The sequence below is a fragment of the Echeneis naucrates genome, chromosome 8 (assembly GCF_900963305.1).
Source record: "Echeneis naucrates chromosome 8, fEcheNa1.1, whole genome shotgun sequence".
In the NCBI taxonomy this organism is placed as follows: domain Eukaryota; kingdom Metazoa; phylum Chordata; class Actinopteri; order Carangiformes; family Echeneidae; genus Echeneis; species Echeneis naucrates.
In genome coordinates, this window is record NC_042518.1 from 15,892,540 (window position 1) to 15,953,346 (window position 60,807).

The 60,807-nt window shown below is 41.9% G+C and overlaps 1 protein-coding gene across 2 annotated transcripts; it reads left to right on the plus strand.

Moving 5' to 3' along the window:
- The first annotated feature begins 1,114 nt into the window (after positions 1 to 1,114).
- ntn1b (netrin 1b) lies at positions 1,115 to 42,650 on the plus strand. Of its 2 annotated transcripts, XM_029509030.1 has the most exons (7): positions 1,115 to 1,336; positions 1,494 to 2,532; positions 24,806 to 24,994; positions 30,795 to 30,944; positions 33,281 to 33,334; positions 35,564 to 35,638; positions 42,141 to 42,650. In XM_029509030.1, exons 2-7 carry the CDS (start codon positions 1,518 to 1,520, stop codon positions 42,458 to 42,460), a joined length of 1,803 nt encoding a protein of 600 aa, XP_029364890.1. In that variant the 5' UTR covers positions 1,115 to 1,336; positions 1,494 to 1,517; the 3' UTR covers positions 42,461 to 42,650. The 2 variants fall into 2 exon arrangements, with proteins under 2 accessions (XP_029364890.1, XP_029364891.1); XM_029509031.1 differs by lacking the exon at positions 1,115 to 1,336 and having other exon boundaries at positions 1,380 to 2,532.
- The last annotated feature ends 18,157 nt before the right edge of the window (positions 42,651 to 60,807 follow it).

Below are 60,807 nucleotides of genomic sequence, written 5' to 3' on the forward strand. Positions count from 1 at the left end.
ATTAAAAAAAAAACAAACAAAAAAAACATGAAAGTGTGTCACGCCCTCGTGTGTGGCGAGCTTGATTTCTATGGCGGGAAGACCAGGAATGGTTGTAACACAGATCAGTTTCTCCAATGAGGAAGTTACACATCAACTTACTCACTCTCATTATTTTATAATTTCACAGACAATTTTTGAATGAAACCACTTTTTATTTCAATTAGCCTTGCCTTAACCTTTACCTGCTTTGTAGTTAAACTTTTCAAATCTATCACATTTATGCGGCATCTACATATACATCTTTAACGTGAGTTGTCAGTTCTAATAATTTAGCTGGAAGGTGAACGTGTGCAGACATGTTGTGACACGTGGATTAGCTGTCACATCACCACACACCTTCTTCAGCTTCTCAATAAGGTTTTGTCATAATTCTTATAGTGTGATGTTACGTTTTTCAGCCAACACAGACAAATTACTGAATTGGAACATTTCACTTCTTTATTTGAGACATACCTGCATGTTTGTGTTGTGTTGCAGAAATAACACACAGTCTGCTTATTTGCATGCACATGGAATTACTTGGCGTTACAGCTTGAATGCAATAATAGCTGCTTCCTCTTTAAAGGGTTGATATCACACATAGTGTGTGAATTAATGCAATCAGGCTCAGACCACCAGTTCAGGAAATGTTTATGACACATATTTACTTCCTTCTAAAATGCTGCAAAATGTACATTAAATGCTGCAACGTGGCAAAGAAAAAATTTTCTCATGTCAGGAAAAGTGAGAGGCAGAGACTCATTTCAAATGCAAGACAGCAGATAGTTCTCTTTGAACACATCAGCTTATCGGTTTTAATGGTCTAAACCCTTTTGGTGATAATCTAACCCTACCCTGTTGTTTCATCTCATCTTTTTTTTTCTCCTTCAAATGACAAGCTCCAACTGCAGCACGCTGCGTTATCGACATGCAGCCTCACCTTGGCGCCAGCAGATGTCGCTGCCCTCCTCCCTCCGCAGACACAGGCGAGAGGCTCCGACTCCTCTCCAGCAGTGGACCCCCCTCTCCTCCAACACCACAGAGGGAATGGGACAGCTAGAGATAGAGGTGGGCAGAGGTGTGACTGAGTGGACACACACGGGCAGAGGCAGACTCAGAGCCAGCTGGGCTTTTGCCATATCTTATTTTTATTATAGGAATAAAGACGGGGGGGAAAGCTGAAGACATCCAGCTGCGGCTCCTTTTCCTGCGTAAACGGGATAGGTTGTTCTCCTGATCCTCAGGAGTTGAGCTCCACTTTCAGGCTGAGGACAGTGTTCGGAGGCAGTGTCCTGGGTGGAGTTTTCTTTGCCTTGTAAGAATATTTCACACACATTCAGTGTTACACGCCTCGCTAGAGAGTCCAAGTTTGTCTAAATATGTCACCCGCGCATTGTTGAAGTGTGCACTTTGTCACAATTACTTCCAGTGTCGTTAACTGTGATCACTGTGTTTCCATCACATTTCTGCAGAGTCCCTGCGGTGCACGGATTACAATGCAAAGGGTTCTGGAGGTCTGGCTCACCTTGGTGACAGTCTGCGCGCTGGCCGACGGGGTGTTTGCAGGATACGGGCTGAGCATGTTCGCAGCGCAGTCTTCACCTCCGGACCCGTGTTATGACGAGAACGGCAACCCGCGGAGATGCATCCCCGATTTCGTCAACTCCGCGTTCGGGAAGGACGTGCGCGTGTCCAGCAGCTGCGGCAGCCCGGCCGCCAGGTACTGCGTGGTGGCCGAGCGGGGTGAGGAGAGGACCAGGGACTGTCACACCTGCGACGCCGGGGACCCCAAGAAGTCCCATCCACCCGCCTACCTGACGGACCTCAACAACCCGCACAACCTCACCTGCTGGCAGTCCGAGAACTACATGCAGTACCCGCAGAACGTCACCCTCACCTTGTCGCTGGGGAAAAAGTTTGAGGTCACCTACGTGAGCCTGCAGTTCTGCTCACCCAGACCCGAGTCCATGGCCATATTCAAGTCCATGGACTACGGCAAGTCCTGGGTGCCGTTTCAGTTTTATTCCACCCAGTGCAAGAAAATGTACAACAGGCAGAACAAGGCGACGATCACCAAGCAGAACGAGCAGGAGGCCATCTGCACGGACTCGCACACGGACATGCACCCGCTCACAGGTGGACTCATCGCCTTCAGCACCCTGGACGGCAGACCGTCGGCGCACGACTTCGACAACTCCCCGGTGCTGCAGGACTGGGTGACGGCCACCGACATCAAGGTGATCTTCAGCCGGCTGCACACCTTCGGGGACGAGAACGAGGACGACTCGGAGCTGGCCCGGGACTCCTACTTTTACGCCGTGTCGGACCTGCAGGTCGGGGGACGGTGCAAGTGCAACGGGCACGCGTCGAAGTGCGTGAAGGACAGAGAAGGGAATCTGGTGTGTGAGTGTAAGCACAACACGGCGGGACCGGAGTGCGACAGATGCAAACCTTTCCACTACGACCGACCCTGGCAGCGCGCCACGGCCAGGGAGGCCAACGAGTGTATCGGTAGGTCCCTCACCGTTTAAAAATAATACTGGAGAAAATGATTTGATCCTGTTTATACAATAGTTGCAGATGTAAAATGATCCATTTCAACAACAACCCGCCGTTTAAACTTTACGCGCAATAATGATGAGCCGGTCAGTAGTTGGTTCGTTACTGCAAAATTAACACTGACATTTTTTTCCAATTCGAAATGACTCGTGAAAAAGAGATTTAATTGTCATCAAAAAGAATATTTTTTTATTTATTTTGTCATGAATCTAAATAAATAAGGAGGCACAGATCTGAATTGAAATCAAACTTAACTCATCTGATTGTGAAAATAAATCCCGGCTGAGGCAGAGACACGAAGGCCCACTCTGACTTTTAAAGTGCAGAGATCTGAGGTTTTATCAAATGAAATGTTTGGCCTCTTTTGGATCAAATTATCTATTCGAAAACAAATAAATTTGTTATCTATTTGGCGATCTGATTTATTGATTTAATTTCCGACACAAACTAGACTCCAGAAAAAAACGGATACAAATTTATATTAACTGGGTTGTAAAAAAATAATGGCCACTAAATGTTAAGGCCTCAATAAAATTCAAGTCTTTAAAATGCATCGTTTGAACAAATTAATTGTTTTTTTTTTCTCCTAATCTAATTGACATTTATATCTATTTATTTCAATGGGACATTTTTAAAAAGAAAACTCTCAGCCGCATATTAATCTGCTTTATTACGCAGTGTTTAAGTCGCTGCCTCATTTCCTTCATGTGGAGATAAAACAGAGAAATTTAGGAGCTGTAGCTGTATTTTGTCGCAATTTGTCGACTTTTAATATTTCATCAAGAGCCGGGAGGAGTTTGAATGGGAGAGAAAGCACAGGAAGTCATTTCAGCAAACACAGGGCGCCGGTCCGAATGCGTAATTGCCTTACGACCTGTGTTTCCGACCGTAGTAGGTCTGGAAGGAAGGAAACATTGCAGCTGCACAGATAGACTGCAGGGGCGTGTTGTGTTTCCATAAGCAGGTGCTATTACAGATCGGATGGGCGATTAGGGCGGTTTTATTGACATTTTTGGCACGTAGAGTATAAACTGCCACTTTAGAGCCAGTCAACTATTCAGAGAGGAGGACAAAGCTGCGAGGTCATTTGAAGCCAGATCTGAGTTTTTATTGTAGCAGCAACAAGCGAGTGTATTTTCTCTGATGCTTATTTTCAACAGAGCAGGGAGGGGAAAGGAGAGGGGGGGCTTATATCAACAGCTCAAGAACCCCCCCCCCCCAGCATGAACTACAGCGTAGCAAACCTGGAAAAGTAACAAGTTCCAACAGTGCCATGGTTTGCTCAACCAAACGGAACAAGTGAACAAGTTGTTCCCCTTGGCCTCCGCCTTTGGCCTCTGCAAAGCCAGCATGTGAGTGTATTTTACTAAAACAAAAGGTTGTCACTTGTGGCATCCATCTCGCTGTCAGTGGGAGGCCCCCAACCTCCCTCCTTTTTCACCATCCTGCTTTTTGTGTGAGCGGTGTCATCAGATAAAACCTCAGAGAAGCCAGGCTGAGCATGTCTTCCAAAGAGGAAATAATGAGGGTGGCCTGACACCTAAGCATGAAAGAGGAAGAGACAGGGGAGGGGCTGTTTCCATTCAGCGCTGGCCTATATGGTCTGGCAGAGGGGATGAGGAGCAGTCCGTGCTAATGATCTGCCTGGATTTGTCTTCCCTGCTGGAGGACATTAGGACATTAAGAGCAGAGTGAGGAGGAGAGGTGTGGTTAAGGGAGAGTAGCTGGTTTCACTTGCAGGTTGCAGGCTGCAGGCATCAGGGAAGCACAGACAAAGTCACTTTCCCATGACTTTGCATGCAGGGTTGCCATCATGTTGTCAGGAGGCATTTATGTTGGCTGCAGCAGCTTTCACATTCCTATAGAGAGGAGCTGCACGTCGTACAAATATGTCCATAACACCGGGGCTGGGGCCGGGGTCTGTTTGCCCCCCCCCCCCCCCCCCCCCCCACGCGCCCACCCGCCCGACTGGCTTGTTAGTATCATGGGTTTGATCTGTGAATAGTCCTGTCACGTTCAGAGCTGGAGGCTTAGTATAAAGAGATGGCTAACATGTCTGGTTGGACAATTAAACCACTGCACGGAGATACGGAATGAAAACAGAGATGCTTGTGGTCACTTGGTGTCTCTCTCAGTCTGGCAGTGTTCCTCCTCTGTTGAGTGGTCTTTTAAAATGTCTGTCTTGTTTCCTCTATAGTCCCATAATCAACAGTGCTGTCTTGGCAATATGACTAAAAGCTATTAACTTTACTCTGTTACTTTATATTAAATTACTGAGCGTTATTTACATAGCATTAGCATATTTCACAGTACATCACGTAACCAATAATTATGTATAGTTCCTCATATGCCAAGAAGCACAGCTTTTTTGCTCCACTCAGTCTCCACACTCGTATGTCTCTGAAACATGCAAAAGGAAAAAATGGAAAAAGGCTTGAATATATTAATGCATGATAATGTTTGACCATTACCCACAATTATTCATGTGAAGGAGCACAGAAGGTTGATAACACACACACACACACACACACACACACATATAGTGACGCGTCAGACTCGCCTGTCCCAAGCAGCTGCTTCATATTCTCTCCATGTTCAGTGTAGCACTGACCCCTGACAGTCAAGCCCCCGCTCCACTCCGGCCTGACTGATGGGCTGTGAAGGGAACTGTGGGAAACTCCTGCTTGCCAAGTGGGTTTTGAGGCAAGCTGAAAATGGTAGCCTCAGTCACTCATACGTGTAATTTTGCACTTGTTCAATTTCAGCCATGTTTTTGCTGTCACCCGGCCATCCGATGTTCTGTTTTACAACGACTAAGAGTCAGCTGGAGGCTCAATCAGTGCTGTTTCCTTGCACTTTTGATCTGCTTTCAGAGAGCACTCGAACGCACAGCACCTCCCCATGCCTGTTCTTAAACTTGGCGGGCTTCTCTTTTCTTTTGGCTTCAGATGTGTTTGATATGAAAGAACATTTTTAAGAGAGACTTGTAATTTCACCACGCCATCCTGTCTTGTGAGATCTAGATCTGTGCATCTTTGATCACAAAGTCAGGTACCATCTGTCCTGCTGGAAAGCTCTCCATGTTCTTTGTGTGGAGCTCACTGTTTAGTTTTTATCAAACCAACACAGAAATCTTTGAGAGGCACCACCGACATGTTTGCCACCCACAAGTTAGCTGAATTAGGATCTGATTGTATCAATTGCCTGCTGGCTCTGCTCCCAGTCTGTGCAGCACATACTGGTACTCTCTGCACCAGCTCTAAAAATAGAGGGAGTGCACAATCTGAATATGAAGAACCAGTCGGCTTGATGATGAAAATGGTGGAAGAAATTTTCAAGCGCAAACACACGTGGGCGTTCTTAAGTCAAAATCACAGGAAAAGTCGCCTTTAATTGTTATTGTCCCAGTCATTCATCTACTTTTATTTTCTGTTTACTTTGACACTCTATACGTGTGTGTGTATTGAAATGTAACTAAGGTTGTTGTAAGCGCGTAAGGTGTGTGTGTGTGTATTTTCAAATCTATGTAAAAACTATTTCAGCTTTCTAAACTCAGTTGGGAGTTACTAGTTCAGACACATCAAATCAGTGAAGACAGGGCTGCCTTTAAAAAGCAACGCCTTTCCTGTTTCAAGTAGAACCAACTTGACAGCAGAGGGAGAGGAGACACTGGTACAAACTGGAGGAAACCAGACCCTTTAAAGTACCATACGCCGCAAATACCGCCGTCTGTTTCACAGAACCACTCCACATCTGAGATCTGCTTCCCTGTTTGGTCTACAATTGAGTACCGATGGTCTAAACTCCCAAGATGCATTTAGAGATGCAGACTGAGAGTACAGACCGGTCTTTGTCCATGTGGCTGACTGGGACCAGTGACACCATTTCTGCTAATGGTGACTGTGCCGTCAGCCTCCCCTGGGTTGCCAGGTTGGGCCAGGCCAGACCAGACCAGCTAACCATCTGAGTCTCATTTCAGCTCTCAGCAGCAGCCAATGTGACAGGAGAGAAGAATTTCTGTATGATGTCATAGATTTTCTTGTAATCGTTGAACCGTCTCCCTCACTCTGGTATTTTCTCCCCCCTGAACTCATTCACTGGCTCATCACTGTGTGCCAGTGTCATGGGGGCATCACTCATTTCCGTTTCATTTGTAAGCTGAGACAAGAAGGTCTTGATTGTGCTTATGTATTTACTCAACAACAGCTGGGGACGTGACTATTTCTAGGATTGGTTTTGTTTTGTTGACTTCTGTTTTGATGAGTTTCATTTTCCACTACATTACCTAAACATATTGTACAACAACAGTAATGAAAACAAGCTGCGTTTGCAGAGTTAATGTGTCATAACCAATATTTATGATACATAATCGTTACTATAAAGCTGAAACAAGGTGGCTTGGCAGTAAGATGTGGCGGATTTTCATTCAATCGTGTTTAGGTTAATTAAAAAACTGTGGAACCAGCAGGAATTAATAAAAAAGAATTTGAATTGGAAAAACGTGGTTACATGAGGTGCAAAAGCTGAAACAACAAAAGAAGAAACGCGAACATATCAGACTGAACACAGCAGCCATTACAAAAATAAAGCTCCGTCTCCTTCATGAGCTCCATTAATTGCATCATCTTGTGGGCCGTTTTGCTCTGCAGCAGTGTCAGTGGCGCCTGACTGGAGAAGCCACCGTCTGTTTAACTTGACTAACCAAATATTCACATAACAACGGTAGACTGAAATTCATTCATTTTTTATATTAATTCCTTGAAATACGGTTTATATTTGGATAGGAACACCTCTAATGCTTCTGACCATTGACCTCTCTCTGGTAGGCAAACAAGAACGTCTGCCTTTGGGGGGTGAATAAAGCATGAGAGAGCCAATTCACAAGCATCCAACACCAAAACAGACCTTGGTTGTCCTCTGAAAACATTTTTTTAATAAATTGACGCTATAGTGAGTGTCTTCTTCTCATTGTGGTTTGTTTGTTTGGATTCATATTAGTGAATATATTGGTCGCAGTCATTCTCCCTCGGGCCCACAACAGCCTTAACAACATTACGACCTTCAGATGTGTTCTGCAAATAGCCAACACAAGACAAGACTCAAAACAATTCAACAAATGGTATTTCCTAAAAATTTCACAAAAGGAGCAGCTGAAGGATGAGAAAAAATAAGGATACCGGGGTGGAAATGTGAAGCTGTAGGAGCCCGGTGTGTTGCAGGTTAGAGAACTTTTAGGAAGATTTTTGGTGTTAAAGCGGGATGGAATGCCCGAAGTCCCATCAGGAGCAGAGTGCCAGTTAGATGGACTGATGAGTCTCAGTCATCTAGAACATATCAGTGTTTAAGTACCGCTCGGGAGAACAGAGGGGAAATTTAAATGGTTCGTGCAGAGGGACTCACATGCCGTGGTGACCCAGAAGAAAAACAATCGGTTTCAATTAGCACATTCAGATGTAAAGCAGACACACGTCATTTTCTTATGAATATTAAGAGCATCACACTCTATCAATGTGTGAAGACCCTAAATAAACAAACTGCTGCCCAACCAGTACCCCAAAGCTGGGGATGGACTTTGTGGGAACTGGGACAGGAACCTCCCTCCCTCACTGGGACTGGGGCATATATTTTTACTACTAACCAGCCTGCAAATCTGCCTCAGTTAAAATTGTTCAGGAGTTTGACACCAGAGCTCTCTGTGGCAGCTCATATTCACAGGATGAAGTGAAATGTGCCAGAAAAAGGATTTTGTCATTTTATATTTTGGTTTGTCACTGTCACTATTATTAATATTCTGTTCGACTAAAATCTCAACATACCAACACGTCAAACAGATACGACAGTATTGAAGTGGTCCGACATATTTCATCACTGACTAACAGGCCCAGCACAAAGACATGAAGAAGGTCCATCTCCCTTTATTCCTTTGTTCAGATGGACCAATGATTTTCACACTGACTACAGTAAAACTGCATTAGAACAGATCAGAACAACATGACAAAATGTTTAATACTCTAGTCATTCGTAATTGATTCTAAAGAACTGGTGAACAGAATGATTGAATCAAGTCCAATGTGTCCTGACAACATAAGTATTTCGGGATAAATAATAGCGACACGTCTGCTAAGAGAGAGGCCGCCCAGTCACCTAAGTCAAAATGAATCCAATGAATTCAGAGTAATGCCTGTTCCTGAAAAAACCAGCATGTTAGCTTTATATGCAACCAGATTATAACTAAGGTTTTTATTAATTCACATACAGTTTTCATAAAATAACTATTGTGTCTTGACTCTGTCCAAAGTGCTTTATGCCTTGCGGTTGCCATTTTCCACTTGTTTTTTCTTCTTTTGGAAAGGACTATGTTATAATAGTATGTGTAATAAATTTCCAAAGGCTTTCATGACGCATTGTGCAATAGGACCGAAAACCTTCATTTCTGATGAAGTGCTGTCCATGCATGCCACACTTAATGTTGCTAACACACCAACACTGATAACAGGACCCGTGGCATTTCCAAAGCCATTCTGTAACCGAGTCACGATTGCACACGGAGAACAATACATGTAAAACTGGCCTGTCCTCCGTCGCCGCCAGTCTTTCTTGCAACATAAGCCTTCATGAACTTGGTAAGAGGTTTCTGTGTATGCAACCAGACCATAAAACAAAGACATGTATTTGGGGGATCTAAAAAAATCCACGCTCCACTACAATCCAGTGTCCTCTGGGTAAAGACTGCATGTTCTGAGGATTTTGTTTTGCTGAGCTCATAATTCAAGACAGACATGATGTTTCGAGCCAGAAAGGTTTCACTCAGGCTTTTAAAAGCATATTGAAAAATCTTGCTCTGCTCTGTTGTGGACGGCGGTTTGGAGAGGTGACACCATGTTTTGAGAAGAGCTTTGATTTAATGCTCAGGCTGTTGGACATTACAGCATGAATGCTGATCAGAGCTGAAGATACGCATAACGCAGCAGATTTAACCAACACATACAGTTCACGGTATTTACATTTAAATAGAAGGTGATAAATTCTTTCTGCTGCCATGAGACAAAACATTAATGTCCTATTTTGTGTGCTCTCGTTCTTGTTATTCACACGGCTGCGTCATAACAAGGCAAAGAGTAATCTCCAGGAAGATGTAAAAATAATGTGAAAATATAATTAAAGAGTTTCGTCCTCCATAACCTGTCAGGATTCTATAACCTGATTCTGGAAAGGTATGTTTTTTGAGGCCAGTTTTGCACAACCTGACAGTAGACAGGAAAGTGATGATCTGAAGGTGGGGACCTTCTCAAAGGTGAATGCATATTTTTAAATTTTCCTTTTTTAGACACTTACAATAACTTTACAGCCAAATTTAATAAAAAATATGCAATATGACTCAGCAACCGTCACTATAGACCTACTTGACCATACACCCAACCTCCAGCTTTTAAAGCAAACTGAAATTTATCTTTCGGAAGCCAGATTAAAAAAAGTGAAAATTAGTTTTTTATTATTTTGAGAAAGATTTGTCTTAATTTAGGAACATAGCTCAAATGTTAATTTAATATAACTTAACATATAATCACCTTCATCTTCTACCTCTTCTACCTCTGGAGCCAATCCCAGCTCACTCCGTGTGAGGGCGGGGGCTTTTTTTTGGGTTTTTTACTTTTTTTGAGTTTTTTGTGTGCATTCTTTCATCTTCTGCCGCTATCCAATTCCGGGTTGCGTGGGGTGCTGGCGCTTACTCTGGGTGAGGGGCGGGGTCACCCTGGACAGGTCACCAGTCCATCACAGGGCCAACACACAGAGACAGACAGAGACCAACAACCACTCACACTCACACTCAGACCTACGGACAATTTAGAGATGAGCTGCTGCTTAACATGTTATATGTTCACATATGGGGATTTCCAAACTTTATGTATCACTGTACCCTTTCTGGTTACACCGTATGCAGGGGTACAGATATTATCAGTACATTACCAAACACAGATATAAGACCTATTTGGACCTCATCTGTGTTAATCACATACAGCATCACCATGGTAAATGCATTTAGTGGATCCTGAGTGGCTGAGACAGTTCAGACTGTTTGTTTTCTTGCCTGTTTGTTCAAGGGGTGCCTTATTGTTCGCTGAGATGGGATGCGATTTATGTCTACATGTGGATCCTCGTGTCTTTGTGTCCGCCGTCTGTCTGCCTGGAGCCGACTAGAGCTGGGACTTCCAGGGTGGCATCAGGACCACCTAGTGTGTGCACATCAGTCCCTTTGAGGCGCTGAAAAGGGGGAGGCTGGGAATGACTAATGGGCCAGCGGAGTGACACGCTCCGCAGCTCAGCTTCAGACCCCCAGCCAGCTCCCCTGCTGCGCTGCCACCCGACCCAACCAGCTCAGTGACAGCGCCGTTTATACACCCACACACTTCCTCAGTGTCACTTACCCAACTTACCCCCTGTGCCACCCCCCCAAAAAAAGCATTAAGGAACTCTGCAGCGGAGGCATAAGCTTCTTTGGCTGGTAGCATCCTCCCTGCTGTGCTGTCAACACAGGGGTCTTTTTACTGAACGACTAAAGCAACAACTGAGAACTCGATCAATTATAGCGAAATAAAGTCTTGATCCTTATTTGAACGATACTCAGAGCATTCTGGGAAGTTCATATGCTTTGGAGGAAATAATGTGTAAATTAAATGTGACTCCACCAAGCTTCAGCAATATTAGCGCTAATTACCCCGCAGCACTTTTCATTAGCAGCCACTTTGCTGTGGAACACTTAAAACAAACAAAGTGCAGACATAATAAGCTTGCCTTGAAGAGGAAATGGAGTTGTTGGTTCCTGTTTCATATTTATTTTTCCATATAAATTCTATGTGGGCCTCTGTGAAGGGTCTCTGCTGCTCTATTATGGATTTCTACATCCTCCTTTGCTCCATCTCTCACACACCCCTGTGACCAATTCCTCTCTCTGAAAGAATGAGGACCCACTTATTGGATCTGAGGGGATATCCAGCAGGATAGATAGGGGAGAGGAGGAATACAGGTTACCAGACAGTCCCTACATGGCTGTAAATATTCCAGGGCTTTACATCTACTCAAAGGAGAAAAGACCTGGGGATTCATCAATTGCAATCCTCCCTCAGCACACTATGTGTTTGCGATTGAGGCAGATCTCATGGTCAGACTGGGAGCATTAAACCATCTGCAGACAGCGGATTAGGCCGCCTCTCTGTCTTCCATAACTCTTCCAGTCTCAGTGTACTTAGAGACAGAGTAGACCGCATGTTCCCATTCTCAGCAGCAGTCACCACAGCTACTGTGGAGCAGATGGCTCACAACTCCTTCACACGCTCACACTGAACAGGAGAAAGTGACTTCCTTCCTCTCCTGATCGGCCGAGCTCTGTAACAAACCTCAGATGCTTCCCTCCCATCTCTGTCTGCAGGAATATCTCAGGGGCCCAGGCCACCATGTAAACACTCACAGCTCACAACAAACACACACACATGTGTGTGTGTACATGTGCCATGTGGTTTATTTGCACTGATAGTGAGACGGAGATAAGGCATTGTATCTGGTTCCCAGTTAGACAGCCGGGAAAAAGAATGACCTCAGAGCAGTGAGCCCAAAGACCAAGTTAGATTACAGTGTGATGTACAACAAGCCTGAGGAGCCTGCGCTCTGTTACAACACATTTTTATGTTCAGGAGTGACGAGAACACATTTGGAAATACCCAATCAATGAATCAGTCACTGAAAAGAGGAGCAGTAAAAGACAGTGGCTGGGATTTCATTTGATAAATACGGTGTTGTGCAGATGATCCCCTGTGATGTTTAAATCATAACCCATTCCCGATCGATTTGGTGATCCTGGTGGTAACAGCTAATAATCTTTCTTACAGAAGCAGCTATTTTATCAGATATGATGTTTTATCAGTGGTGCCGATCAAACAGTAGCTGGTTGTAGTTTACTGCACCACAGCAGGGTAGCAGCAGGAGTCAATTGCCTTGCTCGGAAGTTGCAACCTGTTGCCTGAAACTAGTTACTCCTTCATTCTCAATGGCTGCAGTCAGACAACTAATCTCTGTGCCCAAAACATTATGTTTCCTATGAATGCTTCCCAATAAAAACCTAGTGTTTTGCCAATTGGTTGTTTTTTTTTTTAACATAAAACAGCATTTATAAAATATTTGGTTTTCATTAGGAGCAACTGAACAGAGCTCAATGAGGCTCAAGAATGAGACTGAAGTGAATGGGGAACAATATCATTGGATTACAGGCTACAACATTTCCTGTGAGTGGAAAGACAATGCAATGCCAATACAGGACTAATGGCTTCTCCCACAAACGGGAAAAAATACTTTTTAGCCGTAATGTTAATGCGTTAAATGGCTATTGTCAAAAGAATGCCATCTTTAAATTGAGTCCAAAGCAGGATTTGATGACAATCTTTGGGTTTATAACAGGCCTGGGAGAGGTAGGAAAAATTGATGTAGAGCTCAAGAATTCATCCCCTAATAATAGTCCCTAAAAATCTAACCAATGTCATAACTCTGACATCATCAAGATTGCTTGTATAGTGACCTACATGGGAAATAACTAAATTTATGAGTAAGAGAAATTAATTTGGTGCAACAATCCAGAGAGTTGAGTAACAAGGCTTAATTGGGGTAAAGGTTCCTCATATATCTTCATCAGCGTGAGAGATTTTATTTAATTAATACTGTGGTCTTGGTTCACTGTGTGTCTGTTGAGATTGTTGATGGTTTGCAAGTTACAGGAAGAGCCAAGCCTTTTCCTCTTTAACCCAATACCATGTTCTGGAAGCCACCTAGCAACCAGAACAATCTTTAGGACACATTAGTAAAAAAAAAAAAAAAAAAGACTCCCCTCAGTGTTTCCATTAAAAAAATTAATTCTTTTCCCTCCCATCCGGAGAAAATGTGACCATAGCGTTCAGCCTGTTTTCCTGAGGTGGTGTTCTTTAGATTTCTGTACAGCATTGTAATGTAAAGACTCAGAACATCTGCATGAGCTGAATAACAATGGGAGCTTTTACATGTAGTTAACATTAATCTTTGATTTCACCTATAGGGTTAAATGTTCTGATACATTTTTAAAACACATGGGAGATATATTTTTGACAGGGGGATGAAGCTGGTTATAAATAGACCCCTTGAGAAAAGTGTAAAAAGCACAATAAACATGCCACATGAACGACGGATACCTCAGCTTTATGATTAACAGTCTAGTGGCATCTCGCCTCCATCTCCCTTATTCCCTCCACACGGGAGAAGAGTGGAGGAGCCGCGTGCCAGAGTGTTAAAATAACCTCTCCATTCTGTGGGGAAGATTTGGACCTCAGCCCAACACAGGCCAGTATAGTCCCACAGCAACCTGGTCCTGTTTAGATGTTTAGCACAGGTTTAGTCTGGAGAAAGTCCCTTCAGGGCAGAAGCACAAATTAGGCTGCATTTACGTAACATCAGGTTTACTGTAAATACAAGTTGCCAACTGGGAAAACTATTCAGGTCAGCCTCAAGTTGGTGATTACAGTGAGAATAAGTAGGTGATTTTCAGATGTTTCCTTATTGCATCAACATTCAAACCAAAATCCCAATTATCCAAAATCTATTCATCAGACAAAAGGAATGAGAAATACACAGAAATTAAACAATTTAATTCAAAGGTTAGAATAGGTTCACAAACAATGCGGTGCTAAAGACACGTCTATTGCAATATCATAGCTGCCAGTGAGGGAGAGAAGGACAGCTCAGTGTTAGTCACCTGTCAAAGATCCAACGCTTATCTTCATTGTGCCCACCAAACCACCAAAGAACGCTGCTGTCCTCCACACTTGACAAGCTAAAGGCTTTGTCAATGGGACATGGTCACATCCATGTAAATGACAATGATAAATAAAATGTAGCTTCCAGAGATTATACATTGACGCCACCACAGGGGGGCAGTGAAATAGCTGAATTTGTTGAAACTATGTAGCTATATAGCTATAACTATATTGCTAAGCCTAACAGATTTACTTTACTTTAAAAGTACGTGGCAAACAGCTGAAGCAGTTTAAGTAACACATAAACTGCTGAAAAAGTTAGCTAGGTTAATGCAAAGGACGAACGGTTAAAACCAGATAAAAGTCACTGATAAATGGTTGGAACTTGATAGTTAAAGTAAACACTTATTTAAAGTCTGATATTGTGTTAACTCCATCAGACAAAACTCTATCAACTGTGTTCATCTGATGGGGCCGTGGGGGAACATCAGCAAAATAAAGGTTTGGGAACGACCTCTTTAAAACATGTTTGTATCAGTTCAGTGCACCTATCTGAACAGGCTACAGTAAAAACTTCCTTTAGCAACAGAGGGAACAGAATTTGCTTATCGAGCTTAATGACTGTGGGCCTTTTCATCACCTCTCCAATAAACTTGAGGAAATAAAGCTGAGGAAGGAAAGGAGGAGCAGGCCTGTCAGCCTTTTTCCACACCTACGGAGCCCCCCAGTTCAAAATGAAAACATACAAGCCATGAAACACAAATACACATGTACGTCAGAAATTAATATGCTTCTATGCGATTATTACTCAACAGAGTATTTTTGCAGTAGTCACAGCCGACATTCATGCATCACACAGACACAGAGAGAGAGAGAGAGAGAGAGTGAGAGAGAGAAAAGAAGTATTCCCCAGTTAATGCTCAAAGCTCCAGCCAACCAGTGACAGCAGGATGTTCCTCCACCGGTCCATTAGCTTTATGCTTTAATTTCTCATTTTCAGTCCACTCTTGTTTCCTCTAGTGGTCACTCAGGAAGAAAACTTCACATTTCATTAAACGACTCGATCCAAGTTCTGGCTAAATGTTGCATTTTAAACACATGACCTCTGATGTGGGGAGGATCAGGTGCAAGAGAGGCCCTGAGAACAGCCCTGGACATCTGAGGAAACGCTAAATAAAGAAGATAACAGCCAGCACTAAAATACACGCTCTAATGTCCTTCTCTTTGTGTCATTCTTTGTCCCCTTTCGCTACTATTTCTACCCATTCTCTCATGGTGCTGGCCGTTTTTTCATGGCTGCTTTCATCAACAAGTTTAAGGTGTAGAAAGACAAGACAAATGGGCGATAGAAAACGGGTGACACGCAACAAAGATCCCAAGCGAGACTGCTGCACTTACATGGCATATGTTCCAGCAAACTGAACGAGCAGTACGCCCACTCCCACCTCCCCTGGATAGTGTCCAACCCTGCAACAAGAGGATAAATGGGCTGAGATATGCTGGCCATTATGCATTATTATTCATAAGAGAGGGTGTGTAATCGTTGGCACCACGTTGCAGCGGCTGTTTAGAAAGGGAAGTGAATAACTTTGGTCATTATTGATTACACAATTACAAAATGTTGCTGCTAGAAAAATGTTAAGCCTTTTTTCTTGTGTGAAAGGGCTTATGGCTGAGATCAAACCAGGCTCACATGCATGGAATCCATCATAGTTCCTGCACATACAGCATGTGTACGCACGCACGCACACACACACACACACACACACAAGCAATACATTATCTTTTTCAGCGCACATTCATAGCACAGTATTAAGTATTTATCCCATATACTCTATGTAGATGTTATTAGAGGCTATTAGAAAGAGCTACTGTCACCACTAGCAGGTCGCTGCTATGACCCACACAAATTATTCCCAGCTAATCTTAAATTGCATTGGTTAATGGTGCATTGTGTGAGCTGATGTCACATTGCATTACTTAATGAAATACACTGCACTGAGCCTGGAGTGGTACCAGAGCCAGGCTGACTTGGGTGGCTATTTATGTTGAGGCGGTGCATTCCCTGTTCGCCAGGCAACCAAACGGTTTATGAGCAGTTACTCACACAAAAGTACAGGGCGGGCTGATTGCTCAGCTAATTGATCTCCACCAGAGATCACAGAGCTGCGGTCGTAAAGAAAGGGAACGCCTCCCATGACATCACCATGTACTGCATGGTGAGACAAGGCATGCAAGTCAGGCGGGGTGGCTTATTCCCACAGTTGGAGAAGCCAACTGCAGAGACAGGAGAGACCGCAGTTCAGGTGGAAACCACACATACGCAGAGACATACACACACACAGTACATGAAACGATTAATCAAGAGAGCAAGCAAATGGATCTTATTAAAAAGAGTATTCTGCTATTAGACCAGAGGATCTGGCGGCGACCACCTTGTTAAATCTTAGTCAATGAAATAACAGAAATATGAGCAGAGTGGGGGCAGCACGGGGGCATAGTGGTTTGCCCTGCTGCCGCACAACAAGACGGTTGTGGGTTAGGTTCCAGGGCATGGGGCCTTCCTATGTTCTCCCCGTGCCTGCGTGTGCTTCCTCCGGGTACTTCAGTTTCCTCCCACCGCCCAACAACATGCATGTTTGGTGACACTAATTGGTGACTCATCCGTAGGTCTGAGTGTGAGTGTGAGTGGTTGTTGGTCTCTGTCTGTCTCTGTGTGTTGGCCCTGTGATGGACTGGTGACCTGTCCAGGGTGACCCCGCCCCTCACCCACAGTGAGCTGGGATTGGCTCCAGCACCCCCCACAGCCCGGAAATGGATAAGAGCTAGAAGATGTATTGAAACATTTAAAAGGACTTCGCCAACCAAAATTGCAATTTTTCTTAACACACATAGGCATTCTTTGGAGGTCACAGGTCAACTGTTGCTGCTCTCTTTTGAGGTGATTTAAGGATAGAGGGACGATGCAACCAAGTATAAGAGCTTGGTTAGTACAAGTACAAGAACACATTTATAGTTTAAGAGGTCTTAACAGTTCAAGGACAGTGGAATAACACTCCTTAATCACGTAATTCAACTTCTTTGAATTAGTGGATTAATTACCACACTCTCAAATTACTTAAAGCAATTATCCAAATAAGGGTTTGAAGACAGAGGTATTGCTGCTCTTATCTGCCATACTTCGGAAAACTATTATTTCATATAATACTATTTACATTTATAGTACTATTTAAATGTTACAATAAGAGTTTTTTTTTTTTTACCTCTTGTGTTGCTGGACTGGAGTATTTGACAATGATAAGATAATGAGTTCATTCCTAAATGAAGGCTAAAATTGGAAAAACATGGTGCCCAGTAGGTTTTCACACAGACATGGAAATGTGCTTGAGCCTGGTGGAAGTGGAACAGAGAGAGAGCCTTTCATTATGAGGACAACTCAATTCATCAGCTCAGCTTATACCTTTTTATCTCTTATCTGGTCTCAGGGCACAAAGTGCACTCCTGTGTGGTTTGGCAGGTACTCAGAGGTGAAAGGTGAGCTGAGCGATGGGTCATTATGTCTGCATGTGTGCTGTTCTGGCAGCAGAGCAGACACAACTCCCCACAGGGAGCAGAGGTGCCGCTGCCAAATTGGCCATGATGGCATCATTAGACTGATAGCATCTGTCCCAATACAACCAGGCAGATGCAGCTCAGCTGCTGTATTAGCCCTTGATATTAGCGCTGACTGGTCTTTGTCAACTTCGTTTTGCTGTTCAGACTGTAAAACTGAATGTGATGTCACCTGTAGGACGTAGACAGTGGTCATGCTTGATTGGTGATCACATGCCAGATTTACGATGGTAATAAGCCACAATGACAAATGCATTGGTTGATCCTGGCCTCACACGAACCACAGCACACTAATCTGCTCTCCTAATAACTAGCCAGACATGTCAACAATAGTTAGATGTTTTATGTTTGGTGATTTAGTGCGACATCACAACTAACTCAGTGCTGACAGTAAACTTCAAAGGAGCAAAATCAACTACCTGGGCAAACAGTGAGTCAAGCGCACACATGCGTGTGTGCATACTTCTTGAAATTAAATCAATAGTAATTTTTGTGAATATAAAAAAGCTTTATAATATATGTTCTTAATTGTTCAAATGAGTAATTACTAGTTTGATAACTATTATGTAATGAATGAATTGTTGACTTTCAGCACAAAAGTTGTGTTCACTTGTTCACTTCCACACAATCTAAGGTTTATTTTGAAGGCACGGTCTCGTGGACATTAAAAAAAGTGCATGTTGCACAGCACCTGTAGATCAGCTTTGGCCGGCACTTCTTGTTCGCTTGCTTGCAACATCAGGGTGAAACTTAAGATGCATCAATAACACCTGACTTGTTTTCCACTTTAGGGGTAATGCAGTGAAATCCATGTGGCTTCTGTTTATGTCCTCGGTCAAATCTTTGAACTCGTGGCTAGTTTTTCATCAAGCATGAACAGTCACAGGTCATAACCATACAAAGTGTGTCTGAGCATTTCCAAGTAAACACTGTCACTGCTGATTCTCATGATTCTCTTCAGACAGAAAAAAAGGTCTGCTATTTGATGTTGTAGTATAGAACTTTGGTGTTTCATCCTGTTCTTGAGGAACAACTGAAGAAAATTGATAGAATTAGTTCATATAAATGTCTCTGTCATCAAAGCTCTCACTGATCAGCACAGACACAGGTGCAACAAAGACCATTCCGCTTTTTCAAACATCTTCCTGCCTCTAATGTGCGTCTCATTAAAGCCACATGCCATTAGCTATACTGACTCCTTATGTTGAACTCAGTTGTCTCAGCCATGCCATTTACTCTCTGACTTGATCAAAGAAGAAAATCTTTAAATCATTCTTGTATTGGCACACTGTTTTGGTGCTTTATTTGTTGATGAGACACCAAGGTTACTGGGTTGCTATTGATGAAAGCGTCCTTAGAGGTCATTGCGCAAAACCTGTTCCGTTTTGTGCAAGATAAAAATCTCCCTGTAACAGTGCCAACTGTTTTGTTTTTTTTTTTTTTTTCACTGTTTACATTTTTTGCCTCAAGCGAAATCATCAAAAGCAGTCCAGAAAAATTGTAAAAGGATTCATCATCTGGAGAGCCTTTTGTTGCTGGCCTTGCCCTCATCAAAATCACAGCTGCTGCAGTGATGTGTGATTGAAATTTTTAGTATGGGAAACGTGCGGCTGGTGGAGGTGGGCCTGGGAGCAGCCGAGGGTGACGGATCATTGCTTGCTTTTTATGTTTGTGCATTACCGAGTCAAATGTGCTTCATCAGAGAAAGTCCACGAATGCTGTGTGGCAGAAACAAGTGTTTGTTAGAGCATTGGATCCAATAAAGATTAGTCTCAGTGCACTCCTTCAGAGCCGTGGCAGCTGATACCGCTCCTCTATAAAACCCTATTTATGACACTGATTTATGGAACCTTCACAGCACAAATCATTTACGGTTTACTTCTAGCCTTCCACTATTATAATGATATATTTGTGCCATATATTTTGATGGAAAATTATGTGATCAGTGACTCTAAGTTATGTCTTTATAATCATTTCACAGTAACTACTTCCAGATACTAAAGCATAATCACATAGTCACTGCCCTATTAGCAAAGGAATAAAGCAAAAGATGTAGCCATAACAAAGCTCCATCACAATTCAGCTTTGGTAACGCTTCAGATCACAAGCAACAGATAATAACCAACTGCGTTAGATATTTCACTTAAATTGATTATAGTAGCATTTATTTGAAAATTATATATTTAATTGATATACTCATCAAAAATCACACAACATACAGCATTGTATGTTGATAGTATTTCTGTGCATCGTTTTAAAAAGAGAAAAGAAGGGCAGTTATTACCAGCTGAGGTCATTGCCATTGTTTGAAGTAACAGTGCATTGTCATTGAAAATGGAGAAGATAGCTCCTTCATTGTTGTGGAAGCCTGGGCTCCACAGGCTGTAGCTGAAATCTAAATTTCTGTGTTTTTAAACACAGCAGAAAGCATATAGGCACTTCATGTATATAATGAACTCTTACACTTCTAAAGCATCGCCCACGTATGCACCACAGATGTTATGCAAGCATTGTATAATCTCTATATGCTTTACAATGAGACCTTGGAATCAAGTATACAACTTGAACATTGTGTGTGCGAGAGCTGAGTGAGAGAGAGGCAGCGAGCACGCCGTAAAACCAAGCCAACTCACAACAAGCGCAGTTCGCGTGTGTGTCTCTAAAATATCCAACCACTAAACCAACTGTTGTCATTAAAATATGGCTCTGTGATGTGTTGAGTGCTGTCATGTCCTCAGATCCCAGGCTGCGACGAGACAAGAACCTTGTTTGATTTGGTGCAAGTCATCAACTCATGCCATGAGTGACTGTACAGGATTACACACAGTGAGAGAGTAATTGGTCTTGGATAAACAACAATAGCGCTGGAATTCCATCTTTCTCCATGTCCGGAGAAGCAACACATTCTTCTCAGTGCAGATCACGCACACAACATGTCTCTGGTCTCATCCACTCGCACACACACTCTGTTTGTATGGTTAAAGATCAGACACCTGTTGACAGGGCTGGTAAATTCCTTCTGCTGCGGCAAAAAGTCTCTCAAAACATCTATAACCAAATTTCATTACAGATCTTCATGTACAGATGTTTGATTGTCTCTGAAGTATGTTCTCCTCTGCAGACAGAATGAAAAACCGCCTCCACTGGGCTGTGGGCTGCATAATTTCCATGCAATATGCACACCCATCATGAGCGCTTCCTTCGCTAAGCCTGATAGATGGCACTTGAGCATAAATAGATTGGAATAGCATCGCTCAAAGTAGGTCCTTGAAGCCAAATGAAAGCAGACTCATAAAAGACATCTTGCTACACTGAATGTCCAGAGCAAAACAGTAAGCAGTTAGCAGCTGGTTTGCATCAACCATTTCTTTATATACATATATTCCCAGTATTCAAACAGTGTTACAATTACTGTGGCAGTGTATTGATTTTTGTTTTGTCATACTGAAGTTGGCTTCGTGTGCTCACTTCCCCCTGTTGTTTATTCTAAATAAGCTATTGCTGGAAAAAAATACAAAAGTGAAAGCACATTTTTCTTGCTGTCCACATTTATTTATCTTCTTCACACCGAGTGGACGAAACACACAGAGCAATCAGAAAGGGTGTCCAAAGGACTTTTACATTGGAAAGTGATCAGTTGGCAATAAAGCGAAACACGGGGTCATTTATTAATATGAAAATGTAGCACATTATTTGTTGCACTATATTAATACCATTCAAGGTTTTTATCATTATTAATACTATTGTTGTTGCTGTTATTAGGGCCAAGGGACAGTCAGGCATGTGGGAAGTTATGAGCTGAAAAAAGGAGAAGGTGTGAGGAGAGGCTGCAGCTCAAAAAGTTTGAAAACAGATGAGAAGGCAACATTGGATAAAATGAATATCCACATAGAATCAGCTGTAACAACTGATCACTACGGTTGCAAATGAGGGTGCAAATATGAGTTAGAAAGTGAGCTAAAAAAATAGATAAATGCTTGACATTTAAGTAATGGTTAAATGGCAGAAATGCTGTAGTTACATGTAGTTAGCTATGCTGTCATGGCTGAGGTAGCTAAAATAACAGCTCAGTGGTTGAAATGCTTGAGTTATCTAAAAAAAGGTTTAATAGTTGAATTATATAGTTGTAAATGAAAAAGGCCAGAACTGTTAGCCTGTAAATTGTTCAAAATGAATTCAAACAGGCAAATCATGACTGATTGTGTCAATGAAGGCATTCTTGAGTTTATCTGACAGGGCTGCTGTGTTAAGTGTGAAAAAACCGGGAACCACACGTGCTTTGTTTTGTTTTTTGATCGTTTTTTTCCAGAGATTGTAATAGCTGTGGCCTGGCATGCGCACATTCAGTTATTTGATAGACGTGTGGCAGAGACTGTTGCTCTTAACGTGGCTTATCAGTGCTCCGGCTATTGTCGCTGCCGGACAACTGTGTGAGCAGAGCAAGGACGTGTGGATGAGACAGCGCAGCGTTCATTAGAAGGGCCTGGGGACAGCTGTGCAGATTGTGCTTATTGGTCTCATGACGCCCTCACACGCACACAAGGGAATTTTTACCTTTCAAAGGGACAAACGTCGGAGAGACAAATGAAGAGAGGAATTCATGCTAAACAGTCTCCAACATCATCCACTTATCTTTTGTGGGCCTCTGCTTTGGTTTTTGTTTTTCTTTGTCTGTGGCTGATTTTGTTTTGGGCGCTCACAAGCGGTATAGTATCGTATAGTACCGGTGTTGAATTTTTTCATCACCAAAAACTAAGAGCATTCCTTTTCCTATTCAAGAAAAAAGCCCCGCTGTGTTTTCCCTCACACTTCCCTTAAGTGGAGATAACATCTGGGATAAGAAAGCAGGAGAGTAAGAGGGAAAGGGAGGAGGGAGTGTGTGTGTGAGTGATTGAGAGAGAGAGAGGGATCTTCAAAGCTTGGTGTACTGTGCGGGTGTGCGTGTGCTTGTGTGTGTGTTGAATCAGCCCTGGGAGGGAAGTGCATGAGATAAGCCTATGACAGCTGCCAAACACCTACCTCTGTGTGTGTGTGTGTGTGTGTGTGTGCGTCTGGGCCCCCCATTCAGAAAGAGTGTTTCTGAATCCCAACCACCTGCCAGCTCTGGCCCCCCATGGCAGGTGTGAGTTAGTTTTTATGTGACTCAGACCACTGATGAACTTGAAGCATATGTGTCAGTCTTATCACCTGCATCTCCCTGTAAAAACAGAGACAAGTCAAACATGAGGAACAGTGAGGCTGGCTCATCTCAATGGTATGTGCTTGATTCAGCCGAATAAAAGACAAAAATGACTGGAAAGACAAAACCTCTATGACATGACGATGGTGGCACTTCGAGAAAATAAATCCCCAATATGTTCAATATTAACCGAATAAGCAATTATGAAATAAATAAGCAAATCAAAAGTGACAATTGAGGGATTAGGTTATTGTTATGGCATTATTTACATTTTTATTATAGCTTTACAGGACATTTGTTTCAAAATGTCTGCTTGTATGCCTTTTAACAGCATCAGCTAAAGCTAATGCCGGATGCTCTTGAACTGCAAAAAACTGAAAAACAAGTGTGAGAAGCAGAAAGATTGTTGCTCAAGACATCAGGAATTAGCTAAGACCACCCAGCCTGCCTCTTTTACCAAATACTATGAGATAAAAAAAAAAAAAAAAACTTCAACAGTTCCTAATATTTGTCCCTATTTTGTCATTACGAGACAAAAATCTGTATGGGATGTGCTGATAAGATAAGAGAGAGGCTGCTGAACTGAACACGCTGCCTGGAGGAGTGTGTCTGGTCTTGTCAGCTGGGCTGATACTAAATCCACACCCAGTAATTGTGTTAAGGCGCAACTATAAAAAATACATAAATAAATGAATCGTGACCTTGGCAGAGCTTCAAACATTTAAATTAGATACCATTTCAATTCGACATATGGAATTTGAAACTTAGCTATTTATGAGGGAGCTCATGTTGTTAGATATGTTTTCTTCTACCCAACTGGCTACATTTTGGCTATGTGAAGTGTCACTGAGAAAAATTATACTATCATTGAAAAAGAATTTAAAAACTTTTACAAACTTTAAATGCAGGCTTAGCAACTACTAGCGTTTTGCATTACTTGACAAATTTGTGGTAATTTATGACTCGTTTCATGTTGAAAACTTTGATGTGAGAAAACTTGGTAACTGAATCAGTGCATGAGGAATATAAACTTCAGGGACAATATTAATGATTGAAAATAGCAACGATAATAAATCACTGACTACAACAGCCACTCAGATGTGTGGAAGAGCGGAAATGCATTCTCCTGCCTGACGTCATCCGGGTTCAGAGGTTATATTCACAAGCAGGTGGCCAAATGAAAGACAGCCTGACCCCGACAGCTCCTTTATACTCAAGCCAGACCAAAGCAAGCCAATATTGTCGCACCATTTGTTTCAATAACCGGTTGTCGTCACATCAAAGTCATAGCAGAAGACTGAGACTTCATTATGTCTCTCAAGTAAATGCATTTTCTCAGCTGACTGCTGTTTGGTCCTAACCACAAGTACAAATGAAATGGTCTGCACCCAGTTCATCAGAGCCAGATAAATTAGCAAAATATCCATTTTCAGGCAAAAGAGCCGAACTTGAGCATTCGGCTTCACTAGTCTTTGGAGTTTCTCAGATGATAGTGGACTGCGTGACCATGCAACTGGAGTGATAAAGACAAAGATCAGTGGAGTTGCTTGGTTTTCACACAACAACAGCACTGCCTGGGGATAGCTAAATCCGTGTGCTGAATGTATCATTTACTTCAGACGTGTTTTGAATTTTTTGCGCCTCTCTGTTCATCTCTGCCCAGCCTGCCACTGTAACCTGCACGCCCGCCGCTGCCGGTTCAACATGGAGCTGTACAAGCTGTCAGGCCGGAGGAGTGGCGGCGTCTGCCTCAACTGCCGCCACAACACAGCGGGACGCCACTGTCACTACTGCAAGGAGGGTTACTACAGGGACATGACCAAGTCTATATCTCATCGGAGAGCTTGTAAAGGTGCGAAGATAAAGCAATGTTTTCATGTGATTACAGTATTTGTTTTGGTGATTAAGTTGAACTTAAATCAGAATTTTAAATCAGAAAGCGTATACACTGCAATGATAATGTAGCTGTCGAGTGTATTTATATGACTTCTTAAACTTAAGAACAAACCTTTTTGACATATCTAAGCTGATTTTATTCATATAATGCGTTTGATTATATGTGTGTCATATACAAATGTGCATGAATTACAAAAATTGACAACTGAGTGTACAGATACACACAGAAAACATACAAACAACCGAGACCAAGCCATTGCACTTTGAACACATGTACAAATTGTGAGCCTACCAACTTTCAGGCTGTACAACTGATCTCTGCATCTCTGATTCCTCTTGTTTCGACAAGCACATATGTCACTGGTTATGTGTCGTCAGTGCCTCTGCAACATTCAGCCTCTGGGGGGTGTTCAGTTTGTATTCCACTTGCTGTCCAGCTTAACTTGCTGACGTTAGCACTGATTCCCACCGTTACCTCATTCATATTACCTGTTGAGCCATGACAACTGCAGTACTGCACACTTAGCGATTTGTGGTGGTGCTACACTGTACCAAGTGAGCATTAACTCTGGGGGTCCAGATGTGATGGCACAAAAAACCAGACAGTTAAAACCCACAGCAATGAGCAGAGCGCCAACCTCAGCACTATGTGTCAATCTCGCTTCAACACAAACTTAACAAAGATAAGATAATAAACAAAAGCTCAGTGTACAAACCAGACCAGGTTAAAGCTAAAAACTTCTATGCTGTAGTTTTGTTTTAATCCATGAAGACAATGTACCAATAAGCCTAAAGGTTAAATCAGGAAGTAAAATCAGCAATAAAGTTACATGAAGTAATCACATTTCTTCATAATTCTTCATTGCAGTGGTGGCCAGATAATAACGCAGGTCAAGACAAAAACTGACAGTGTGCTAAATGGTTTTTTACCAAAAAGATAAAAATAAACTTTGAAGTGATTGCTTGGGTTATTTTTGTTAATGTGCGGTTGTGTGAGGCACCTCCATCGTCATTTGACACCCTCTCAGTGTGGCAACGTACACAAAAGTGCAGCCACAACTGAGCGACATGTTGCTGTAGATGGGAACATCTGCAAAAACATGTTTGAGCGTCCTTCCTAAAAAAAAAGTGCACTTTGTTGCTTCTTAAAACTGAGGGCCCGATCCAAATTCACGAGTGGTGATACATGAATTATGTGTAACTACCTCACACAACACACCATCGAAATATTAATTTAACTGTTAACAAAAATAATTTAAAGATTCAACTTTTTTTGTTTTTGTTTCTGTTTTTTTTTTTCAAATGGGAGGTTAGACAGGATTTATATATGTTAAAGGCTTTTTTGTGTTTTTTCTTTTTAAAGAGGAACTCACCCAGCTGTCTTGGTGTCAGTGAACTGACCCGTGTAGCTCCCAAACTATTTGAGGTCCTCTGTGGATCTCTGACAAGACAAACATAACAAACAGAACAGAGGTGTGAGATGATTCACTGAACACGACAATGAAAACAACTCACTAATCGTCCCTCACAACACACACAGGTGTGAGCACATATGTCAGGTTTTGAGACCAAGCTGCCAAGGATTAATGTGCGAGGAAACAAAAGCTGAGTTCCTCCTGTCTCCGAGCTCCTCAGGGACTGAAGACTGTCACTGAGACCTTGAGCAAACATTGTACTGTCACTCAATAACTTTGTGTAAATCCTCGCTGGCGAAGTATCCCGTGGATGCACAAAATTTGTACATCTATACCTGTATCAAGTGTTCAAGTGAGAGAAAATAAGATATGATCTTATGATCCCAAAATTCTTGTTTGAGACAGATTGTACTACAAAGAGAGCACACAACGATCCATGTCCATAGCTGTTGCAATGAATTGCACTGCATGTTGTTGAATTATTACAGAGACAGTTTTTATTTATTCACATTCATAATCTGGTTACTTGAGAAAACATCAATCAACAAACAATACTACTGCATGCCATCCCACATTCACATATCTTACCAAAGACAAAAGTTAAATAAGTGACTTTGGGGTTGATGGACATTTTGTGGTTGTCAACCACATCCACTGCTGAGCTGCGATTGGCTGCTGACAGGGCCTATCCTCCCGTGCCCCCATCTTTGGCAAACCACTGTCTATTTAAACACGGAAACAGAAACTTGATATTTCCTACTGTGTGCCACAACTTCTAATTCCCCCTTTCTCACTCAACTTGGATGAAATAATAACTAACTCGTGAGCCACACGACCGATGAAAGTGTTTTCAGACAGTCAGAGATCCCTGTCAAACAGAGCGCTGGGATGGTTTTTTCTGCATGTGGCGGTGTTTTGCTGAACATAAGCTTGATAGATCATCCATCCATCTTCATCCGCTTATCCGGGGTCGGGTCGCGGCTTGATAGATCATTTGTGCTGAAAAATGACAAATGGTCCTTGGCAGCATCGTTTCACCTTGCCAGCCTAAACATTTTCATAAGCTATATTAAGGGAGTACCTCAGGTTCAGGGGGGTGGAGTTGGGAGCAGGTTAGTGTAACAGAGGTCCTCCCTTTTGCCTAATGATGTAGCAACATCCATAGATCTCTGCTAAGGCTTTCTGAACAGCTGGGTCAGTAACCTGAACACTTGAAGCCCCTCTCCCCATCCCTCTATACATCCAACTCACTGCTCTGGAGTCAAACCCAAACACCCTGATGGCTGCTTTAATCCTCAGGTGACAAAAGCAGGGCAATGTGACATCAGTTACAAGTCATTATATTTATTGTTCAAATCAGCCAACCGTCCCGCTCTGCTGTTGTTGGACAGGAAATACAGCGCTGTGCCAACACAGCCAGGATGAAGTCTGCTTTCATTCCCCATTCCTCCAACCCCTCTTCCCTCCCTAACACTTCACATCTCAACAAAATGTCCTCTCAACAATTCACTTAATAGTCTGAGGTTTAATGAAAAAAATGGCTTCTCCGTGCTATACCCCACCGCCTACATCTCCAGCGGCAGTGTGGAATGCCTCAGGCTTTATTTCCCAGATTAACAACTTCACCCCTCATCAAGCACAGTGTAAACATGCCTCTTGGAGAACTGCAGTGGCGTTGCCCCCCCGCCCCACACACTCCTTACAGTTTGTTTTTTTTTTTTGCCGGTCTCGTCGTATGTTTGGCAGTTTTAAGCCTTTAACTAGGCACAGTGAGTCCACAGAGATGAAGTTGGTACATGGTTCCATTGTATTGCACTCCCTCGAACCCCTCAAAAAACATTGAGCTCTACAGCCCCCCCGCTCCCAGTTGAAATTAATAAATGGCTCCAGTTTATAGTGATGGGCGGGGTGGGGGTAGTTGTTGAGATAGCAACAGCACAAACCTGCATGTTGTCTAAAAAGTAGCAATCTAATATTTTATTCAGTGTGTCGCATTAATGCGGAGCCAACCTATTCATAAAGAATAGGCATTCTTTAAGCATTGGCATTTCGGGGGGGGGAATAGGCTTTTTCACTGCATGGCTACGTACAGCCTGCAGATGCTTAGCTTTTTGTCAAATTATTGCTAGCTGTCAGATGAGCATGAAAACATGGAAGCAGCTAATCTGGCTGCGTTAAAAGTAATAAAGTCGACCCACCAGCAGTAATTAACATGTTATACATTTTATTTTTTATTAAAAAAAAACAAAAAAACAAGACAAGGTGACTATTACATTTTTGTGCCAGTAATTATGATGTGATTAATTAATTTTAATGGCTGTGGACACAACACTGAAATAGGAAGAAAACCTATAGTAGTTGATGCATCATTGTTTTCACTTCAAAACCATTTCCTGTTACTGTTCCAGATCGCTGGAACTAACAACTAATTGTGCTCTCCGAGCTAACAGACTGGTTTTCTTTCTTGAGATAATAAGAATTTCCATGTATGTGATTCATGCAATTTTAGGCACAAAAGCAACTTTACAAATTGATTTTGCATCATTCCCATTTTTTCGCCACCAGTGGAGCCAGTTGGTAAATCAAGCTCCTGATGAAGTCAGACAAGGAAAAGAGTGAAGACATGTTTTCCACCAGCAAAAGCTTCAGTGCTAATGGAATATCTTACAGTTGTGAATTGGGATTTGCCATTGCTGTTAATCTATGGTACACCTAAGATACAGTGCAACCAGTCAGTAGTTCCTCCTTCAAAAGACTCCATTTGGCCCCTCCACAAGTGAATAGCTTGGATCCTGGCAACACAGAAAGAAAAAAATCCAGTTGCCTCACAAGGTTACCTCATAAGCACTCAGGCATTTTGAATTGTTCCCTGCCATGTGTCTACATAGACACCCCATTAATGATGTCCTTTAAAAACAGTTCTGGTAGAGCCTTTGATTAAAATACTGCTGTGCATATCTCCATCCACGGCTAACATTTAATTACTGATGCAATTAAATGTCACAGAAATCCCAATTTTTAATTATGTCAACAGATTTGAGAAAGGTAGCAAACGTGTCTTCTAAATCTCAGCAAGGAATCAAATCAATAGATTTTACACAGCACCAAACAATTGCTTCAATTTGGTAGAGAAGTTACCAATGCTGCATTTTGTACTGAACTGCACTGTTCTTAAATATCATATTTGAAAGATTAACAAAGTGATGTGTGCAGGGTAACCACACCCCAAGTTTGTGTAACTGATTTTATTTTGCTGTATTATCTAATCTCATTCATGGTTTCTATTAAATATCAGTTCTCCCTGGTTTTAATATAAACAATGTAGTGACCTTCAATCCTCAGAGGACATAAACTGCATCCTTAAAATGTTCATCATTTGACTTTGTTTCGACAAAAGAGACAAAGTACAGAAAAAAAAAACACCAAATAAGCTAAACCCCTTTTCTTATTCAATAAAGATCTTTTTATATCCGTGAAGTTCCATAAAATCCAACTATAAGTAACTCCAACCTCTACTCGACCACTTCAAGCAAATTTCAAATGATTGTGCTGGTACATATAACACATGTAGAGCTAATAGAGAGGCTGGGCCTCCACTTCAAACACTGGCTTTTTGGTAAATGTTTGGCAGGACGCGCACACACGCTGTACAAATTTCTCACATTTAACTTGAGATCCTCCTAACTAGCAACTAGCACAGACTTTGAAGTGTGTTCCACTCGTCCATTAATAGGAAACATTATTCAGGCTGTATTTGCAAGGAATTCTTTGCCAGAAAGCTTTAGATTGGACGCTCCATATGAAGAGTCTCATCACAATGCCACAGCGGACGCAAAGCCAGTGCTTATGTAGCTCACTCACACAAACTCATGCATAACACTTTTCCATACATTTTCTGATATACACGGTCGATCTAATACTCTGCAATAAGATTGAAACATTATAATTAATCAAGTTATTTATTCTTCTGCATGCTTTCCAGAGCAGACCTAATGAAGAGCCCTATGGTCATTATGGGTGGAGTGAAGCGATGTAATTTGATTGAGGTTTTATGCTGGTCCAAGGCCCAGTTTCCCATCTGTGATGGTCTGGAAGGAAAATGCAGCCTACACTAATTCAAATGATTTCTAAATGGCTCCTCGTGCTAGGAATGCTTTTTATTGTATGGAATATGTAAAGTTAGCGGGACAAACCAGAAACATACTGTAGTCATTTGAAAGCTGATATTTCAAATGCTGCAGCCACCCATGTTTTCATTTTTCATGTCACAAAGTTGTTTGCTTGGGTGCAATCTGTCATGGTGATTTTGTACTTCTTCATTTTTCTGGCCTGCCTTCATAGCATGTGACTGCCACCCAGTTGGAGCAGCAGGGAAGACGTGTAACCAGACAACTGGCCAATGCCCCTGTAAGGATGGAGTGACGGGAATCACCTGCAACCGCTGCGCCAAGGGCTACCAGCAGAGCCGCTCACCAATTGCTCCCTGCATTAGTAAGACGGACTTTTACCACCTTTGCACCTAATAAAGAGTGTAAAACAGCAACAGCAGGGCACATCTGGTACCTCTGTTTTAATGAAACATACACTCCTGGTGAGAGCTTTATTAGTTGCAAACAAATGATTTATATATACTTGGTAGATCAGGTGTAAACACTAATGGCCAGGCTTTCAAGTTGCTGGGTTGTGAAAAAAAAATTCAATATTTTGTCACCATGCCTCAAAATTCATGTAAATCCTTGTACTGACAACTTATTAACCCTTTAATGCCCTCACCAAGAAAAAAAAAAGCAATGCAGAAATTACTTCTTGCAGTTTTATTTTCTTGGGGGCAATAACAACAACAAAATGAAAAAAATAAAGTTTTCAAATTATAGACCTCTACCAAACAGTTGAGATGACACTAATGCATTACATTCAAAGATCAAAATGTGCTCTACCAAAAGGTTGTGCAGGACATTAAAGGTTTAATAAGTATAACCGCAGGCCTGACATATTAAAGCGGATGTAAAAAAAAATCACTAAACTTTCATATTCTCCCTCTTCTGACATGCCAATAGATCTGAGGTAACACATCATTTTACAAACAGGTCATTTTAAAGGAGCCATGAAGATAAATTACAAAAGCTCCACCAAGCGAGAGGCCTTTATGAAGTTACATTATTGTCTCCAGCCGCAGGGGCCAGCTGTATAATCGATACATACATTCAAAAAGTCTGCGGATATCACTTTCCACGTTAGGTTCCGGATGTATAAAAATCCAAGGACACACAATGAGTAGCATTTACACAGTCTTTCGAATCTGATTAGTTTCATGTTGGAGCTGGCAAAAAAAAAAAGGGTAATATGACAGTGTGACATTTTCTGGAACCTTTTTTTCTTTCGCTACCTTGGATACACCTTCAGTCTATTTTCTGTTTTCTTTCCTCCTCAACGGGAGTTTGTTCAATGTCACAACATTTTTTTTTTTTATCATATGTTTTTCAAGAGAGTGAAAGTAAAGCTCTCTGCACTAACAGGCGTGCTGTCACCAAGATTAATTTTTTTTTTTGTCGGACATGGTATTTATCACAAGTAAAAGTTGACATTTTATTCAATGAAGTTGGCACCAGCGCACCTCTCATAACTGTCTTCATATACTGTCTAAATATTTAGTTTGTGTTGCAGTTATCACCTTGACAGGCTTAAATAACAGTAAGGGAGTGCTTAGTGGCTAACATGCTACAAACATCCTCCAATCAGATGTTCCCTCAAAGGTCAACTGTGTCAAAATGGCGTGGTATTGGCCAGTGAGAGAAATTCAGAAACCAAAGGTCGGCAAAAGCAAAAACCTTGGGTTGACTGCGTTTGCAGCCATGAGAATATCAACTATTTGCAGCATATTCCAGGCTTTTAGCTAAAGTAGGGTCCAAACTTTGATACCCAGACCTTCCAAATCCTGATAATTACTTTGGGGCAGGACCTGAAAAGGATGTCATGTTGTTATATATAAATTCATGGCACACAGTCATCTCACATTATTTATACTGCAGTTTCATTATTTTAGATAATGTATTTGGCCATTTAAAACCCGAGCTTGGATAAGCAGACCATTACTGCTTGCCTAACATGGCCTTGTGAGCTTTCAACACCATTAACGGGCCGTCTCACAATAAATTTCCAGATTGAGTCCAGGAGAATGATGGCTGATATGTTTACTGGCTGTATCTGCTGCCTGCAGATTCTAGGCCCTCGGCAATAAACGCCAACGCCTCACAAAAACAGAGATGGGTCACTATTAGCTGCTTTAGCAAGGAGCATGAAGTAGCTGGCTGGCACGAACAGATAAGATAGCGCTGATGTCTGGGAGGTCGTGTACACACCAGCAATTGTCTCCTATGACGTTTCTGATAAAGTTGTGTGGAAATAGAACATGGTCTCTGTGGACTAAGAATCAGAGTGATCCTGCTGGAAAAGGAATCCACCAATTTAACTAAGAAGGTAACAAATGTGGTGTAAAAATTGGAAGAAGTGCTTTTAAGAGCAGAATGTAACTGGTTTCTCATATATTCGTTAGAAATAATGCCTTTTGGTTTAGTGCGATTTGTTATATCTACCTTCCTGCCAACACTGACATTTGGTTCTCTGAACCTGCAACGGACCACAATTAGTCGAGAACAGGACATTACAAGGAAACTTGTGTGACACATTCTCAGCACATCTGTGCGTCAAAATAGGTTGCCATTACAACAAAACATCCTGATAAAGCCACTCCAAGTGTTTTATATTCACTGTAATATGATTGTGATGACGATGATGACATGAAATGTGTTTATTCCTCTTTGTCACAGAGATCCCAGTCGCCTCTCCTACAGCTACTTACACCAGCTATGAGGAGCCATCAGGTGAGTAACGGAAGAATAAAGCAACACAAAACATCTCTTGGATTAAATATTTTTAGTTTTGATTTCTCTGATGTTATTTTTATCGGATCTTTGGATCACCATATGCAATTTAACTAATTTAACTCTTCTGTCCTGTAATTATAAAAGGCATTATATGCAATTATATATGTAGTTCAGGCACATGCATGTTTTTCCATCCATCCCTTGTATCGCTCGACAACTTAACAACACATCAGTGAGGTCTGAGTGCCTCTGATGTAAACTCCAGATATTTTTCCAGTGCTCCCTGTGGCCTTGTTGCCTGTATTCCCAGCCTGCCCTGCAGCCTCCCAAGGGTCTCAGCCCTAATCTGATTACATGCTTCATTTGCACCAGTTTGTATTTCAATCAAGGCTGGCTGCACCAGCAGTAAAGCTCTGCCTGACCCTGTGCTCTGACGAGGGTCTCTGTGTCAGAGTGCTGACATTGGAAGATGTGGTACAGCCATAACTGCTGTTAGATTATCACTTTCAGGCTCTGTCCTTAAAGGATTTTCCTAAATCTAACTAGGAGCAAACAGTCTGGAAACCTGTTGCCTTAGCTGTTAATTTATCAATTCACAGTATGTCACTTTGTTTTGCCATGATACTGGTTTCTGTGAATAGGCTGAGTCACCTCGGATCATCGATCAGTGCCTGACGATAGTGGCGCCAGTGACTTCACTGAGCTTTGTTGTGAGTCCCACTTTCTACTATAGTGGCTGCTGAGGCTGTGTGGAGTTTGGACTCCGGTCAGAAACTCCACACAGACACCACCCTCCAAATTAGGAGCAGTGTGGTCCCCAGGGACCCCACAGAATGAACGCAGCACTGCTGCAGGGACAAACAAAGGGGGCGTTTGTCCTCACAGCAGGAGATTGGACCTTAATAAGAGCTGTGGTTGTAATGGCCCACTGCAGAGATTGCGCTAAGGGGCTAATGGGTAACGTCAGCTATCAAAGGGAAGTATGATGAAGGCCCCCAGGGGCCAGCGGGAGATAAAGAGGACCCCTGCCCTCACTGCTTCATTTACATGGAAATCAGGCGTGCTCGATATGGACTCGTCAAATTCATTTACTTTGGGATTTCCTCCCTTTCTTATTTCTCCCGCCACCGCAAAAGGCAGCAGCCAGGCATTCCAGCAGAAATGCTTTCTCTACATACATGAATTCGATCCTCATCCCACATCCCAAACCACTTTTTTTTCTCTTTTTTTTTTTTTTTTGAGAGAGGGAGGAGAGGGGCGTTTTTTTCTTCCTCCATCATTACCCAGGCAACCTCATTCACACTGAGTATAATGGGGAAGAAAGGGGAAGACTGGACAGAGGGCTGGAAGAAATAATGAAGTTTGTCCATATTCAGGCAAGCTGAAAGGTCCCCCTCTCTCTCAACTGCCCCCTCCTTTCTCTTCAGACTGCCCAGCCCAGCTTTCCCACCCCCCTAGAAAAGAGCGCAAGGCTTATTGCTCTGGGAGAGGCAGAGTTTGGTGTGGGGGTTTGGGGGGGCAACACTCGAAGATGATCTGGTTCCAATTTGTGTCAGTCAGTGGAAAAGTGGAGGGAACAAATGATTTCAATTTTCAGCTTAGCCTCTGGTCCCACCACCAGCTCCATCATTACAGAAGGTATCTGGCACAGTGACAGCACGACACCAGTGGCCATCGATAAAGGCTGCTGGCATGCTAGCCCAGGTACACACTGGTGTAAAAGACATTAATCATAAGTCTGTGAGCACCCCTCTCGACAGGGGGTGGTGGGATTGGGGGCACCGGACTTTTAGCCTCAATCAGCATTAGAGTATTCCTTTTCTTACTTCCTGTGGCTGAGATGCTGCTAAAAGTCCTTGCTAATATTGGGTAGGTCACTAGCTGATCCCCCCCCCCAACTATCTTTTGTGCCTTAGTGACCTTGGTAGCCCTCAGGGATCACACAATGCCTGCCAGGACACTGATGAAGCAGGAGGGTGCAGTGGAAAAGTGGGAGTATAGTAGGAGTGTGTTAACACACTCAGGAGGATCTGTGTAAGCTTTAATCTGCTTCACAGTGGTACTTTGAAAGCATCTCCAAAACCCAGGGGGCACAAATGGAATAACACTAGGGTCTACACGTAAAGCCCATCCGGCTGAATCATACTTGTGTCATAAGAGGCACTTTATGCAGGGTAAAACTTGCTGTCTAACTCCAACTCTTTCTCTCCCCCCCTCCCTCCCCAGACTGTGAGTCGCACTGTAAAGCTTCCAAGGGAAAGATGAAGATCACCATGAAGAAGTACTGTAAAAAAGACTATGGTGAGTGAGTCCAACATTGAGGAATGTGTGCTGCCAGACGTCGGCCAGCAGTCAAGAGGTCAGATGTCTCAATTAATCAGATTCTGAGTCTGAATGATCCACACCCCGCTGCTGCACTGCATGTTTCAGCGATCGCTTACTTACTAAGCCTCAGGCCATGTCCACTAATACAGATTAATATGAAAACATATCTTTCCTCTCTGATGTGGGTTTCCATATCACCCTAAGCTGGCAGTCCCTACCTTTGAAATAGGGAAGGTTACTAAAACATTCTCCAGAGTGGATGAAATTGACACGTGGAGACTGAAAACAGCTTTTCAAGAAATGTGAGCCAGTATTCTGCCGCTTATAATTGATTCCTTTGTGCGGTGATGTAGCTGAAATGATCCCACAGAACAGGTGATTTTGATGACATATCTCTTCATTCTGTTGTTTAACAACTGGACCAACAATGAAACAGCAATTCAGTTAAGGTTCTCAATTCAAAGAAATCGCATTGGGGATGGGTCGGCAGGTATCATTTCAATATAAAGCACCTGGCACCAAACAAAGAATACAGCCATGTTTTTCAAAACGTTCCATAAATCGTTGGCCAATTTATATGGAAAGCAAATTTGTGGAAATTCATCTGGAAATGCAAATGCGAGTGAAACATGGTTGGACATGCAGACAGGGTCTTCATTTGATCGCAATTAGTGTTGACCAGATCGGTCTTTTTTGAATGGTTCAACATTTTGGAGCAAGACAGTTGGGTTACTTTAAAAGGGCAGTGTTGACTCAAATATTTCCTGAGGATGACGTTCAAAACTTCACGTTCATGCATGTTTCTTGATTGATTAACTGGGACAAAAAGTGGGAGATAAGTTATTTCGGAACATACTCCCCAGAATATCATAAACCAAAAAATGAAGAGAACACGCCAAATAAAGCATTAGAAGCAGTGCTGAACATGACCCCTGACATAAACCAAGTGGAGTGTCGAATTCAGATTTCAGAAAATGCCGTTCAAATTCATAAGAAATGTTGCAGATCTGCAAACATTAAAGAGTGGCCAATGGCACACTGCAGCATCAAGCTCAGTACAAATCTGCTGACAACCAGTCAGGTTTTCCTGTGGAGAAATTAAAAGAACGTAAAACATGCTTATTTATTCTTTTACTGACTATCTTCTCTCAATAAGGTCACACCCCTTTTCCTCCAGAGTAGCAGCTACCCAAGATTTATCCATCGAGCACACAATTCTTTTTGACTTGTATTCCTCACATTGAATAAAATAAACCTCTGCACGTCCCCACTCTGCCCCTTCTCCTACATTACAGCACCAGTCAAAGCATGGACATCTGAACTACAGTCAAAGCTTTGTAAATCCCGGAGAGTCTGTAGAGGAGGAACACACTTCGGGAGTGTGTACAAGTATGATTTCTCCAGCCCAGTCAGCCTCAGGCATCTGGTTAAAGTTTCAGGCATTGTAGAGCAAATCCCAAACTGATATGAGATGCCAAAATACACAGCAATCACATTATGTTTTATTAATGTCAATGAATCCTGAGAGCAAGTGGTGCAGCTGAGCTATATCTATGTTGTACGGCTGTGCTTGGTAAATAAACATCATGTTTTAGGTTCCGGATTGAGATATTCATGTGTTGTAAGGATCAAATTAACAGCTTGCAGCAGCAAGGAATGTAGATGTTTTTTAAATGAGTGATTAACGATGCAGGTTTATTATTTGTCAACCAAATATCCAGAGTGGAAGGGTAAATTCCAACACAGGAGGATGTAGTGATATAACAGATGCAGTGTGAGTACAGGTTTTTCTGCTACCCTTTCTACTCTACTGTCGAGCTGCACATTCATCCACATGGCAAACGATGCACTCCACTCTATGGACTTTCTGCACCATTAATCATTGCAATAAAATAGTTTATCTGTTAGTGGTATATCCACATATGGAAACCGCAGAAACAAGAAAATCCTTTGAGGTATCTCCACTGTTTCGCGGGACTACTTACTCTCTCCTCTCAGCCAAGTCTTGACAAGTATCATAGCTACTAAAATTAAAGGAAGAGCATGCCTCTGTAGCTCTGTAGCAGCTTGCAGATTATCGGTCACTTAGACTTCAGCTAATTTAAATTTGAGCATTAACCAGTTTGTATTGAACGTTCACTATTTTTCGTGCTGTCCGGATGTTGAGCTCTTTTGGAGCTGACCAAGTTGCCTCTCGTTCAAAAACACAATCAGTGAAATCTCGTCCACTGTCTCTCAGAAAACCAGCTTTATGTTCTTTAAACAGGATCCAACTGAAAAATGGTCAAATATGTTTTATTCTTGTCTTAGAGTTGACTCGATGGTAATTCAGGCCATTTGTTGCATTTCGCCAGGATGCCAAGCACAGCCATTATTCATATTTCCATTGACTTAAATCTTAATCATCAGAGCTGAGACGGACTCTGTATCCTTAAATCAGTTGGGCTGATCCAAGCAAAGCAGGCAGTTCCTGTTGGTTTCCTCTGAAGTTCCTCTCAAAAGTCTGGAAGCAGATGATCATGCCTGAGCCGAAGCTGTACAGCAGACATTGCTTTGCATGCATTCCCTTCGCCTCGGTCTAATTCATTTCTCAGGCCTGTCGTCGTGCTTTTGTGGGGCTTCTAAGTCTCTACTCTGTTCTTTAGGGGCCACAACCCCCATGTGTGAGGGGTGATGCAGGCCCCCAGGGGTCACGGGAAGGGGCCCTCTGTTTAAACACAGTTGTGCGCTCTGCCGGCTCTGAGCATTCCTCAGGGCACAAACAGGTGGTAAATTAGGCAGACGGTGACGGATTGCCACCCCAGAGAGAAAGAAATATGTTTTGTTTATTCAATTTTTGTTTTTCATCGCTGCCGTAGCTACGGAGACGGTGGACACAAAGGGATTATATCTTCGCCTGAAACCCTCCTCTGCACACACGTACCCTCCCTCTCCCTGCCACCAGGAGGACAATGAATCAAAGGATCGCGTGTTTACCGACGCTCCGGGGTAATGCTCAAAGGCAGGGCCCCCCTCCCATCCTCCTTGAGCCTCACTGGAAACCCCTCTGTGTTCACCCAAGGGTAGCAGGTCCCTGATCATTCACTCAGCTGATAACCAGAGGGGACAGGGGCCTCAGTGTGGTAATTAAGCAAGCTCTAATTTCATTAGTCCTTGCTTGTTGGTGGCAGGCAGTGTCAAGCTGCAGCACACTGCCCAAAGAAGATAAACCCAGTGGGATGTTTGGCTGTGAGGGAGGCTCAGTTGGCAGCTGCGGTGCAAGTGCAGGATCATCTAACACTTATCTCTTTACTTTCACTCTCTGTCCTACCAAACAGTGTGCACTATTTTGTAAAAGATGGTTTGGCCCTGTGCTCTCAGGCTTTCTCCGGTGTCTGTTTAGCTCCAACCAAAAGGCAGAAGGTGTGTGTGCTGGTGGTGGGGAGGGGGTTAATGTGGGTGTGTGTTTAAATACTTCAAGTACAGACTGAGAACATACTTGAGAGAGAAAGAGAGGCAAACCCTGACAGAGAGTGGGTCTGGATGCTGTAACCAAGTCCCCTCAGTCCAGGGAGGAGAGCGCTATCTCTGCTGGATTCTCACGCTGTGAAGTTGGATGGAGCTCTGGGAGCAGAACCCGGATAGCTCATGAGGTCGGAAACACATCCTGATTCTCCTGGACCTTTTTCAGTGGCTGGGAAGACAAATAGTGGTCCCTCCTCCCCCCCTCTCCCTTCCCTCCTCACGCACCCTTTATGTGTTGGGATGAAGGAGAGGGCTGCATTGAATGGCAGCGCTGTGAGAGCTCACTACTCAGCCCAACAAACCTTCTTTCTTCTAAAATTGTGTGCAATTTGCTCGCTCCATGCATTGACACACATTCTCAAACATCCCATTCCTCCAGTTCTCCTCATTCTTGGCAGTGGAAAGGGACGACGAAAGCTAACAAACGCTAACAGTGATCACGTTTAGCCAGAAAAGCAAAGAAAAGGTAAACCTATAGTCATAACTTATAGTTAGAAAAAAAGGGGTAAAATTTCTTCCTATTACAAAGAAAAAGTTATCTGGATTTTATTATTACCCAACTGCCCTGTTAACTAAATCCATGCCCTGACAGTTGTGCTTGTGTGCACAACGAAAAACACAGAAACTGGTTAAACAATAACTTAAAATTACAAAACAAAAAGCCAAACAAACAAATAAGTTGCACATAGAATATTAGTGGGCCCATTTAAAAGCCATTCCGTCGTCTCATCTAATCTTCTCCAGATTAGAATAATTCTTAAGGTTGTAAGTGACTCCTCCTGCACACCTTCATGTTAATAGCACATTCCTACCTAAGCCCATGGGGCAAAGCACTTCACTAAACACAGATTAGTGCTGTCGCCTTTGAGCTGTTTGTCTCTTGTTCCAATCAATGTGATGAAGTAATGGTTGCTTTGTTGGACACAGAATCCATGCAGGGGAGCTCCTCCAAAAGAGCCTTTACTCATTTCCTGATATTAAAATATCTGCCACAAGTGGTGTTACAATAGTTACCAGGTTTAGCACAATTTTAGCCTGCGGTTGTCAATGTTCAGGCTGAACTTAAGCACCTGATTAAGCAATTGGAAAAGAGCTGTTTCAGAGCTTTTATTGTAAGCAGATGTTATATTTTACCATAAAACGTTAGTTTTGGCCTATTATTTATTTCCAAAAAACAAATAAATAAATAATTAGCATTGCTTGGCAACCTGAAGGAAAAACATTGCTTTGTGTCAGCTGTTCCCTGACAGAATGCTTTTTGGCCATGTAGGGAGCGTGATGACAGCTATTGTTGTAATAGGGTGTGTATCAGCAGTGAAAAGAAAAGGGCATAGGTCAGAGCAGAGAGGAGTCGCTTCTGGGTCTGCTTCAAACAGCAGTTCATTTAATACAATCTACAATACAATCATGAACTGTGTTGGCATCTGTCTGCTGTTTATAACAGAGGGTCCCCAATTTGTCAGATGTAGCCTTAAGATTAAGCCCCCTGTTTATCAATAGTGTCACATTTCAAGTTAATTCATTTCCATTTATTTTCAATTTGATATTATGCAAAGTTGTTATTATAAAACATATCTTGATATTGATCTGTCACTCAGTGTTATACAGCACCTTTTCACAAATAATCTGTATAGACTATCCACCATATTTTCAAACACGGAAGTAAATAGTGACAAACTTCCGTGTTTTTGTGCGGCCGCGTTCCCTTACCGGAGCTAACAGTACAAGCTAATTTTGATCAACAGTGTCGTGGGTAAACTATAAAGAAACCTTAAAAAAAAAAACAAGATGGGAGGCTGGTAACACATCCTCAGACGCTTACCGACTGTCAGTACCAGTTCCAGTACAAAGCTGATGTACTGCCCAGTCCTGGGCCTGACCTCCACTCTGCCTGGGTCCTTCCTACATTGGCCGGCACAGTCGAAATGGCCGGTCGTTCCTGCAGTCTCGCATGAAATAAAAGTTCAATTGACACTTGAAAATGAGAAGATATTTACAATATACAACACACATACAACATCAAGTTGTATGTGTAATTTTATAGTCTGCAAATCTTTTGGTACCATCCAGTTCTTGGAATATAAGACAAAGACAAACTGTTCAGAATGAAGCCAGCTCATTCACGAAACACCCTCTTTCTCATAAATTGTAATTGCTTAGTTAATGTAAACATACACATTATATATGTATGTACATCATATGTAAAAAATGATAGCAAAATCAAGGCACAATGGTCTGCAACTAGATAAAATGTAGAATTTGCCTAAATGTAGATTGCCATTTTTACTCAGCATCCTCATCGATGAACCACAGGCAAAGGGATTTATTGTCTTTCAGTGGAGGGTGCAGATGATATCACGCCTTACATCCACACTCAGCTCTCGTACGTGGCCGATGTTCAAAACACTCCCCCTCTATGTAAACTTTGCGTTTATACCAGTTATTAGTTATTACCAGTTATTACCAGTTATTATTATAGCCCCTACCCGCCATATTATTATATTATATTATTATAGCCCCTGAAGCCATTACTTAACAAAAATAAAAACACACAAATATCTCTCTGTACCTGCGATAGACACAAGTTAGGTAATAGCTACACAGTGGTGAATAGTGCTGGAACGGAAGTGTCGCACAAAAAAACGGAAGCTGGCTGCGTTCTGTCTTGCCTCCATGCTTCAGTGAAAAATAAGGTGAATAGTCCTTTATTTTAAATCAGACCTGGCAAGGCACTATGTAGCATGGGCGCAGGTCCAAAAACACAAAATTTTGAGTATGTTGTATGTACTGCATGTAAATTTGTAGAAAGAGAGTGTAGTAAGAGGGCAATCCTTGTTGACACTGAGCATGGGTGAAGTGCACCCTGGACCTGTCGTACCATATGGTACAACATGTATCTAGGAGAGACTAGGCTTAGTTTGAATCCCTTTTTTCAAATAATTGATTTTACCCTGCCTTTTCTCTCCTCCACCAGCTGTCCAAGTGCACGTTCTAAAAGGCGACAAAGCAGGCGAGTGGTGGAAGTTCACCGTCAACATCATTTCAGTCTACAAACAAGGCGAGCACCGCATCCGCCGTGGGGACCAGCTGCTGTGGGTACGTGCAAAGGACGTGGCCTGCAAATGCCCTAAGATCAAGCCTGTGAAGAAGTACCTGCTCCTGGGCACAGACGACGACTCCCCCGGGCAGAGTGGCGTGGTGGCAGACAAGGGGAGCCTGCTCATCCCTTGGAAGGACCTGTGGGCCCGCCGACTGAGGAAGTTCCAACAGCGTGACAAGAGGGGAAAGTGCTAAAAGTAGCTGGAGAGAAATGTGAATAAGAGAGATTGAGGGAGAGGAGGAGGCAAAACAAGGCCTCTGCTGAAGGAAAGGAAGAGGGGAGATGAATAAAAAAATAAATAAACTGGAAGAATAAAAGCTAGAAAGACAGAGGTGAAAATAGAGATGGTGAATGACTGAGTGCTGCTACTCTGAGTTGGAGCGATGAGATTAGTGTTTTTTTGTTGTTGTTTTTTTTTTTTTTTTCATTGGGTTTTTTTTATTTTTGTTTTGTTCTTTTAGGAGCTTTTGTGAAGGAGCTCATCCTACAGTGGTTCTTTTTCTGTTCGTCTTTCAAAGTTTGTTTTGTTGTGTAATTGCAGAGTTTGCACCTAATGTTACAGATATATCACATCCTGACTTACACCCATCATGATGTTGCTTTTTTTTTTTTTTTTTTTTTTTTTTTTTTTTAAGTCCCTTCAGTTGTTTTGCAGAACATCTACTGTATAACCCCTTTTCTGTTTTCAGAGGATCCATTCCTACTGTTCTGTATCCCGGTAAAAGAAGAGTCACAGCGCTGCGCGACTCCACACTCATGCATGGTAAATTGCTTTTGCAACCTGCCAAACTCTGGACAAACGTTTTCCACCAGCTAGAGGCAAAAAAAAAAAAATGTGAACTTGTTGTAATTGTGGTAAGAGTGCCATTCAAGATCTCCCTGCTCATATATGAGTGTTACCTCAGAGTTGTGGGAACTAAACGCCATAATGATCCTCTCTTCATTCTGTGTAATGATCTTAATACATGAGTCTTTATGCAGCGCTTATCAGTATATTAGCAGTATGTTGTGGTTGTGACCTCTGCAATGTATAGTAACCATATGTGCATACATAGACATTATCTTTAGTAGATGGTGCTGTAGCATCGGCTAGATGTAGAGTAGACGTGTCAACCATGCACTTATTTTTACTAGTCAAACATTTTAGAACATATGAGATATGTTCAATTAGTTTTTTTTTTTTTAGAGTGGCATCCAAAAAGAAACGAAAACAAACTGTCACACTCATGACTGCTCTGTATGAGCTCGCCTGTCCAATTGACAGTTACAGTCCTGTTCATGTGTACCAGACTGAAGGGGCAGAATCCATCATTCTACAGTGAATGAGTGCTGAGGAATTCTCACTTCAATTGGAAAAAAAAAAAAAAAGAAGAGGGGAAGGCGGGAGATACTGACCTATCAAGCTATCCTCGTACCACTGACATCTTGCATGCTCACTATTTACTGTAGCTGACTGATAGCTGATAGATGATTGTGAATTATGTACACTTTTAATTTGTATGCAGTCTCAGTGTTGTGGGAAAATAACCTGTGGAGTGATAAAGTATAACAGATGTTTTATTGTGCAGTGCGTTCAGCACACTGTGTGTCAAATGTTCTTCACTAGGCGACTTTTCGACGACCAGATTCCAATATCAAGACTTGGTACTCAACAGAAGGCATGAGTGATTGTCTACATGTTATATAGCTGTATAGTAATACTTTTTTTGTTTTGTTAAACATTAACTAGATCTATCTCCATGTGAACTTAACCGGAGTTTTAAATACTAGAGGCTTAATAAATGGAAAGACAAATAAATGAATGTCTCACACTGAGAGGCTTTGAGTGAGTTTACATACATAAAAAAGACAGTACACTAACACGTACTGAGGGCTGCACCTAATACAGACACGCACGCACACACACACACACACGCACACACACCCTATGCATCTTTAATGTACAAGGTGCTAGTAAAGTCTCCACCGACATGTCTGCAAAAGGGTACTCCCCACAAGACTATCCATACACATTATATCTGAATAATTATCTGCTCATGTTTATACGTTGGCTTGTAAATGATGTTTAGCAGTGTCCATTGCAAATGATTGTGTAATGTCTTGTAATACTAATATATTATGTTTATCACAAATGAATATATTTAATGACACATGAAACAATGTGGCTTTTGTGGTTTTTATTTTTGGCCTTTTATTTTTTACTTTTTGCATTGAATTGTAGATGGCTGTAATGAAAAGTATTGATTCGTGTTTTGCTCTTGAGCAGCCTGATAGAACTGAAAATTAATTCATTTGAAATAAACAATGTAAAAAAGAAAAAAGAAAAAAAAAAGGGGGAGGATCCCAGCTGAAAACACATTAGTTGTTTTCTCTCTGTCCTCGTTTTTTCAGTCACATCATAACATACAACGCGCCAACAACAATGCCCCAACACACAATGTCACCTATTCTCTTCTTATTTAATCCTGCAACGTTGATGCTATGAACCTAAATATTTCTACAGTATTTCTCTCACAGCCTCTGTAAGGTTTGACTGGACGAAACAATACATCTTTTTGAAATTTATGTTTTGCCTTTCCCTTTTACAGCCACAGTGAGAGACAGAGAGGATTGTCAAGGAGGGAAGGAGGCGGAGAGAAAGGGAGGATGACCTGCAGTTAAGGCCACGGTTCTGGCGACCTCAGGCGCTGGTGTCAAAACTATTTCTTAATGTTAAGTGCTCCACAAGTTAAGCCACAGCATTGCTTCAGCTGAAGTATTAGCTTAGGCTTTTTGGTGGCAGCACATTACAGTCAAAACAAAACACTGAACATGTGAAACTGTACTTTTATTACACTGTAGCTTAGCTGCGAAGGGCCGCGAAATAAAGCTTTTCTGTTTTAAACAAACCAAAAATGTAACTTAGTTCAAGATATATATTTTTTCAACATAGCTGAAAAGTATTGGACTTCTCTTCGCATAGATATGTAGCCACAGCTTGTTGGTTTTTACACTCTATTTATCTAAAAATTACAGTCTATAGTGGTTTGAAAAGTAATTGAAAGTGTCATTTAATTCACAAACACAGATTGGGTTCCCTTCTCAGTCTCTGTACATCTTCCTGAGAGTAAAGAGACCCACTATCCCACAAAAGAATAATACTTTGAGCATATTCATGGCCTGTGACCTAAAGCGTTCCGACGTTTAAAATTTTAAAATACTCACACACAAAAAAAAGGTTAAAATACTATCGAAAAAATAAACAAACAAAAAGAAAATCTTAAAAACCATCACACTGTGACATTGACATTTACTTCAGTAAAGACAACATTTTACCCACACAAAATAAGTGAATACACTAACAGGCAGTTGCCATTTTGACATATAAAATGTAACGCATTAGAGGTGAATTAAAAAAACATTGGCTGCTTCCGCTATGCCTTCATTTATGTTGGATTGTTCACAGACAATCAGGGCTGGCTTTAAGACTGCTATAATGCGAGCATATTACTAAATAGTGATATCACCTACGTGTCTAATCCAAACCGCAGATGTTATTGTTGTAGTTGTGAGGGTTTGGCATCAGTAGAAACCCTTAACTTATTCCTGTGGGAGTTTAACACAAAAAAACACACAATTCTGAACCTTCTTCAAACAAGAGTCCATCTCTCTTGGCTTGTGGACGGAGTATTGATATACTGCTCCTCTAATGCCCATCGAAAAATGCTCCAAAGGGGCCAAACAATAATAGAGTCACTGCTGAAAGTCCAAGCTGTGTTCTCCATTAATTTAAGGCCAACGGGATTGCCAGCCATAAAACCACTAACTCTTGGAGGAAATACGGCAGACAGAGAGAGATGGAGATGTCGGGGTTCATGTTTTGCTGCTATAGGTGTGCTTAGCATGCCTGTTCAGATCTCTCTGATAATGAGATCACAGTGTCAATCAACACCGAAACATAATAACAATCGCACTTGAGCTTATTAAGGCCAAGTATTGCACAAGATCGCCACAGGACTGTGATTTCTCTCATGATCTGGATGGGATGGGAGAGTTGAAAAGAGATCTGGGTGTGTGAACTTCCTTGTCAGTGTTCGCAAAGATGAAGCTGGAACAACAAACACAAATGCAAGATGAACAATGTTTTTGGCATTCATGTTAGACAAAGTGGACTGAACTTGGGGGTCAGCTTTCCATCAGCAGCACCAACTTGGAACTTTCCACATGGACGAATCACCCAGCCCCACTGCTGTCATTGTCCTTGGAAAACAAAGTCAGGCAGGGTGGCGTTGTTGATGCGACACACTGAGGTTGTCTGAGCTTCAACTGCGAGGTGGCTCTTTGCCCTTCACTGTAGCTGCCAGGAAACTTAAACACCAAGAGCTTGAATGAAACTGCTTAAACTCCCTGCTGCGGATGAGGACTGGGTGGAAAGACCCTGATCTATACCCATACAATATTTTCAAGGAATATAATAACAGCTATTCTTTTACTGTCCTCTGCTCCCTGAAAAAGTACGAGGGGATCGTCTGTGATTTTGAAACAAGATCACATGAGGGATTATGTAAATTCCATGCAATTAGCCATTTTAAAGACACTTACAGTACTGCTCTTAGGAACTTCGACCCAAATGGCCATATGGCCATATTCCATCCTCCACTCTGAAAAAGAGATTTTTCTATTTTCTTTTTAGACAGCCCAAGGTTTTTTTTAAAGATCCTAAAAAACAATGAACAGGAGGGAATTACAGGCTGATAATCCTATTCACATGCTGTCACCATAAAGCACAATGGCATAGCCATAAAAAAAAATAGTATGATTCAAAATGTCCAATAGCAATCTAATTAGAAAGTGATTACGACGTGTTGACAAGACAGTCATTAACTCCAGCATAAAGGAACAGTGTATTACTGATGATTGAGTTTTTATTACACAGGGAGCGAGAAAACAAATGATCAGGAACTTCTCAAATAACTGGTGTGTGGGGAGTTGAGAGGCCGTGATACTTCAGTGGATTCGTTTTTTGAGGCGAAGGAGAAACACCAGAGAGCATCAGCAAGACTAATTTGCATCGCCCAGGAGTAACATTTCTAATCTCTGCCCACAGACCAGCCCTGCCCCTCAGGGGAAGCCACCTTTTGAGGAGCACAACGTCACCACCACATTTAATTTAGTCGGGGAAAGAAGTTCAATCAAACCACTCAAGTCCCATCAGATTTCAAACCTGATGTTATGCATGAGATCACTACACCACCGCCACCACCGAGCTGGGAAACTATATGCAATCATGGTCTTTTGTTTTTCTCAAACCCACTTGGCCTCCTGCTCCTTTTTCCTAACCCTCTGTAAAACCAGAGATGCACCACAGATGCTATTTTGTTTGGTCCTGAGCACTATACTAACGGAGAACAACGTAACACTGTGTCTTCTTTGCTAACTAAATGCATTTCAAAGCACTAGTGACTGCGCTATATAACACACCTCTTGAGATTTAATTTCAATTAACGCAAATATGCATGAGGATGTCCAAAGAACGGTACTTCTTTACTTCCACCCTGACTGCGTTTCGTTTGTCACCTATTTCACTACAATCTGTGCGAACAACAAGGTAGTGCGCTGTTTCCATTTTCCTGTTTCCAGCTACAGCCTCCTCCCAGTGATGGCCACTCTCCTGCTTCCCAGGCTTCATTCGCATTCGGGCTTCAGCAGAGTGGTGGAGACGAGCTCCGTGAAACAAAGACTGAAGCACCTCTGGAGATGGAAGGAGTGCTCAAAGAGGTACTTGATATCAGCCCACTGTGTGACCACCACACACACACACACACATACATACATGGGGACGCACAGGCAAAGACACACTACAAAAACCATGTGTGCACCACACATGCACAGACACAGAGCTGAGACTCCAAATGTGTTAAACCCTGCTTTTGACACCAACACCTTTAAACCTCCCCCTTTCCTCCCAACCCCCTACCCCTTCACTCACTCATTCACTCTCTTCCTGACTGCCTCTCCATTTTTCTCTGTCTTTCAATGCACATGGTTCAAAAGCTGAATTTCTGGCTTACTAGATTGGAACACAAAGGGTCTTCTTATGCCTTCAAGAGAAGCACCACAAGAGAGGCCTCGATCTGATCCTAGAGAGCATAATGCACACAGACAGAGTTAGTGCTCCTTTCTTCTCATTACCATTTCCATGCAGGTTTAAGCCACTTGGCTTTTGGATGGCATGTAATATATTTTTCACCAGCCCCCCTCCCCCAGTATTCTCAAGATCCAAGTTAAACGGTCAAAGAGACAATCAGCTCATAAACCAATTCAAATTTCTATTCAAATGCACTGTCTGGCCTTGAGGATGCCAAAGAGGATGGTTCTCATTGGTGTCTTATCCATGAGGACATGAGTTTCCCCCAGTAAAGGGAGTAAGTCTCCGATTCTCAACTGGATTGCACTTCACATGACAGATTCAGAGTAAAAGGTGTAAAAGCCAATGACATTAATTGTATTTGATTTTACAGTTATTTACTCTTCAACACTGTGTCAGAACCGTATTACAGTAAATTACCAGTATAACTGCTTCTGCTGCTACTGCCAACAACCGACTAGCAAAACAGAGGGAGATTTTTACTGTGGGTTTGTTTGGTTTTTGTTTTTTTTGTTTTTTTTGCTAACGAGAACAGATCACAGCTTTTACAATAAAAATACTAATACATACTAAAATATATTGTGTCAGATGAAGTACAAAACTTTTTTTTTTTTTTTTTTTTTTTTCATCATGCCAGTACATTAATATCTGAAAGTGTTGGCTCAGGCCAAAAATACTCCGACTAGACAAAGTGCAGAGTGACTTCAGGGTCTGGGATCTTCAAATAAACCCTGCCTGGGAGTCATGGGGACCAGGAAGTGGAATTAACTGCTATATTAGCTGACCTTCATCTTGTTGTTTGTCCCAACCTGCCTGGCTGGGCCCCGGGCTGGCCTGTAACCACGGTCTCCAGGCCCAACAATGTGGGCATTTCCCTCAGCAAAAAAAAACAAAAAAAAACTCAGGCCTCAGGGGTTTACTGAGCAAACAAGATGAGCATTGCCAAACGCTCTTCGCTCCCACATTTCACAATCACTTTTTCTATCACCATTTTTCCCTCTTTACTCTCGTCCATCTATGGAGCTGAGACGGCACCAGACAGTTCTAGGTCGAGTTTGAGGCAGAAATGTAGGAAAACACAGTGCTGACCTATGTCAAGATTTAGTGCTCAAGAGGCCATTCATGTGGACGGGTAGACCTATAAGTCTCTGGATGTCTTGCTTTAGTTTCCAGAGTGGCTGCAACGTAAACTTTTTCTCTCATAAACAACAATGCCCGTCTTTACAACTGGTCACCTCATACTCCCAGAAGTTCTCAGAATCATAAATAATTTTAGATGAAAAATTCTTCATATACTGTAACAACATGACCAGAAACTGTTGAATTTCATCGCGAAAAGCTGCATGTTTTACAGGTTTGGTCTGCTTTCTCCATTAGTCAGTGTGTTGTTCCTTCCTACACACTGTAGCTGACAAAAGCACAGTGACAGTGAAGTGGTCCTCGGATGCTAATAAATCAGGCTCCTCGCTTGCTCAGATTAATATAGGAAGACATCAAATGGTGAGGAAACAGAACTATTGCATAAAAACCAGCGAAGAGCTACAGCATTGAACTTATTTCACAGCAAAAGCATGACCTCTCTGTATACTCTATCAGCCGATCTCATAGGAGACAGAATTTTGAACAGGTATGAAACACAGAAGTAGGTAAAAGTATTAAATGCTGGACGCAAAAAGACAGGCATACAAAGAAATAGCAATGCTCAAGATAAAAGTGAGAGGGCCGATGCTGCTGGTTGGTTGGTGAATTGTGTGTATGTATGTGTTAGTGTTGGTATCTGAATACCTACCTGTGTATGTTTCACAGAGGGTGGTTGGATTCAATCTTGTTATGGCATCAAAGTGTGGCAGCCATCAAAAGCCCAGCATCAGTCAGGGATCAAACATGTCTCGGTCACAGCAATCATCTACAGGGTCGCAGGAGGAGGACTTGGGTCAGACCACTAGCTGAGAGGAAATCCATTTACAGATACCTACACAAAAAGTGACACACACAGGACCACACACACACATTCAGGACAGTGACCTTGTAAGGATGATCGAAAGGATTATAATTAAAATATTCTGAAGTGAGACGCATCAAAAGAGTTTGAATATGTCTTCACTGGATTTTATTTTGAAAACCAGGAAATGTTTCAGTTTATATGTTTAAATATATAGTATTAACTTTTAGTTACTTTTTATATTATAGAGTTTTGATTTAGAGTTTATGGGAAACCAAATACAGAATGGAAAACAGATTTAATATTAGGCCACTGGGCAATATGAGGTGAATATCTAATAACGATTTTACCTTCAGATATTGTGATTTAATTTTGTGCTTTTTCAAGTGCTGATGGAGGTCTGTTTCATTTGGGTCATTTCTAGTAGTGCCATTTGAGTCCCCAAAGTATCTGATGTGAAAATGGGCTAATATTTCTTACACGGTAAACAAAATACCATATGTGCAGAATTCATTAAATTTTAGTTAGTTAGTAAAAATAAATGTTAAATAAATAGAATAAATCACAGAGTTTTGGTGGAGTTTGTTGTATTTCTTTGTGATGTGTTACCAGTAATTTCTCTGTCACACATCGTAAACATCATAAAGTTGACAATATCGCAGCATCTCTCAGACATGAGGAGTAGGAGTAACCTAATCTGCTTTACTGAGACATGACTCCATGAGGACAGCACAGATTAAACAAATCTTACTATGATTACAACATTTTGAAATCCATTAGAGAAGGCCCATCCTGTTAGACACTACTTGTCTGCACAGCAGCACTGCACTCAAATTCCTACATTTATGTAGCCATCTGAACTCAGCATTGTGTGGGCAAAACAACAAAGCCTCAGACAATTTGGATCCATCAGACAAGCAAAGACAATGCATAAGTGATGCTAACAGTGCATCAGCAGCAACTAGTCCACAACCACTACAGGTCCTGCAAGCAGCAAAAGCTTCACCACACCAGAAAGCTTAGTATGTTATTCTGAGAATTTTTCTTATTGCAGGTCACCTGTTGAAATGTCAGCATCAAAGCAGTTCATTTTGACAGGAATATGATTGTGAATATCAAATGTCATGGTCACAAGTCCCCTGGTAGCTAATCTGCTAGAGCATCTGGGCTTCGTCCTAAACGCCGAAGCCAGGGTTCAAGTCTGACCTGGCACTTTGCTGCATGTCATTTTCTGTTTCTGTCCAACCAGTCTCTCTCACTGTAGTTGTCATAAAGGCAAAATTCCTGAAAAATGACTTTCAAAAAAAGATTTCATGGCTGTCAACCCCATGGCGCCACTACAGACACATCTCATGGGATCACCAAAGTTTCTAGGATTCATTCTCTTCAAACCATGAACATTTGTACAAAAATGTTATTGCCGTCCACCCAGTCCCCTTAGAGAAATTTCAGTCCGCAACCAAAGTGTTGGACTAAGCCTCTGCCACAAAGCAATGCAGCTAGCTTGGCTAAAAATGAAAACCTAGTGCGCTAAATTAAAGCAAATTATCTTGCTGATTCTCAAAACATCTGTGCAGTTACTCCCACTCAACAACCACAACACTCTGGTGTTGTCATGTGGACCATTTCATTGGATCCGATCAGACTTTTCCTGATCTCCATTAAATAGTGAGTGTAAGCTGCTACACTTGCTGCTCAGCGTGCAGTGTTAAATAAGCAATAAGGGATTTTTCAAGACTATCTAAAAAAAAAAAAAAAAAAATTATAAATGAAACTAAGGAGAAGCCCTGAGTCCTGTTGAGTGACTGGCCAGAGGAAGAACTCATACAGCCCTTGGCCTTATATTCCTCCTCTGTGGCCAGGGAAGGAAAACAGTTCAGTGCTCTTGAGTCAGAGTCTCTGCTCATCCAATCACGCTTAATATTCCAAAGTGATGTGTGCTGTCTGTGCCCATCTGGGCAACAGCTCTCTTTGAAAATACAGACACCATGTACGCCGTGTGGTACATCTGCATAGAAAGATTGATGTTTACACGTATGTAGATAGATATAGACACATATGAAGCTGAAAGAGATGCCAGGATTATGAAATGCTTCAAAAAAAGGTGGTCAAGTTTAGCCACAGTTAGTCATGCCTGTAAATCAACAGGCCCCAGATTTGTTTTGCTGGGCAAAACGAGCACTCCACGTCCAAACCAATTTAACAACTAAGCTGTACGCATGTGTCTGAGGAAAACTTTGATTGACCAAGGAGTTCTCATGACACGAGCCCATTACAGGAGTGTGCCAGCGCATCTCAATGCATGCACATCTCACTGGAGGAGGTGTGACTCTTTTAGCATCTTAACAAGCTGTGACTAAATGCAGTAAATGACCTGCAATTAATGGATTAATTCTCTGGAGGTACAAAAAAGCTTTTGATCATATGAAGCTGTGCACAGCAGTGTGTGATGGGGACTCATGTGAAAACAATTAAATCCAGATCTTGTTTTCATTTTTTTTTTTTTTTTTACCTCTGCAGTTTAAAGGCCAATTATCTAGAATTAACGACGACTCGAAGCCACTTGCTCTCGCACACTCACAGAAGCTTATGGCACATTATCAGGGGCAATTTGAGTATCAGTATCTTGCTCCAGGACAGTTCAGCATGCATACTGGAGGGGCAGGTGATCAAACCAACAACCTTTCAATTAGTGGACTCCTGGGCCATAGCCACCACACTAAACAGACGTAGTCATCTAATATACGTTCAACTGATTAAAACACAGATTGAAGGTGTTAGGGGAGGGTGATAATCCCTTGGGATCTGAAATTGCACCTAAGAATTATTGTTGAAGCTTCAAATGTGACTTTCAACGCAGACAAATATTTTATTGTTTTGCATTTTGCATTGCAGACAATGGACCAAGTTCGGGTGCACTTCTTTTTCGCATTCCTTCCCTTGTGCTGGTTTTTCCTCAGTGCAGTCAGTCGCCACCACTTTCAGCAGCTAACCTTTTCTCTCAGGCACACAGGATGGCTTGGACTGACTGTGTGACACTGTGGCGGGCTCCAAGCTAGTCAGCCTCTGGGGTTTACTGAGGATGTGTGCGATCCGTCTCTGCTTTGATCCAGACAGAAGGATGTTCGACAAAAGCAAGTAAGAGGGAGCCGTTGCATTATCTGCCTTCTCTGGACGGCACCAGGCTTCCGCTTTGGACTGGATGGTGTAGTGTGGGGAACGGTGACAAACACATTCCCCTTTATTTTCAGATGGAGTTTTCTCACATCGCCACTTCATACTGTGGTGCGCTTTCAATGGCCGGATTGTTGATGTACCTTGCTTTTAAACCTTATTGTTTCTTTCATTGTGTATGCAGCCAGTTGACACCATCAAGTTTTATGGAGATATTTGCTTAGGTGCTCATTTTCTTTGAGATTTACAAGACAGCTATTAGCAGTTTTTTTCATACCACTGAATCTATAAAGGAAAAGCTCCCATTAATAAGATGAAAACAAGGCTCAGCGAGAGATGTTTTATGACTTAAACAGATGAAAATGAATTCAAAAATTAGATGACAGTAAGTTATGAAGGAGACAGAGCTTTCAATGATTTTTGTCTCGGTTCTAAGATGTGTTTCATATTCACATCACTGCAGCAGATTTGTTGTGAATGTTACATTAGACAATTGAGACAATCGATCATCCTTTGTTGAGGAAGAGAGGAGGTCAAAACATTGACATCCACAGGAAAATCCTTCTGATGCAGAGGTGGGGGTGTGGATTACTCTTGCGGCAGCTGAAACACATTGAAAGATGGTAATCATTACCCACTTTGAATAAGACGTCAGATCAGAGAGGTCAAGACTGCATCAGTAATACAGTGAACTGCAGGCACAAGAGCCTTCATGTGACTTTTATTGGAGCAGGCAGATCATATGGAATACATAGATGTGAGCCTCAAATCCCTTTTATTATTAGATTGTTTCACCTTCCGTGCTGCCTCAACAAGAGGGATACACTGCAGACAGTGAAGACAATCTGTCTTGTAGACTTACTCTAGGTGTGTGTGAGAGAGCATTTTTTTCTGTCCGAAACCAAATGAACAAGGTATGTGTCGCTGCATACGCTGATTTCTATGTCCCGCGTGCGTGTGAAGCTTGACTGGGCTCCCTTCTTTTCTCTCCAGGGGAGGTGTTGTGAAGAGGAGTGGAGGAAAGGGGAAAAAAAAGACATCTCTCTTCCCAGCATCTGGCTCTTAGAAGTGTCTACAAACACATGGGCCCATTAGTTCCACCTCTGGGTGGACTCCCGCCCACTCCACACTGATGTGATCTCACAGGGGCCCGGGCCAGCCCTCCCTGGGGACCCATAACCACCCAGGCACCAGAACAAATAGCTCAGTGCTTACGCACACTTCTTTATGGCAGGTGATTCCTTGCCCTGTTTCCAGAGCATGCAGAAACTTCAAAGTCTCACACTCAGACCGCTATTCTCACCCTTGGCTTCCTCATTTCTAACCTGCCACATTGCCATAGCCAGAGAAGCATATATAGGGTGAGGTCATTGAGGTGGGTGTCTAGGTGTGCTTTGATGCTAGAAAACTGGCTTGAGTAATGTGTTCGGATATATTGTAAGAAAGAAATCAAAAATTTCTTCTCTAGTTTCATTCTGTACGACTAAGCCAACGGGTTAATGGCTGCATTACACAATGGAATTATATGCCAATTCTGTTAAGACTGCTGTTGAAAATTTTGGAAATAAACTTCAAGTCAATCGTTCCAAAAGATGAAACTCAAGCTAAGCAATTAAATGTTCAGTGTTTTCGGGAAAAACAGCATTTACTGTCTCTTTCATATGGCAAAGAATTAAAAATAATAATAATAATAATACAGTTTAGAAGTTAGCATGAGTCAAAGGCTAACAAAACATACAAAGTGTATTTCCCAAAATTTGTTTCTGTTGCTATGCCTGTCAAGCTTTCCACACAAGCAATTCTAAAAAGATACCTATGACAGATTTACTGCTCAGAATTTCTGATAATTTACTAAACAAATTAAGTTCAGACAAGTCTAGAAAGGATGGTCTCTTGTTTCCAGTCATTTCAAATTGAAATGGCAGGAGGATATGTAGAAGGAAACTGGATTGTTAGCTGTAGCTAACTGGTTTACGTTGGAGGTCCTTGAGTTGGTTGGAACACATGTGTCTCATTCAAAAACTCAGCAGGTTCTAATCATTCATAGGAGGCATGGAAATTCAGTCCTCAGGTATTACAACAGTATTACAGCAAGTACGAAAAAATAAACATTAGGCTTTTATTTAGTTCAAACTCTGTGCCTTGTTTGCCTGTTAAGCTCATGCTTATTTATATTTTAAAAGTTTAGGCCTTCACCTTTACTTTTTCAACAAAATGAGGACCAACAAATATGTTTGGCAAAAGGTTATGGACTGAACATTTTCCAAATCCGATAAAGATCAGCACAAAGCAGCTAACATCTTGTTCAAGTCCGACAGCACCCTGGACATGCTTCTATACACAGGGAAGTATTTCAAGCTGTTCTAACCTCATTGTCTAATGTATTGTTCGATTCCACTCAGAATGTAGATAAAGTCTTGCAATCAAGCCAGTGAGTGACTCAAGCTGCCTTTCCTACTGCTCCTGCTCTTTGATTTGACACTGGAAACACATTTCTCCCCTATATCTTAGTCATGTACACATGTGAGTCAGCCACAGTTGCGTTTTACAGGAGGTAATATTAGCTTGAAGCCTTATAGCAACAGCAGAAGTAGACAAGAAGCACATTGACTGACAGAAGTGAGCTCCCATCCTTGACTTTAGCAGCTCCAGATTTGTCAAGAGACCAACTCAGGCTGTTCAATGAGTCTGTGGCACAAGAGGCTGTGACAGGACCTCTCCAGATACAATTTACGGCAGATGTCACCTAAAATATGCAATAAAGGTTGTATAGTGCAGCTTTAGCAGTGTACTCTTTGGCTTTTCAAATGATAATGGTTATAAGCCAGTGAGTTTAGCATGCCAACTTCTGTATTTTACATTAGGACCTAGTTGTTTAATACATTTTGGTTTTTTGGTTTTTAGAAAGGCTACCATTTAGAAAATACAGTACGCCCTTTAAATGCATGAGTATTTCTACAACATCTACCTGCATACCATTGCTACATGTGGAAAAATACATGACTTGACAAGCCTGCAATACATAAATTCAGCTTCTAAGAGGCTACCATTGGATCATTGTTGTCTGAGGGAGGGGATTATCAAACAATTAGTCAACTTGAGAAACTGAAAAGGCTAACTGGTTTGGAATACCTTTCCTTCTTGTCGATCAGATTTGATAAAGTTTCACTTGAGCTTGGAGCAAAGTGTGCAAAGGTAGTCATTTTGACTACCCGTTCAAGTTCGGAAAGATGGGTAAGCAGTGGGCAGAGGGGAGGAAATGGATGGCAGAGTAGTGAGGGTTATCCACCAGCTGAGGAAACACAGCGGCTGGCAGGTCCAACCTTTTTGTGGTGAAAATCATCTCTGGGGCCAATGAAAATGTTTGTGTAGAAAAGTTTAAAACATCCACGCAGGAAATAAGAAGACCACTCTTCACTGACAGGAAACATACATCCTCTTACACACACACATTACAGAGACGCAGCAAAGGACAAATCCTCCCTAATGGGTGAGTAGGAACATTTGTAAATGTGTTGTACTTCCACTATAGGAGTTAAATGTCACGGTGGCAGAGTTAGCTGTTGAAATATTCCTAGATTGCAGAGAACTGATACAAAAAAGCAGATACAATCATCAAAGAAGTCCCCAGTGTTTTCTTTTTGTCTTGTTTTCAGGTGATTTCTGAGTCTTACTGTTTGTCAGCTGTGTCAGCTAATGCCAGGGTTATAAAAAAATAAATTTGCTAGCATGGAACATGTTTGAAATCGTTGGAGGTGCTGAAGGAACGATCCGCAATCACCAAAATCAGTGAAAATCATCCTCTGGGCCAGTGGCTCACAAATTGTTACGTAAACTGACAAAAATTCAACCACAGACCACCAGTTGAGGGAATTTTCCTTTTAGACAATCTCATAAAGCGTTGGAAACCTAAAACCAACAGTCTGTCATTGTGAACACACTTTGAGAATCATGGCTCTGGGCAACATGGACATCTATTCCACATTGCATAGTCATGAATTTAAATATTTTTTGAGACATGTCAGTCAGAGGTTTTGGATGGACTACCACTGTCTTCCTGAAAACTCTTTGGCCCCTTTGAAACATACTGAGGGGCTGCAGATCATTGACTTTCTGAAACTGATGTCGTCTTGCCTTTGTTCTCAGTTTAACCTGCCACCTGCCATCAGAGGAAAGACATTATTTGTTTCATTTGCTTGGCTAATAAATGTGTCATCCTGTGCCTATTTCAATTTTGTGAAGCATAAATAGCATTATTGCTAATGGCATTACAGTCAAAGTATGAGGTTTGCATTTTTTTTTTTTCTTTTAAAATTAAAACAACCTTTTAGATTTAAGTCCCAAACTGGACACCAAAAGGGGAAAAAAGTGTCTCAGGGTTGAAACCACAAGAGATTCAGGTCTGTTGAACCTTCTCATATAATGGAGGTGAAACAAACAGAAACTGTGGACCTGGAGATGACATCACCAGCTCAGGCTCCAGTGCCAGACGCTCAATGTAGGGAAGATCTTTTTTCCAACACTTGGCAAAGGGAAACGTACGCTCCAATCCCCTTTTATTGCTATTTACCTCTTTGCCAAGCTTTGTCGAAAGCACATAGTTTCACAAGATGAATGTGAAAGTGAAAAAAAGACTCCACAGCACGGCTTCCACCATCACCAAGCTTTCGCTCAGGTTTCAGCTCCTGAACCCAAGTCTTTGAGTTTTGATTCTTCCCACCTATAAAAGATTACTGCAGCGATAAGCCCTGATTTTTCGTGCTGTATCTCATTAAGCAGCCAGAGTGGTGCACAAGCATCACAACAGATAGCTTAGGCGTTTTGACCCACAATCAAACAGCACTCAGCCACCCCACACTTTTTCTAAATATATACACAAGTGCACAGGAGAGCACCAACGAGCCCAGAGGAGATCGTACTGGTGCTTACTGCTATACCCGCGGACCATAAATCCACCATCGGACAGGCAGGCTGAGCCGGAACATTTAGACACCGTGGGCCAGGTGATTTATGGATCAAAGTAACCTCTGGAGTTTAAAAATAACAAGCACAAATCTCGCCTGGAATGGAATACCTCTGCACTGCACTGATACTGTAAAACCACTTTAAAGACATTTCATCCACTCAACAGGAAAGGGTGAGTTAGAGTTTTTTTTTTTTTTTTTTTTGATGAGTTATGCGATAGAGAGGGTTGTATATTATAAAAGACCCCCAGCCCTTATATTTTAATAAAATGCTGAAATGAAGCCGGCGTAATACAGAGGATTATAGCCACTTCTAACAGCTGTAAACTGGGGGAGTTTAATGAGAAGTTGTTAATGGAAATATTATTGGAGCATACTGTTCACAGCCTCTTTCCTCACTTCTCAGGCCAAAACCATTTCCTTCTGACTTCTTTGTACATGTCGTTTAGAGCAAGCATCACTCACTCCTTATAAGAACCTCCTCAAACGGCCTCCCCCTGCACCTGCCAGCTCCCAAACACACATAGCAGCACCTGCAGGACAGGGGAGAGTGTCAGTAACTCGCGCTGTGGCAGATCCCGGGTCAGACCTTCCAACACATCAAGGACTTTCTCTGATGACGGAACCTGCAACTTCCTTACTGGGCCTTACATATAACGGCGTGCAAGCTTCCATTTAATATATCTACAGGTGTCACGAACACAGAAGTCTTCCTCTAATGGAAAGCCTCATAAATATTTTCATAAACATGCCTTTTTAAGAGCATATATACAGCAGAACTAGATTATGAGATCTTGATGATGTAATATCAAGAGCAAATTATCCGAATTTATCGGATTTCATCGGTTTTGTTGAAAAAAATTACAAAGCTGTTCATCATCTAATTTAGAGCTTTATCGCGTTTTACACATATTCTTGGAACAGTTTGTTTCTGTTGCTGAAAAAGTATACATGATCCCTTCTGCGGTACGATAAATGTTAGTTATATAGTTTGGCAAATACCCCTCTCGTCACTCCAAACAATTTGTCTTCATTTACCCCCCAAAAAAATCATGTACTCTTTGATACCACAGACCACAAATTTAACTTAATAATGAAGGAATGCAGACAGATTGCTGTTATTCTGCTAACGCTCATCTCTGTGGCTCACACAAGACACATCGACTGTGTTGGGTGTTGTGTTTAAAGGCACTGAGGAACAATCTAGCGCTGTTTCCCCAACCACACGGAGCTGTCATCATCCCCATTCACAAGGCCTAGATGAGCAGGAAAACACTAATCATGTCATCACTGTTCTGCATAAGAGTAAGAGTTCCATTTAGTAGGATAGCAGCTTGTAATTACGCTGTCCTCTGGGGCTGTGGCATTATGGTGGTCCTGGCCAATGCCAAGAAAAGCAGTGGAGGAGCTGATTAACTTGGACTTACATCTTGCATTCCTTTGCAATGTCTTACTGCTTGAGCCACTATTGCGATCATCGCTAATGTTGTTCATTAATGAGCAGTTTATGTCCCTGCAATAGCTCAAAGACCGACACAGATGAATTTAATTATACATATCATAAAACACGAATAAGGAATCAGCACGCAAAATGCAGCGCTCTTGTTGCCTGAATTTCTTTTTCGATCCTCACAAGAAATAAGTTACAGCCAAACCAGCAGCTCTCTGAGACTGTACTCGGGTACATCAGGGGTTCTGTGCTTCGTATTAGCATCATAGGGCTAATGGAAACAATGATACATATTGTGTAAAATGACATTTCCATCCCTTTTCATTAAAATGCAGGTCTAGGTTCTAAAATTAATACGAAGCACATTTGTAGCAGTCATCACCCTCTGCCAAGCCCCAAGCCCAGCACAACCTGGACACACAATTCAACCTTGCAAGATTTGGTTTTTTAACATGTTTACCTGAAACCTGCTTTAATTACTCAGACAACAGTCAGCCAATCAAAAGAGTGGCCTCTCTTCCAATCATCTGTTTGCTAGAGATCCAGAGACACTGAGAAGATGTAAAATGACACCAAGATGCTTTTTAGTTCTTAAATCCACAAATAACAATTTATGGATCAAAACATCAGAAGTGTAAGATAATAGCCTGTGAATGCATATGATGTTTGTCTTATTTAAGCACACTAGGATGCTACAAAACAAAACAAGGTACAGCTGAAGCTAATGGGAACATAATTAGTTTTGCAATTATTCTATCAAAATTTGGAAATGTGTCTGACAGATCTGATCTGATCCAGCCCACGTGGACATTGAAGGTTACGGCACAAAGCTTGTGGACATATATCTGCATCTCCATTTTTGGGCTTTACTATAAGCCCGAGCT

What these genes read in the sequence shown, in the direction of transcription:
- ntn1b (XM_029509030.1), top strand. Translation starts at nt 1,518, where the DNA reads ATGCAAAGGGTTCTGGAGGTCTGGCTCACCTTGGTGACAGTCTGCGCG. An exon ending in ACCAATTGCTCCCTGCATTA is followed by an intron (nt 30,945 to 33,280) that starts GTAAGACGGACT and finishes TCTTTGTCACAG; the next exon opens with AGATCCCAGTCGCCTCTCCT. An exon ending in CAGCTATGAGGAGCCATCAG is followed by an intron (nt 33,335 to 35,563) that starts GTGAGTAACGGA and finishes CTCCCTCCCCAG; the next exon opens with ACTGTGAGTCGCACTGTAAA.